Source organism: Nuphar pumila, chromosome 7, assembly GCF_984573655.1.
Source record: "Nuphar pumila chromosome 7, dmNupPumi1.hap1.1, whole genome shotgun sequence".
Classification (NCBI taxonomy): Eukaryota; Viridiplantae; Streptophyta; class Magnoliopsida; order Nymphaeales; family Nymphaeaceae; genus Nuphar; species Nuphar pumila.
In genome coordinates this window covers 27307865-27379953 of record NC_143255.1, presented here as the reverse complement: position 1 = coordinate 27379953, position 72089 = coordinate 27307865, and the positions used below count along the sequence as shown (strand labels likewise).

The following is a 72089-nucleotide window of genomic DNA, read 5'->3' as shown; positions in this document are numbered from 1 at the left end:
TAAAAGGCTCTGGAAGGTGCTGGAATATTCTAGAATCTTCTAGAATATTTTCTGAGAAATATTTCTGTGGGTCCCACCCATATTTCTGTGGGTCCCGCAAGAATTTCGGGTTTTCTGCGATTTTTTTCCGAAAAATTTTGAGTACGCCATTATCTTCGTATTGATGCCACTAAGAAAGTTGGCTCGCAGGAATCCTTTGATTTTGTTCAGATAGGAAGTTATGGCTTCTAGAGTGTTTGAGCATATATTCGCGATTCGACTAATATCCTAAGTGTAACTGGCTCGCAGGAATTGATTCGTTTCGCATTCTGAGAAAAATGTCATTTTTACCTGTAAATGCCTCATGAATTTTATTCAGATATTTTCTGAAAAATTGCGGGTCTTACATGGACCAACACCCTTCCTATTGCAAAGTTTGATGCATCGGTATGGACTTCAAATGCCTTCCCAAAATCCGGCAGACGAAGGATGGATTCTGATGTTACCACCCTCTTCAACTTAATAAATGCCTCCTGGCATTCAGCAGACCAATCCCAGGTCTTATCTTTTCTAAGCAATTCAGTAAGCGCCACCGTCTTTTTAGAGTAACTCTTCATGAACTTACGATAGTAGTTCGTAAGGCCAAGGAACGACCGCGGCTCCGAGACCTTCTTTGGTTCTGGCCAGTCCGTAATAGCCTGAATCTTCCGTGGATCCATCTTTACTATGCCTTCTCCGATAATGTGCCCAAGGAAGTGAATTTCCTTCCTTGCGAACTCACATTTCTCCCGCTTGAGATAGAGTTCATTCTCCCGCAGTTTGGTTAGAACCATTTTCAAGTGCATCTTATGCTCCTCAAGAGATTGGCTATAAACCACAATATCATCAAGATACACTAGTACGAACAAATCAAGGTACTCTCGAAAGACATTGTTCATTAGAGTGCAAAAAGTTGCAGGAGCATTTGTTAGCCCAAAGGGCATTATGAGAAACTCAAAAGACACATACCGAGTCACACAGGTTGTCTTTGGTTCATCACCCTCGGCTATCCTGACTTGATAATATCCTGACCGCAAATCCATCTTTGAAAAGTACCGTGCCTTCCCCAAACGATCAAACAAATCTTCAACGTTAGGCACCAAATACTTATTTTTGATGGTTACCTTATTGAGAGCACGATAATCCACCCACATTCAAAGAAATCCATCTTGCTTTTTCTGGAAAAGCACAGGCACCCCATACGGTGCCTTGCTTGGCCTTAGCAATCCAGAATCTAGCAACTGATCAAGTTGCCGCCGCAACTCAACCAAATGCGGAGGAGGCATCTGAGATGGTGGAAGTGCCCCTGGAACCAGATCAATCGAGTGACCAATATCTCGCTTCTTGGGGAGCTTCTTTGGCAACTCATCCGGCATCACATCCGCATAGTCTCGCAGAAAATCGTTCAATTCTCATGATTGTTCTGTACTATTCGATCCACCATCTTCCATCAAAGTTGCAACATAGGTGGGAAGCCATTTTTGGATTCCATCCCTGAGTTGTAAAGCCGACACCAAGCCCACAACTGAATTTTCTTTCAAGCTCCGAACGAAACAAGGCATCTCCGTCCCTGTGATGAGGATGCTCTTTAAATGCGGCATAACAATGACCGCATTCCTTGCCAAGAATTCCATCCCCAATATAACTTGGAAATTGTCCAGTTGCATTGCCATCAGACTGCAACTACCAACCCATTCCCCAACTTGCAGTTGGACATGGGCAATGCCACAGATCTGCAACGCTTTGGTATTAACTCCCTTCACTCGACTTTCGTCCTTGGACAACGGCAAGCCGAACGCCTTCACTTCTTCTGCAGAAATAAAGTTATAGGTCATCCCAGTATCGACCATAGCCTTTACTGGTTTCCCATTAATCTTTGCCTCCACATAGATTAACTCATTCCGCACAATCTCCTTTCTCAACGTATTGAGAAGTTGGAGAGGATTCACACGGACTTGCTTTGTGGGTCCTTCCTCACCCACCAAAGCATTTAGTTTCTCTTTCTTTGGACAATCCCGAGCAAAGTGAGACCCTTCACAGATATAGCAGCCAAAAGTTTTCTTCCCGCCTTTATCCGTCTTTTTAAAACTCGCATCTTCTTTGGGCTTCTTTTCAAGCTTGCCCTTACCTTTGCCATTTTTCTTTGACTTGCCCTTGACATCTTGGTCATTCAAACCAGATAATGCCAACTTGTAGTCGACGAGCGCATCAGCCGCCGCTACTGTCGCCTGGAGATCTTTCACTCCATGTCTCCTTAACTCAGTCTGAGCCCAACCCTGCAGCCCAGACATGAAGTTGAAGAGTTTGTCCTCCTGAGACATATTCTTGACATCAAGCATGAGCGAAGAGAATTGCTTGACGTATTCCCGAACAGAACCAACCTGCTTTAAGTACCTCAAAGCATTCCTTGCCACCCATGCTGTATTGCTAGGCAGGAACTGCTCTTTCATTTTCCGAACAAGATCATCCCACAAAGCAATGGTTGGGCGACCAGTTTCCCCAGACTGAGTGTGCCACCAAAGTTTTGCATCCTCAGTCAAGTACATGCTGGTGATAGCAACCTTCTCAACATCCGGGGTTTTGATGCTCTTGAAGTAATGGTCCATATCCCACAAGAAGTTTTCCAACTCCTTGGCATTATGCACACCCGTAAATGCCTTAGGTTCTGACACTTTGATCTTTCTCATCTCAATGCCAACCAAATTACTAAGTAGCACCAATTTTAAAAGGCCTACCTCATCCCCCATAGACTTGACATCATTCTGAATCCTGGTAAGAAATGAAGTCTCCTCGTGAGACTTCTCGGATCTTTCATCCCAAGACCTCATGCAGACATCAAGTTCAGTAACTCGGGTCTCCAAAAGCTTCAACCGAGTGCCCCATGCATCCAGTCACTCCTCCAGGATTTCTATCCTTTCCGCAGTCTTATTCGACATGATAGGCAAACCTGACTCTGATACAAATTGTCACAAGCTCAAACTTCACCTTTGAAATTTGCCTTGCGCCGACACGAGATCGCCTCGACCTCGTTCAGCCTCACAGCAACGGAAGACTTTCTTTGACACAAGCCGAATGCAAAGAATGCCAACACTTGTATTATTCACATAAAATACAATCACACTGGTCTGGCTTGCATGCCTTGCATGCCTTGCAATGCCCAGACATTACATCTTTATAACTTTCAAGGGACATGCCTTTAATCATCATATCCTTTGGGTCGCACCCCTTAACGAACATAGGTGTCTTCTCACCCATTGCCACCAATAGTCACTTGGGTCACACCTCTTGGCGGGTGCAAGCGCCTCCTCGCCGCACGCCCCCAGCCGTTCTAATGTCGTGCCTCATTCCGCATGCCGCCTCGTAATCTGCGTTATGCACGCCACGCCTATCGCGCTGCGCAACCACGCGCGCCATGCATTATCGAAGAGAATGTCTTGACATAGTCGTGTATTGATCCTATATTTCAAGGCAGACAACAGGGAAATGATCGCAACAATCGAAGGGACAATCGAAGGAACGACCAAGGACAAAATGCTGGTCGGGGAAATCGGCAGAATCATGTCCGGCAAGATGGCCAAAATAATAATCAGAATTGGAATAACTTTCAAGATGGTAATTATCGTCGTCGTGACCGTCGCATCTGCCATGGGGATCATTGGCAAGATACATGTCCCAATAGAAACCGCGGTCAAGGGAATGAAGATAACCGCGCACCCCGAGTTGTGAATGTTGTTCAGGGTGAGGAAGAGGATCAACCTGCATAGGCGCCAACAGTTTGTGCAATGCAGATGATGAATGCAGTAAAGGTCACAACCAGTGTGGAACCGACAGTATGCAAATAATTGATGTGTTTGAAACTTTTGCTCAACGGAAGACTTACCAAGGCATTGGCAGACACGAGTGCCACACACAACTTTATCTCGCGTGAAGAAGCAGAACGGTTGGGATTACAGTGGGAGCAAAAAGAGAGCCGCATGAAAGTGGTTAATTAAGAGGCTAAAGTCATCTACGATGTCTCTTGAGATGTACCAATGCGGATCCACAACTAGTTAGGAAGGATCACGTTATTAGACGCACCCATGGATGATTTTAAAGTCATCCTCGGGATGGAATTCTTGAGAAGCTACAAGGCAGTGCCGATGCTCCACCTCAACGTTGTCAGCTTTGGGAGTGAGAGTCATCCCTGCATGGTTACTGCGATGACGGGGAAGCCTTGTGAGCGTTTGGTGTCTGCGCTCCAGTTGAAGAGAGGTATGAAAAGTGGTGACGAGACTTTTCTTGTCACAATCCGTGCTGCAGATGAGGTAGAAAAAGTCGCGGATGTCCCAGAGGCCTTAGCGCCAGTAGTGAAGGAGTTTGGTGATGTTATGCCCGGCGAGATGCCGAAGAAGCTACCTCCGAGGCGGGAGATAAATCATCAGATTGAATTAGTACCGGGTGCACGACCACCCGCAATTGCTCCTTATCGCATGGCAATTCCTAAGCTGCAGGAATTACGCAAACAACTGGATGATATGCTCGAAGCGGGGATCATCCAACCTTCCAAAGCTCCCTTTGGAGCGCCCGTGTTGTTTCAAGCAAAGCATGATGGGTCGAAGCGGTTGTGCGTCGACTACAGGGCACTAAACAATATGACAGTGAAGAATAAGTACCTGCTTCCTTTGATCACAGACTTGTTTGATCAACTTGGAAAGGCTAAGGTCTTCTTTAAGTTAGATTTAAGATCTGGCTACTGGCAAGTCAGAGTTGTAGAAGGTGATGAGCCAAAAACTACATGTGTAACGCGATATGGAGCGTTCAAATTTTTGGTCATGCCCTTTGGCTTGACGAACGCGCCTGCTACCTTTTCGACCCTAATGAATAAGATCTTCTACCCGCACCTCGACAAGTTTGTCGTCGTGTATTTGGATGACATAGTGGTGTATAGCGACTCGATGGAGCAGCATGTTCAACACCTTCAGATTGTGTTTCAGACTCTGAAGGACCATGAGCTATATGTCAAGCGAGAGAAGTGCATATTCGGCCAGAAGGAAGTCCATTTTCTGGGGCATATTGTGGGAGGAGGTACTCTCAAAATGGACCATAAGAAGATTGAAGTTATTCAAGCGTGGGAGCCGCCCTCTAAGGTTCCTGAGTTGCGCTCTTTCTTGGGGCTTGCAAATTATTATCGACGCGTCATCAAGAGATACTCTCAGATCGCGGCTGCGCTCACAGATCCGTTGAAGAAAGACAGACCATGGCTATGGTCTGATGCCTGCCAGAAGGCTTTTGATGGGTTGAAGCATGTCTTGACCGACGAACCAGTGCTAAAGTTGCCTGACTGTCAACAACCGTTTGAAGTACAGACCGATGCGTCTGACTTTGCTATTGGTGGGGTGTTGCTCCAAGAAGGACATCCTATCGCATTTGAAAGCCGAAAGTTGAACGCCGTTGAACGTCGATACACTGTGCACGAACGCGAGATGTTGGCGGTTGTGCATTGTCTCCGCACCTGGAGACACTATCTTTTGGGATGACAGTTTGTTGTGTGCACTGACAACGTTGCGACAAGCTACTTCCAAACTCAGAAGAAGCTAAGTCCAAGGCAAGCGCGTTGGCAAGATTTCTTGGCAGAATTTGATATGGTCCTCGAGTATAAGCCAGGCAGGACCAATGTTGTGGGCGACGCCTTGAGTCGAAAGGCGGAACTTGCAGCTTTGCTCGCTTGGGAGGGCAGTGTGAGCCAACCGATGAGCGATCTTCTTGTACAAGTGTGAGAAGCTTCGAAAAGTGACCCAATGGCTCAACAATTGATTGCATTGGTGAAGGAAGGAAAGACGCGGAGATTCTGGCTAGAGGACGGGTTGCTCCGCGCTGCGGGCGATCGTCTATATATTCCGTGATAAGATACCTTGAGGAGGCGCTTGATGCACGAGTGCCATGATACTACTTGGGCGGGTCACCCAGGACAACAGAGGACCTTGGCATTGTTGGAACGTGCATTTTACTGGCCGCAGATGCGCGATGACGTAGATGCCTATGTGCGGACTTGCTTGATTTGCCAACAAGACAAGCCCATCAATCAGAGACTCGGTGGACTACTAGAGCCCCTACCTGTGCCTAGTCGCCCGTGGGAGTGCATAACCATGGACTTCATTGTAAGCTTGCCGAAAGCACAAGGTTGCAGTTCGATTTATGTGGTTGTGGATTGGTTCTCGAAGTATGCTATCTTCGTGCCTGCCCCTACCACCTGCTCAGCCGCTGATACTGCAAAGTTATTCGTGCGAAACATAATTAAGCATTGGGGAATTCCAAAGAGCATCGTCAGTGATCGTGATGCACGCTTCACTGACAAGTTTTGGCGAGAAGTGTTTCGCTTAATGGGGACGAACTTGCATTTCAGCACAAGTTTCCACCCCCAAACCGACGGACAGAGAAAGAGAATAAACGACATGCTGGAGGAATACCTGCGGCACTTTGTTAGTGCCAACCAAAGGGATTGGGTTGATTTACTTGATGCGGCTCAATTTTGCTACAACCTTCAAAAGAGCGAGTCATCCGGCCATAGTCCATTTGAAGTCACAACTGGACAACAGTCGCAGACTCCACACTCCCTTGCTGCACGAGGGCGTGGAAAAGCACCTTATGCATACCAATTTGTCAAGAACTGGCAAGATCAGACAGAGTTGGCGAAGGCATATCTAAACAAGGCAACCAAGCGCATGAAGAAATGGGTAGATGAGAAGCGTCGCCCAGCAGAATTTCAAGTTGGAGACAAAGTGTTGGCCAAGCTCTTTCCTGACCGCACAACTATCTTTCGGGGCCACCACCGAGGCCTTATTCGCAAGTATGATGGTCCCTTCACCATTATCAAACGTGTGGGAAACTTGGCGTACCGGCTGGACTTGCCAGCAAACTTTCAAGTGCACCCGGTATTCCATATATGCAACCTGAAGCCATTCCACGAAGATGAAGGAGATCCTCAACGGAGCATGCCTCAACGTGCCCGATCTCGCAGCGAGCTCCTTCAACAGTTAGTGTGCCAGACAGAGATCCAGATATCATCCTCAACCATTCCAACAACTATCTAGGGGAAGTCAAAAAGTACTTAGTGCAGTGGAAGAGATTGCCAAAATGTGAAGCCACCTGGGAGAAAGCCAGCAGCATGTTTCAGCATCGACAGCTTGTAGAAGGCTACCATGAACAATTGGCGTCGAGGACGGCGCCAACTTAGGCGGAGGAGCGTGTTCCGGACCGCCATGTTTTTCACCTTTTTGCTCTGATGTATATACCTCTTTGGCACTCTAGAGTGCCCCACAAGGCCTTACGGCCTAAGCACCCCGTGTATTCGAACCCTCTCTTCCCCTCTTGATGTATTTTGCTTTCAAGTATCTATAAAGAAGTTTTTTTCATCTCTCTCTCTCTTTGTGCTTGTGCATACGCGTACTCTTGCTTCCGCTCGTGCGCGTGTGTTGTGCGTTGCTTGTGCGCTTAAAAGGCCTGCCTTCGGTGTGTGTGATTGCCCGAAGCTACGTCATTGAATTCATTCATCAAACCCATTTTTCACTATTATCCTCGGTTTCTTTGGACTTGAGACGATCATGGACGTGAGTGACATGCTCTTGATGTTGAACTTCATTCTCTTGATCGGTGAATCAAAGACGAGTTGATGCAGTCGCACCGCATTGCCAAACACCCCTTTGCAGCCACTACTTGAGCAGTCCATGGCTGCGTGCCATGCATAACCACTTTTGCTCGAATCTTCATCAAGGTTTGCTGTGTGCAATCTTGATATAACACATGCCCATGATCGTATAATTGGTCCTTAGGCTTGTGCATTATTAATTGCACATAAACGACCCTTGGAGAGGTTCTTGGCGCACGGTCTTGTGAGTGTTCACGGGCGTGTGACCGGCCAGGGAAAATACTTGATTTACACTACAGCTATATATAATTTGTACTCATGCATTTTTGCTGGAATTTTATAAGTAGTTTAAGGAATGTATAAGAACCTACATGTCCAAAATTGATGTCGATCTGAGATATGTAACCTGGGTTTGCATGCCATGATTAGAACTTGTAAAAACTAGCAATTGGTTAGACGAAACCCCTTCTTTGCCTATTCTTTTGTTTAGGCCACTCTTGTAAGATTGGATCATCTTGCAAATTTCCTGAGGACACCAAGATCTAGGGCCCCAGTGCAAGAAAATCGGTCATTTTGGCCTTTCTTTACATTCACATTTTGCACTTCCTACACTTGAGCAGTACAATATGCACAACCCTACAAGCCCAAATCAAGATTCATCTACACGGGATCAATCAGATGCCATTGTGTTTTTTTATTTATGCAGGTTGACAACATCTCAAGATACATAACAAAAGGTCCTGCATAACCGTTCATGATCTATAAAATTTAAACGCCAGGCATTTTGCAACACACATGGAACTATGTGTATCTAAAGGCATCATTATCGTCTAGACCAAAGTTTTAAGTATGACATGATTCCAAGCTCTCATTACATGATTGAGGGCACACATCTTCAAACAAGTTTGGAGAACAAAGTTGATAAATGAACAATGTAATCAAATCATATATAAAACTATAAATTTACCGTCTAAATATTCAAGCCTCAAACTTTCCAATTGAGAGAGTGATGCAAGGAAATCATGGTCGTTCCTCATACCCCTCAGAATCGCAGATTGATACTATAAGTAGATTATTTAAGGAAAGCTAAAAATTCAGGAAATTAAATTGAGAAAATAAGAAATAATTGAAATCCAAAGAAAATTAGCAAATAAATGATTCTTGACTTTAAACTTCCTTAATTCTGTCAACTACATATAGATGTAAAAAAATTATATATTAAATGACTCAAAATTCCTATTTTGCTAAACATCTAATTGTGATAATGTTATAATTTGACTAAACTTCCAAATTTAGATGTGGACCAATTGTATAGATCCAATAATTATTACAAAATCTCAAATAAGAACAAAAATCAAACTAAGAAATGGATCCAAAATGATCCCATAGGTCTCTCTCTCTCTCTGGGTTGAATAAGACTCATCAGCGAGTTTGTCTTAGCATACTTTTTCAAATTCTTTTTCATCGTGTAAGTTGTGGGTCTATAAATCATAGTCACAAAATATTGGCATTGTTTTTCGAAAGTCTCAATATTTTTGTCAGGAAATTTTCAAAAACTAACATAATCCCGAAAAAATGATATTTTCAAAAGATGTTTTGATTTTGAAAATATCATGTACCTATCATGATATTATTGAGTTGTTAATGAAATATTTATCTTTTTATATATTTGTATATTTTAATGTTGTTCTTATTTATGCACTTTCTTACATATTTTTAACATTTAAATATACTGATATTTCTCTAAAACTTTTATGAGAAAAGCAAATTTTTTAATTTATTGCAAGATTTTCACTTGCCGAGAAATTCCCGCTTCTGATGAAATTGGTGTTTTCTAGATCCATATGTCTTCTAGGTTCCCACATTTCTGTGATGAGTATTGCTCGTGAGCATGCAAGGATTAGATTTCACCGATTCATGGTAGACCCTGAAAAGGTGATTTTAGATCCTATACAAATCCAAAACTCTTTTTGGAAGTTTGAGTTAGATTTGGATCCAAATTTAGACATGTTTTCAAGAATAGGAATATACTTTTGGGCCAAGGTCTGACCGAATGAGGGCATAAAAGATGCCTACTGGAATATTATTTGGGTTCACCTGAACCCAACCCAAATAATATGGGAGTTGGGTTTGGGTTATGATTTTGTTGAATATCTAACTCCACCTTGAATTTTAATGAAAGTACCCTTAAATTATAAGGATCTGGTACGTTTGGGATTTCATTTTCTTAACCCAATAAAACCAGGGATTTTTGAAATGGGTTTAAAAGTAGACCCAGATCCAACTCAAACATCATAAGGATGGTTAGCATGCAGGGAAGTCATGCATGTGTTGGCAATAAGGGTAAGACAGTAATTATGAATTATGTGAGCTTAAACTAACTTTAAATAAGATAAAAATGATTTGACTTATAAAGTAAGGGTCAAACAGTAATTGTGATGAAGCATGAGGAGTAGCCCTAACAAGCAGTTCAATTGCTAAAAGGGTAACTAGTAACTTCCAAACAATGGTTAGATTTAACTCAAGGACCAACTAACAGGATTGCAATGGGGGACATTTGATAAACTGTGACAAACTTTTGGTGCATAATTGAAAACCCTTAAAAGTTTGGTATGCACATGAATTAGACCCAAAAGTTTGAGGTGTATTTGAAAATTTCTCAAAAGGAAAAGTGAAGGTACATAAGGCTGTCAATGGATCGGGTTTGTGTCCAGATTCTGAGCTGATACTAATCCACATTTTCAGGGCATAAAAATGCAGCCCTGAATATGGTTTGGGTTTGGGTTGTAAACGGGGTGTTATCAACACTTTATTAAAACAGGTGCCTTTCAATAAAACTTTGAAAAAGAATTGAAACTCTATTTAAAAAAAAAAAAAAATCAACAAGAATATATTTGTCAGTTTAAACAAGAGAATTCAGCTATGGAGAATTGAATGTTGAATTCTTACATGATTTGTAGTAAAATAGCAACCAAACTAGGAGTATAACCAGATCGGGTGTGCTTCGCCCACTTGGATTCAGGTCGAGTCTTATTCGACGTCTATACTACTTACAAAAGAAGAATGCAGGGCATGGGTGAACAAAAGTATTGGACGATCATAACAAATTAGAAATGACTGAGTTCTTTGTAGTGGCTTGTATGTACTTTATTGATTTGTTTTAGTTTTTTTTTCTCTAGAACTGGATAGGTTTTAAAATTACAAAGAGAAAAAGAGAGGGAGATAAGGATGGATACCCATTTCCTATCTTATTACGTTTCTGAGAGAGAGAGAGAGAGAGAGAGAGAGAGAGAGAGAGAGAGAGAGAGAGAGAGAGTTCTTGTGAACCTTTCATTGTTTGATGACATGTCTTTCTTCTGACCGAAGGTTCTCTACCTGTGTTTTTTGTTTTTCTCTCTCTTTTTTTATTTTAGTTTTTTTGCAGTTATGGTTGAAGGAATTTTCTATTCTTATTTTCTTTTTGAAAGTCTAGCGGGGGTTAAGGAAACCCCTACCTGTTATACAACGATACCATTGGGAATTCTTACTTGCAATGTCTCAACACAAGGTGATGTATACTAGCTGCTCCTACCAGACAAGCCATGCCTCTGTTGGTGTCGAAGAAATTTCTTTTCTACATGTGGAGCTAGCTTAGCCACAAATATGGCAAGATCGATTTATGAAAATGTCATCATATTATCGTGAGATATTAGCTGAAAGTTTAAAATCGCAATTTCTTGCAAGATTTTCAAAATATTGCGAGATTTATGAAAAACATAAATACCATGATTTAAACGCGATATTGATGTTTTAAATGGGTATTTATCGTAAAAAAAACCCGTTGTATTTTTATTTTTATATATTACTATCTACAGTGCAATCTAATTGGAACATCATATATATTACTATCTACAATATGTTCAATATGAGTGAAACATCATAGCTGCAAGTTGTTTCCACTCAATCTAATCTCATAGATTCTCATAGATGTGTTCAACATGTTTAGTTTGCTATGAAATAAACCTTGGATTATGTTATTTTATCATAAAAAAATAACTTTGATTTTTGAAGCTTTTAAAAAACTTGCTTACATGCTGCAAATACATGATTCTATTTTTTAAGATCACATATGGAGAGGCTAGATCGATAAAAATATTGAAAAAAAGTTGAAAAAAAAAGGGTGTCTTCTTCTAAATTGCATGTAAACCGACTATATATATATATATACTTCATCAATTTTTGACCAGCCAACTGAAGGGCCCACAACCTTTGGGGAATTTGTGGCTCATTACAACCCAAGAAATGACGTGCTTGTTTAATAATAAAAAATTTGATGTGTTTGACTTTTGACCACACTACACAAGGGCACCACCCTTGAGGTACTCGGTGAAGACCAAGGCCACCAGACCAAGCATGGCGAACCTCCCATTCCATATCTCAGCATCGGAAGTCATCAGCCCGCCCGACTTCGCCTGCGCCGAGACACCCTTGAACATGGGCACGAGCGAGGCCAACGAGAGCAGCATGGTAGTCCCGGCGAACCACCAAAGGCCTCCACTAGCCAACTGGGAGACCAAGTCATCACCTTTGGTCAACTCAACCGCCATGGCTGCGACAAAGCCCACCATGGCAAGCCTACCGTTGATCCTCTCCGGTGCAGGCCCGCTGAATGCCAGCACGTCCGAGAACTTGGTGCTGACCTGTCAGGATCGAGATGAGTCAGCATGTGATGCAACGAGATGGTTATTACGTGTAAGGACACAATTGGTTACCTTTACTTTTGGTGGGGCTGGGGTGGGTGATGTCACTGGTGCCGGTGAGGGTGCTTGCCGTTTCTCTGGGCGGTCCTGTCAGTGTAGGGAAAAAACCAAGGAGTTAATGAAATATTGCCATGGAAAATTTTCCAATTTTGTCAAGATATGCTTCTCAAACGTAATGGAACTTCCGTTCTCAGCTCATCTTGATTTTCTGGATCATGGATGATGCAAAATAGTGTTTGGCGGGAAGTTGGGATATTATTCCATTGAGAAGCAAATTATAATATCTCCGATTTTAAAAAAAAGGTAGATATCATAGTGATAAAAGTAAAAAAATGGCAAAATCTTGGCAGCCAAAGACTCGCGAAAACTAATTTTTTTATTATAAATCTTGCATTTTAATTTCTGGCAAAATGTCAGCAATAAAAAATAAATTAAAAATATAAAAAACACCCAGTTTTTTATGATAAATAGCCAATAAAAACATAAATATCATGATTAAAATAAGATATTTATGCTTCTGACAAAAAAAATCATGAGAAATTGAAAATATCGCTGGAAATTGCCGTTTTAAACTTTTAGGTAATTTCTCACAAGATTTTTCCATAAATCTTGTGATATTTGTCGCTATGTTAGAAATGCTTCATTGAGTTGGATTATTGGGGAATTTTTTTTCATAAAATTTGTATAGATAAAGTTTAATCGTGGAAAAAAAATGGTTGTACTCCCCCACACCAGACTTTTTTCTATATAAAAAGTGGAGATGACAAGTTTTTTTTTTGGGGGGAGAAAACTTTCTCCTCTTTAGGATTTACGTGACAAACATCACGATAGACTAAAAACATAAAGAAAACACAATATTTTTACAAAGTCTCTATTGCAATGCCAGGCGTTGAAACTCCTCCAAGACACATACTTGAGCAACTTCAGAAGTAGGAAAAATCAAGTCTATTCTCTAGTTTTCCCAACACCTAATATCCAAACACCGTCTCAACCGCTGCATGAGAGTTTGCTTTCGACATGCAGGATATGGAACTCACCTCAAGTGAAGATCGAACGGTGAAGATGGCGAGCCTCTGACGTGGGAGACACGTGGCATGAGATCTCCATTTTCCGCCAATACGAGGCCTCGTCGGTGCCAAGGTGGACTGCAGTACAGTTGAGGTGGCCATATGACTGTCTTGGCTACCCAAAGAGGCAAGGGAGAAGGAGAGGAGTTCAAAGTCCACGGCCTGAGAGACAGAGAGTGTTTGGGATTCAGGGAGTTACAACGATTAATAGTGAGTTGGGAGTTGGTGATGGATGTGTTTATATAGAGGGGAGCTAGGACTCCAAGTAGAGGCCTGGCATGGGGAAACGTCATCTTTTAATCCCGACCTTACACGTGGCAGAATTTGGTTTGGTCCTGTTTCATGGGCCTCGTGGCCTTTAAGAAAGCCACAAGTTCGATTTAGTACGAGGACGCCGAGAAGTTTCGAGATTAGGGAAATTTTCAAATAACCGCCAAACATTCCCTTTGAATTCAGGTGTACATCAAACTTTTGAAAGCTTTCAATTACCCACCTAAGGTTTTGCCTTTTTTTTTTTTTTAGATTTATAACCCGAAGAAATGGCACCCGGCACGAAGACCTGATCGCGTAAGCTCAGCCTGCTATGCCTACGGTGGTCGTGCCGGCAGCATAAAACTTTGAGGCTAGGACCCTTGCCCAGGGGGCACCAAAAGTTTTGGCTTAAGCAAATGCCACCCAAATCAGTTTAGTATCGATAACCTCTGTTACTTATCTAATAAAAATGACCAATCTATCTATAAGACATTGGTGGATATCTCTCTTTCTCTCTGCACTTCGGCTTCCGCGAGTGTGGGTCCAATTAGGTCGGGGGTCCCACTTGGGGGTTGCTCTAGGCAATACCGAGTCTGACCTAATTGGAGTCGAAGTCAAAGTTGGACACAGTCATCTAAAAGTCAAACTGAATTCGGATCAACCTAACAAAAAATCTGATATTTACATGTATTGGATTCGGATGCAAAATACAATATCGAGTCGGATATGATTGCTAAGTAACCAGATCCAACTTTGGCTACCGGACCTAACTAATCGAATTTGGATTCTGGGATTGGATGTTGGATAATATCCGACTTGTTGACATCCTAAGTGTTGGCATCCTTTTTTACTATAGTTTGGCAGCATCCATATTAACATTTTTCTAAAACTGAAATTGACATATTAACGCTTTTAAGATTTTTTTTTCAACTAAGGACAAAAATAATGAATTGAAGAAGCAAATGCAGCAAATTATATAGAATATAGCTATAGTGTTATCATAATATAAACTAGGAATGAATAAGGGTGGGATATCTATTTAGGTTTAACTTAGATGTAAATCTTATTGTTTGATCCAGAAACATGCTTTATTTGGGCATGAAAGAATTAGATTTCACCCATTCATTGAAAAGGTGAAGTTTAGATCCTATACAAATCTAAAACTCTCTTTGGATGTTTAGATTTGGATCCAAATCTAGACATGTTTCCAAGAATAGGAATATAGTTTTGGACCAAGGTCGGACCGAACCCATATTAAACCTTTTGTTATGTCAAGGGGTAGGTCTATCAACAAGTTAGGTTTGTATTGGCGACCTGACTCAAACCGACCCAAATTCTCAGATATGGGCATAAAAAATGCCTACTGGAATATTATTTGGGTTCGCCTGAACCCAACCCAAATAATATGGGAGTTGGGTTTGGGTTATGATTTTTGTCTAATATCTTACTTGACATTGAATTTTAGTGAAAGTACCCTTAAATTATTAGGATCTGGTTTGGGATTTCATTTTCTTAACCCCATAAAACCTGGGATTTTTAGAATGGGTTTAAAATTAGACCCAGATTCAACTCAAACATCATAAGGATGGTTAGCATGCAGGGAAGTCATGCATGTGTTTGCAATAAGGGTAAGACAGTAATTATGAATTATGTGAGCCTAAACTAACTTTAAATAAGATAAAAATGATTTTACTTATAAAGTAAGGGTCAAACAGTAATTGTGATGAAGCATGAGGAGTATCCCTAACATGCAGTTTAATTGCTAAAAGGGTAAAAAGTAATTAACTTCCAAACAATGGTTAGATTTAACTCAAGGACCAGCTAACAGGGTTGCAATAGGGGACATTTGATTAACAGTGACAAACCTTTGGCGCATAATTGAAAACCCTTAAAAGTTTGGTATGCACATGAATTAGTTTCCAAAGTTTGGGGTGTATTTGAAAATTTCTCAAAAGAAAAAGTGAAAGAAGGTTTCAATGGATCGGGTCTGCGTCTAGATTCTGAGCTTATACGAATCCACATTTTCAGGGCATAAAAATGCTGCCCTGAATATGAATTGGGGTTTGGGTTGTAAACGGGGTGTTATCAAAACTTCATTAAAACATGTTCGTTTCAATAAAACTTTGAAAAAGAATTGTAACGCTATCCTTTTCAAAAAATCAACAAGAGAAAAAAAAGTGTTCTTTTGAGAGAACCGTTTAGACCACAAAAAATTATATTTGAACTAAATACTCTTCAAAAACTCAATTATAGAAACAATTGAATCGGATCTTGGATCCAGTCATGAGGATTCTTGAATCCAAATCTCATAGTTACTGTACCCTAATTTATTTTTCATGGAAAAGTCTCACATATATCCGTTTTTTCTTTAACCCTGCTTTATAAAATTACAACCGAATTAAACCGTATAGTTATATTAGAGATGACTCAATGCAGGATTGGATTTTGAATGAGTGGGCCTGGGACAGGATTGGATTTTCAATGACTCAATCTAAGAGAAATGAGACCTAAGAGTAGATCCTTGACAAATTCTTCTCCTTGAAAATTCGTGTTGAAATGAAAAAACATATGTATGTTAGATCTTGTTATCTACAAACTCTCATTTTATGGTATTTGCTATATGTATCTCTATTCTTCTTCTCATTCTATATAAATAAAAAAAAATGTATCCAAACAAAATAGAGCAAAGTTATCAAACTAGGAAGTGAAAGCGGGAAAAGAAATGAGAAGTGAAAGTAAGATATTTTAAAATTTATAAGTAAGAAGTGAGAAATCAATTTAAAAGCAAATAGAAATAAAAGAGGAAGTGATATGGGATCAAATGAGAAGCAAAATACAAATCAAAGGAAAAAATAAATTTAAAACAAAAACGATTATTTCTAAGAATTAAATTCTTCTCAAAATCTAAAAATGATGGTTGATAATTTAAAAAAAGTACATGAGAAGTGATTTGGAAGTGTGAAAGAAAGCACATGAAAAACATAAAAAGAACCGTGAGAAAAGCGTATAGGAATCACGTTGGGAAGCAGGAAAGAAATGTATGGAAAACATAGTTGAAGCATGCGAGAATCGAGATTCCTATCAAGTTTTGAAAGCGAGGAGTTTCATGTTTCCGAAGCGATTTTAGGGAAAGCACACTTCTCTTATCTATGAAGCTTCTGACTCTGAGATAGAGAATAAAAAAGAAACTTGTAGCTTCAATGAAGGTGCTGCTAAATAAGATGGATTCCTCCCATTCTATATAAATCCTTTTTAACCATTTCTCAATTTACTCATTTCCATCAAAGTCATCTCAATTGTCATCTCCCAAAACTAAGCCTTGTGCCCTTTGCCATGACATAGCTTTTTGATCCTTGATGGCCATCCTTGTTTGAATCCATTCAGCTGAATTCACAAGAATATATTGGCCAGTTTAAACAAGAGAATTCAACTATGGATAATAGAATGTTGAATTCTTACATGATTTGTAATAAAATAGCAACCCAACTAGGAGTGTAACCAGATCGGGTGGGCTTGGCCCATTTGGATTCAGGTCCTATTGGAAGTATATACTACTTATAAAAGAAGAATGCAGGACATGAGTGTATTGCACGATTATAAACAAATTAGAAATGACAGTTCTTTGTAGTGGCTTGAATGTACTTTATTGATTTGTTTTAGTTTTTTTTTTCTTAATTACTCGCGTCACGAACTGGATAGGTTTTAAAATTACAAAGAGAAAGAGAGGGCGATAAGGATGGATACCCATTTCCTATCTTATTACGTTTCTTAGAGAGAAGGAGAGAGAGATCTTCTGAACCTTTCATTCCTTGTTGGATATTACATGACTCCCAGAGTAGGACAAGAATTAAGTGAAGGTATGGCTTTCACCCTGTTGGATCGACGAAGTCCGATGACCAGAAGTGGTCAGATCGAGGAGGAGCTTGTTATTACGCTCACGATATCCTGGAACCAAAATATTCACATCACAGGTAAAACGAATTCTTTTTCTGTCATTCTCTCTGTTTTTGGTATGTCTACCTTGAATGAGAGAGTTACTTACCTTTATAGGCTCTGTGCTGGACTCCTTCCAATTCTTGGTGAAAACTCCCCTTCCATCCTTCAATATCATAACTGTCATGCAATGACACTTATGATACGCAAGGCTTTTAGATGCTTTCCTAACATGGGCACGAGATCTCATGTACGTATAGAAACCCAAAGAGATTGAGGTGACCTTCCCTCAAAGGGTCCTCAATCCTCTCAATTAAGAAATATTTATATTCTTTAATTAGAAGATTAGGCCAATTATAGTCATAAATCCTAACATCTCTCACTTGACCATAAGTCTGTTGGGATGTTTAGTGTCACAAAGCCTATTTCCACTCTAATGTACTTTTGCATTTATACACTCACCACCTCATATTTTATTCATGCATGTTGTGGATTTTAACACAAGCATCATGATGATTTCTTTTACAATAAGTGAACTATTCACTCATAATGACTTACACATACCTCAGTCTCATTTGACTCACATGTCTTGCAAAGACATCATCAGTAACAGCCTTCGTCAATGGATCGTCTACCATATCTTTCATAGGTAAATAACAAACTGAGATTTTTTTTTATCATAGCATGAACTTACTGATATTTTACTTTAATATGTTTATTCTTAGAGCTATCAATTCCAAAGTTCATTAGGCTTATTGCAGCTTTATTATCACAATATATTTGGACTGGTTCAATTAGGATATCTACTCTCAATTCACTCAAAAAATGACCAATCTAGACCCTGAAGGACGCAACCGTATTACAAGCTATATATTCAGCTTCTTGAGTGTGCAATGTCATACAATCCTATTTGTTGCATGACCAAGAAACAACTCTACCTCTTAATGTAAAGACATATCCAAAAGTGGATTTTTCATCATCAATGCTTCTTGAAAAGTCAACATCTGAATAATCAGAAGCTTTAGCTTATCTGCTTGATAACATAACTTAAATCCCTTAGTTCCTTTAAGATACCTAAATATTTTTTTCACTGCTTCTCAATAAGGAATGCTAGGATTACTTTGATATTTACTTACTAGACTCATAACAAAACTAATGTCTGGCTTAGTGTACAACATATCATACATTAGGCTGTCAATCGCCTGAGCGTAAGAGACTTCAAGTTTCTCTTATCTATCATTTGGACAACCATTCTTACTTAATTTTATTCCTTTCACAACAGGAGTTAACTTGGCCTTACTGTTGTTCATTTTGAATTTCTTCAAGATATTGTTCTTGACTTAGGTGCAACAATCTAGATCGTTTGTCTCTTGTGATTTTGATCCCAAGCACGTATGCTGCTTTACTCAAGTCTTTCATCTCAAACTGAGATGATAACTCTTGGTTTTGATCATCATTCTCATGTCATTTTCTACTATAAGTATATCATCAATAAATAAGGACAAAATGGTAAAATTACACTCACTTTTCCAGACATATACATAATGGTCTAGCTTATTTGCAATATAACACAATTTGGTAACTGCCTTATGAAAGATCATGTACCATTATTTGGGTGATTGCTTAAGCCCATATAGGGATTTCTTTAACATGTACACCTTATCTTTCAGACTTTGTATAACAAAGCCCTCTGGTTGTTGAATATATAGTATATTTTATTTCACCATTAAAAAAGATTGTTTTTACATTCATTTGAAGTAATTCAAGGTCATAGAATGCCACAAACGCCAATATAATTATAATAGAAGCAAATTTCACCACTGGTGGGTTAGTTTTGTCATAGTCGATGCCCTCATGTTGAGTATGTCCTTTTGCAACTAATCTTGCTTTAAATTTATCAATAGTCCCACCGACTTTATATTTCTTTCTTAGGACCCGTTTGGAACCAATGCGGTTCAGGGACCCGATCTGGCACAGACCCATTATCGAAATCGGCAGATCGAATCTGAACCCAATTCGGTTCAAGATCTGGATCCAACCCAGGATCTAGTTTGAACCAAGTCTGGACCCAGCTCGGGTCTGGGCCATGAGATCCAACTTGGGATCCATTTTGGACTTGGTCTAGATCCAGATCAAGTTTGGAATGTGAGATATGGCCTGAGATCCATTGATACTGAGTCTGGATCCAAACTGGGTTGGATCATGTTCGAAACTGAATTCATGTAATGTATACCCCTTTGAAAGTGCAGAACCGGTTCCGAGCCCCTTCAGACTGGTTTCAAACAGTTTTTCCTAGTTCCTGTATGAGGACACCCTGTTTTTTTGTATTTGAGAAAGAACAAGGGTTTTCTCATCAAGTTTTAGGGATTTATATGCTTTCGTACATGTTTTAGACTGGTTTGACAGTTCTCGAACAAGTACAAAGTATTTTTTGATTGACTTGAGGTTATTTCAAACCGATTCAGAGTATTTTTTGACTGGTTCCAAAACATGGAACCCAAGTATTACCTGTAAAAGCATATCTTTATCATTTTCTCATGTTTTATGTGTATTTATTATCATGAATGCATGACTTTTGCATGACTCTTGCATGCATTTTATATTGTTTTTAATTATCTATGATATTTAAGCATAAATTATGATTAAATTCATGACACATGTGAGGTGTTTCATCAATTTTTTTTTTTTGCATATGAGATGAAGCATGAATTTGTGTTTTTGATGTTATTATACATAGTTTGTCATGAATATACATGCACTATCATGAGTGCATGAGCGTTCTCTATAATATAAATATATTTATGGCAAAATATCTCAATTAACTGACTTATGCAATCACCAAAGTGATCTGAGTTGTGTTGATTGATGACTTTTTAAATGATATTAAGATTCGGGATTGAGATTGTGTATGTCTTTATGAAACAATGATTATATCCAAAGGAAAGTCATTATATTTCAAATTATACAGAGTGTAATAGTAGGTGTATATACCAGCCTGTGAAGCATATTTGTACCCAAAGGTACAAACCGAATTGCCTTTGGTTACATAATCTGTTAGTTTCACCAATTAAAGTCAATTCCTTGATAATTGAAGAAGCGAAACAACTCTGAGTATTATCATTTTGACGAAAGTGAAGCGATAGTGACCCTATTATGCTTATCTTAGAAAAAGTGAATAATAAAGTCTTAATTTTATCTTTTCAACATGAGTCTCGTTTGAGCATTTATATGGTATTTTCCTTTTGTTCTTGCAGTAACAGGTTCATTGATCATTTACGGTTCTAATAATATCTCCATCTTAAATGAATCTAATTTTTTGGATTAGAAAGAAATAGTGTTATTCACTCTGGGTTACATGGACCTAGATTTTTGGTCTTAGCATGGGTTAAGCCCACTTGAGGTGAGCTTGTACCTACTTGACTGAGCTTAGTTGAGTTAAGATAGAATGTTTAACTATTTTCTAATTGTTGTTTTTGTTGTGAATTGTAAAGTATATAAGATTTCAAAATAAAAAGTTTTATCAATTAAATGTTTTTTCTCGGATTCAATTCTAGGGAGCTATTAAACGCTGGTGCTTGGGCAGGTTGACTCCTTATAGCCCAATTCGGTTAAGACAATACCAAAGATAAAATTTTGTATAATTTTTTTTTTACATAATTTTTTGGTTAAAATTTTAAGGTATTACACTGTTGCCCACCCTTAATCATCACTTCGACATGGTATTACACTGTTGCCCACCCCTATTCATCACTTCAACATGACAAACATAATGTCACCAATTCCAGCTTGCCTGAAAAAAAATAAAATAATGACCTTGACCTTAATATGAAATAGAATACCAAGATTAGAACCAATGTTGTTAAGGTATGAATCAGCCAAATCAAAAGGGGCTGATTTACAACCGATTCAATTCATTTTTTAAATATCTTTTAGGGGGTTAAAATTTTATTTAATATTTTTATGATGGTAATAAGTTGTCTACATATGATTGGATGCTTAGGTTTTTTTGTTAAGAAGCCGATTCACCTAATGAACCCCCATTTTAACAACATTGATTAGAACTAAGAAAGAAACTCTCGATTCTATAAAGAATAAAATTATTTACTTGGAAGGTAGAGCTTTAAGTGACTATTTAGGACCTAAATGTTTTTACTTTAGAAATGAAGAAAATTTGTGTTTTTTCTTTTTTAAGTGAAGATTTAGTGGCCAAGGGGGGTTGGCTTAGTGGGGTGGGGGACTTGGCTGCTATACAGGCAGTCAAGGTTCAATTCTCATGGGTGTCACCCCTCTGCGCAAGCCCACACATAGCATAGGCCCCGGAGACTGGGGTCCTAGCCGCATAGTTTTACAATGCTGGCATGACGACCGTAGGTACTGCAGACTGAGCCAACTCGACCAGGTCTCCATGCCCGGTGCAGTTCCTTCAGGTTATAAAAAAAAAAAGTGAAGATTTAGTGATAAACAGTGGGCCATAAGACATCATCCAAGATTGACAATATACAGAGAAAATGCACAATAGCAGGACTGCAAAAGGATCTAACAGAGATGGATATCCAATCCGAGTCTGACATGTTATTTTCGAATATAGTTCTTTAAAGTAAAATCCTAATGTGCATTCAGATCCGATTTGGATATGTTCAGTCAAATCACCTTCAGATTGGGGTCGGATTCGGATCAGCATTCTAAATCGGATATGGAATCGATTCAAATGAAAAATCCGACTTTATTGCATTTTTTACATGCAAATAGTTCTGATTTTGTTATATATATATATATATATATTTCTTGATCCAGTATTACCACATGCATTTAGGATTTGGATTTGGATTCAACCTTACCTCCTCGAATCTAATTGGGATCTGGTGTTCAGATTCGTATCTGGCAAGATCTGACCATAATCTGACCCGTCTGAACCCCTACGTTTCATAATCACAAATTTGTTCTCGGGTCTGAAAATGGGATCAATGTTCTGCATTTGGAGTGTAGCATAAAGACAAGCACTTGCTCTTCTTTCCACTGCAGTAGGAGACGAAGTTCGTTGCAGCTTCCTGGTGGAGACTCAGCGCATCCAAATCCGTCTCAAGATTTACAAAGAAAGTTACTACACTTCTACAGTACTATCTCTGCTATATATCTAAGAAAAGCTGAAATAATGAGAAATTGAAATAACTGAACATTAAAAGAAATAAATTAACTGAATTTCATATTCCAATCGACCGATTAATCCTTAAATCTCTAATCTACGAGGGATCCTAATCCTAACAAATCTAGCTTTGCTATTTGATCAACATTAAATAAGATAAGTTGATAAGCTTCCTAATTAGATATGGATCTAAATTAGCAGATCCAATATCTTCATACCAGCTAAAAAATATCTAAACTGCAAAATGGATCCAATTGGATCTTGTAGACCCAGATATTGTTGTCTTTGCTCCTGCATCACGCCCTTAGTTTGTAGTTTTCGAAATCCAGAAATAATCAATATCCGGAGTTATCCAAGTTTATTGAAAGATGGATCCAATAGCGCCCAGAAAAATATCGGATTTGGATATGTGCCTACATATCCCAGAGTGGAACCCGGACCCTTAGCAGGAGAGCTCTGGTGTCGGGGTTCAGGAGCAGGGGGTGATGGAGGGAGGAGGAGAGGGAGAGGAGCTGAGGAGTAAGGAGTTCCACGACATCCCTTCTGCTTCATTCTTCTCGTCCGAGTTCGAAGCCAAATGCATTCCTGCCGTAAGTAGAAAAACTCTCTCTCTCTCTCTGCCCCGAATGAAGAAACTCAAACCTCTCTCTCTCTCTCTCTCTAGGTGTTTCGTGGGTGTGTGAAAGAATGGACGGCGATCACCAATTGGAATCCTTCGAACGGTGGTCTTGACTATCTGCAGGTTTGCTCTTCTTGTTTTTGGGTATTTTTAATTTGCCCGGTTTTTGTGTTGTATAGAATTCTAAGCCTCGTTTTTTATATTTCTATCATATTTTTTTTTGGGTTTTGCTGGAATTACCGTATTTGGTTATGGAAGAAAAACAAGTTCGAAGTTCCCTTTCCAAATTGATGTAGTATTTGATCTCTATCTGTGAACGACCTAATGTGATTGGTAACAAAATGATGTAAATTCGGGAGGCGCTTGAAGTTTCTTTGGAAAATATGATGTGAGTTTTCATTACGGGGAGATTTTTGCATCCATAATTTATAAGTGAACCGATATTCTGGGGCTGAAGATCATGTATTGTGTTTCTCTTACAATCTGTTATATCCCTTTTTTGTTGACCATGAATAAGGTACTTACACCCTTCGAAAGCAAATTTGTGAATTGAAAGCCCAATATTGCTTTTGAATTCTGTGGCTTGTCTTGATGCTGATTGGTTGTATAGGACTTGTCTGATTCACTGTTTGAACTTTTGGGACATATTTTCTGGGTTTTCTTGAAGCAAATAACTTCTTGCGCTGTTCTAAATGCGTTATTCATTCGTGGCGATATGATTTTTGTAGGATCTAGTAGGTTCATGCGTGGTTGAAGCTATGTTGTCCAGGTCAGGCCCAGTTTTCTATGGGGATCTTCAAAGCCACGAAAGGGTAATTCATCTTGCCTTATGAAACATTTTGCAATAAGCGTATGTCTGTTGTTGTTTGTGGGTTTGTATCTTTAGCTTCTCCGAGTTAGTGTATTTCTTTACATGCGTTAATCATATGTTGTTTTCTTGCATTGTAGGTTTCTTTGCCATTCTCTAGCTTCATTAGTTATTGTAAAAGATCACATACACACGTAGGAGATGTTAGTGTTCACCTTGATAATTCAAATGAAAGAAGGGAAGCGAAGGTGACCATTGACTTGGATGAAGCATGCCCGCCTTTTGGGGAAGTGCCTTCTCATGTTTATTTAGCTCAGGTTATGTTCGCCATTTGCATGCAATGATTGTCTTCTCTTGTGGCTTTATATTGGATTTGTTTAATTAAATAAAAGATATTCTTTAGGAGAACGTTTTATATGCTTATGCTAATATAAATGGTTCTAGATTTTTTTTATTTGCAGCTTATGCTTCCCCGTTTGTTTGGTTTTTAAGCTAAGTATGAATGGATGTGGAGGTCTTTTGTGTGGCATATGATGGATCATCCAACCGATATCTAAAAATGAAACAATAACAAGATGTATTTGATAATAAGAGGTATGCATTATACTACATGGAGCAAGGACTACACTTTCACAATTATCATGTCAAGTATTCCCTATTCTAATGATGGTTGTAATCACTTGTTCAAGACTGGAGGCTCTTTCTTGTAGTTATCACATGGGTCTCTCTAACATGATGCACAATTATTTATTAAAACACACTGTCCATTATCCTCTCTTTGCTTTCATGCAACTTCATGGGTACATTGGTCATCTCAAAAGACAAGTTCAGAAGAAGTAGAAGATTAAAAAAAAGAACTACGTGACTTTGGAGATTACCATTGGAGTGTACACACACAAAAAAAAAGCACCCCCTGTATAATAGCTCCCATCAACAAGGCAGACACACAAGTACATATTATAAACAAGCATATCTCTAGCAACATCTTTTATAGATGTTTATTTGAAACGGTGGCCTTTTTTTTTGAGCTAATAGTTTTTCTGGCAAGCAAATATTCATCAGAGAATGATGAAAAAGCTAAGACATGCTCTGGAGGTCAAATCTGGAAAATTGGAAACACAAGTTTCTGCATTGTGTTTTTTTTAAATGAACTGCATAGCTGGCAGAAATATGAACATAGCTCCAATTATATTAGTAAACAAAATGCAACTCCTTTTTTGTGTGAAAGCCACCAATAGTATTTAATTTACAGGTTTATCTGCAACATAATCAGTTACATGCCATATCAGTATTGGGCATTGTGTTTCTTTTCCAGCTACAACTTGGAATAGCATTCATAAACACACATGCATAGGTTGTAGATTATCACCTGTTAGGATGGTCAGTTCTTATTTTAAGTTGAGTTGAACAGTAATAGTGTTCTCTTACTGAAGATTGTCCAAGGTGCATTATTTGATAAGGATTAAAAGATCACATGAAAAGTATAAGCACTAATGCATGCATGGGATACAAGCAAAGACTCTGTATGTGGTTATTGCTCAGAATAATTCATGTTTCACATCCTTATGAGTTATGAGGCACTCTATATTTGAAATTAATCATCTTTTTTGCTCACTGTGATGGTCCTGTATATCTTAGGCCAGAGGCAATGTTTAGCTTGTTTTCTCGTGTGTGTCAGTGACTTATATCATCTTTTATTTCCCCTCTTCTCTTCTTTCATTTTTTTTTTCTTTTTATCCCTAACTCTCCTGCTACTTCTGAACTTTGGGTTTGTTCATCCTTCTGACAATGTTCCACTGGGTTGTTGGCTTAAATCTTTGTCTGGGAAATATGTCTGACTCTACTTTCTCGGTAGTGCATATGTTAATATCTTAATGAATTTAAAAATTATAGTTTCTTTTATTTAGATCAATTTGTCTTTTATGTTTGTACCTGTATTATGTGCTATTGTTTGCTCCAAGTCCAAGGTTATTAGTTGCTTTCATATATGACTCTCCTTCCCTTTTTTTACTGGCAGGTTCCAGTTTTAAATAGTGATAACAAAGAGATATCTCCAATACAAGCTCTTCAAGTTGATTTTGAAAGGGTTTGTACTTTCTATCTTGGTGTGCAGAAATCTTAGTATAAGGAAATTATAGTGGAGTTGTTATGTTGTTATTCTCTTCTAGTATCTCACATCTCATCGATTTCGAGGCTCTATAAGCTGGTCCCTCTTTTTTCTGTTTTAATCTTATATGGTTGTTTCTTTTATTTGATTAATTTTAGTCAGCATTTCTGCCATTGCAGCCTGCATTTTTGGGGTCAAAGTGCCTGGCATCCATCAACTTTTGGATGAATAATACTCGGTCTAGATCAAGTAGCCACTATGATCCACATCATAACGTTCTATGTATAGTTACTGGTTGCAAGAAAGGTATTCTGCTTTACCTTTTTGCTTTTTCTAGTATTGAATGTATGCTGTTTTTGCTTCCATCATACAAAATCCATGCCTTGAGGGCAAGGAATCTCCAACCTCAGGAAGATTCAAAGTGATAGGGTGAGTCACCTTGATTTAGGGTGGTGGAGATTGAGAAAAGGATGTTATGCAAGTTAATGTTAATCAAATGTTTGATTTGCTTCAAGCAGCTTGTATCATATTAACTGGCAAGTCAAATTGTGACTATCAACTGAAAGGTTAAAGTGGTCAACCCAGTGACTTGAAAGAATTGGAGTCACACCTCTGTCACGTGTATGCCTACGGGATACAATATTTTGTTGAAGTTCCATATCGGTCTTGAATGACTTTTGGCTGGGTTGACAGTCTTGCCAAGCCATTAGACAATAAACACTCATTGTGAAAGTTTGTGCCAATATCAGGACACTAAAGTGTCCAACACACGTGCACACAAACGTACGCATGCTCATGCACAAGCTCGCACATGAGCCGTTGAGCATACTTTGGTCCTGTCTTGTTGCAATTTTCTGCCTGCTATGATGTGCTGCTTTATTTGTCCCAAAGAAAATTTAGCACTTGAATGATCAGCTAGTCTTTATTTTGTGTTTATAGGATTGAAACTCATAGCTGATGTTTTTGCTGACCTTTTCTTGGTGCCCACTACTCTTGGCACATGATGTGTGTCTCCCAAACTGTATTAGTGATAAGTAATAATAGATAACCTTGGAGACAAGTTGACCTTGATTATTCCTTTGTGAAGCTTGTCCACACTGAGACCTTTCTCACTTTGGTGGGGAAGTAGCTTAGTTGCAAGGGGAGCTTGATTTTGTAGCAAGTATATGTTGCTAATTAAGGTTTTAGACCCTAAACCTAGTAATATTCAAAGTGGCGGGAATTCGGATTACTTGGCCGGACACACATACTATATCCACAACTACAATATTTACTTCTGCCAATATAAAAGATGGTGGAAATTGATGGAATAAGCCAAAATATACTAAACTAATGGGGTTCATCTATGAAAAAGAAGAAAAAAGATAAAATCAGGCTTTATTGTATTCATCCATGCAAGTCTTCTTTATTACCATGAAGATCTTGTTCTTCTTCCATATTGGAGATCATCGATCACTAGAATGTCCTCCCATGGTTATGTTAGACTGGTCTCGGTGAAGAAAGTGTAAGTGTAGAATGAAATAAGGACTATGAAGATATTTATAAGAAGTTGAATTTAGGTTTAAATTTTAGAATGATGTACTTACCTGATAGTGAGAGCTACTGCTTGTATTCTGTTCCATTTGTAGGTGAACCAACAAAGTGAATTATACCTCATGTTATTGAACTATGTTGTCCATAATTCTTGATCAAGACATCTAAATGGAGATCCTTAAATGTTTATATTTCCAAGGTTGCAAGTTTATTTGCTTAATTTGGATATATTAATTAAAGGCCACTTCTATGGTGGTACACACTTGATTTACATAGATCTAAGCTCCAAAAGCAAAATCTAACCGTTGGAACATGTTTAGCATGTTATATTTTCATGTATTAAAGTTAACTCAGAATATGATGTTTTGTGCCATTTTTAAACCACTCTTATTTTCATGAATTGTGAGCCGTTTATTTTCACCATCTTAAAAATGGAATCTTGTGGTGTATTAAAACCTGCTAATATAGTAAATAAACCATGCTAATCACATCTGTACAGTTAGATTTAACATTTAGTGGCTAGATCTATATAAACAAGAGTGTATACCATACTTATCAGAATAGATAGGTGGAAAGCGTACTTTCCGGAAACTCGCTTCGGAAGCGCGATACTCTTCGCTTCTGAGGCGCGATACTCTTCGCTTCTGAAACTTGATGGGAATCTCGATTCTCCCACACTTCTGCTATGCTTTCCACACGCTTCATCTATTCTTCTTATATGTTTTTCACTCTACTTTTTATGTTTTTTATATGTTTTCTCCCACACTTCTCACTCACTTCCATGCACTTTCTCTAATTTGGCAATCATCATTTTTAGATTTTGTTAAAAATGTAATTCTTACACTAAAAAATTATGAAATGTAAGAATAGTCGCTTTTATTTGCGTTCCATTTCGATTCCCATTCAATTCTTATATTGCATTTTTTTATTCCTCGCTTTCCGCTTCCTATACATTTTAAAATGCATCGCTTCTTGCTTCCACTTTCTGTATCGTTTCCCGCTTCCGCTTCCTAGTCTGGCAACCTTGGTGTGTACAACCATATGGTATCATGGTACAGAACCACCATATATTTTCCCTTAATTAAAAGATGTGAACTTTATAGAATTTCAGGTTGTTCAGGCATTTGACCAACCCATAAAGATTTGTGCATAACTTGCTCCTATACTTCAGATACAGTTTTCTGCAACTATATAAAATCTGTATTTGCTATGCATGTTGTTCCAGAGTTTAAATCTAAAATAGTTGAGGTATTATGTACTATTATTATCCATTTCACACCCTGAATCATTGTGCTTGAATATTTCTCTGTACCTGAGTTTGCTAGGATCACTCTTTTTAAGTGTATGTACAGAATGTGGTTGAACACTGAATTAAATTCACATGTCAATTTAGTTGCTCTGGTGGGTCCAGAAGGTTCTGTTATTTTTGTTTTCTGTGTAAGAATGATCTGGAATCTAAATTTTAAATGTAGTTCATGCTTCAAGATTTTTTTTTGTCCACCATCTAATTTTTATCTTCACCATCTCAGTCTGTTTGTGGCCACCTTCTGCAATCCCTTTTCTGTATCCATTGCCTCTGTACGGAGAGTCTTCCAATCACAGGCACGCTACCTGCTTCTATGTAATGCAACCTATGCAATTAGATTGTTGTTTCTTTTTTGTTTTATCTAGATGTATTCTTTACATTTTTACAAGCACCTCATAAATTTCTTGTAGTTCTAGTTGCTCTCCATAGTAACATGAATATCTGATGTTTTGATATACAGTGCTGTTGACATAGAACACCCAGATCTTTCAATCCATCCAAGGGCCAAACATTCCACCAACTACTCCCATAAAGTGATACTAAATGCCGGTGATGCACTTTTCATACCCGAAGGCTGGTGAGATGTTCAATTTTTCAAAATTCTCTTGCATGCATTTTATCTGGTTGGCTTTTCTTTGTAGACGCTATAAGGAAATGTGTTCCTCCGAAGATGTTCACTAAATCACCAAAAGTGGACACTCAGAAGAGTTCCACCAAAATATCACAGATTCGCAATGAACACACAAAGAACCACAAATAAGTTCACTTACAAAAACCCACAAAGGGAAACAAGAACAAAAAGATAAAAAATAAATATTTTTATTGATCTCAACACATGCAAGGAGCATTACGAATGGTGGGGTTTTTCTCCCATATTTATACACAAGAAAAGAGACTCAAGAGAGAGTCGTTGGGGGTCCAACAACTCTAAATAGTCTTTGGACCTCCAATGACTCTCAATATTGACTAGTCAACAAGTGTTCTAGTCCTATCTCAACAAAAAAATAAAAAACTAATCCTAACTAGACTAACCCTAGTTACTAACTTAGTTACACATAAATATATATAGATATGTATATATACATACATGTATATTTACATTTTTAACACTTTCCCTCAAACTTATGGTTGGATAACCGAAAGTTTGTCCAAGAGAAAGTGAAATCTAGGAGTAGCGAGAGGTTTGGTGAAGAAATCTGCCAATTGATATTCTGAAGTAACATAGGAAAGATCAATAGTGCCGTATAGGAACTCTTCTTGTACATAGTGACAATTCATCTCAATGTGTTTGGTTCGTTCGTTAAAGGTCTGGTTGCTGACAATGTAAATGAAACTTTTGTTGTTGCAATATAGTTGTAATGCTCATTTACTTTGAACACCCATGTCAGCCAACAATCTTCTTAGCCCGACCACTTCCATAGTGGTTGTAGTCATGACTCTGTATTATGCTTCAGTTGATGAGAGAGATACTTTCTGCTGCTTCTTGCACTTCTAAGAAATTAACGATTCACCTAAAAATACACAAAGGCCAGTAATTGAGTGTCGGTTATTTGGATCATCTCCCAGTTAACATCAGTATAAGTAATTAAATCTAAGGATGAAGAATCAGACAAGAAAAGTCCTCGAAAGATAAAAGTTTTAATATACTTAATAATACACGAAACTACTCCCATATGAATAGTGGTAGGAGTATGTTGAAATTGGCTTGTTATGTGAACTTCCTGTGCAATGTCAGGTCTCGTGATTGGGAGATATGACAATGCCCCGACAAGTTGTCTGTAAGGTGTAATAATAATTTAAGTGCTTGTTGTTTCTATAATATGCCTATGCTTCCTTTTAGCTAAACGATTTTGTTGAGGGGTATACAAACAAGATTTTTGATGTGTGATACCGTATAGGTCTAGGTAATCTTTAAATTCTTTTGATAAAAACTCTCCTCTTGAATTAGTGCAAAAGATGAAAATATCATTCTTAAATTAATTTTTGACTAAATTATGAGATATTTGAAAATATGAGAAAACTTCAGACTTATGTTTAAAGAAATAAATCCAAGTGTGTCTTGTAAAATCATAAAAAAAAATACATAATACATAAAACCACCCTTTGATATAACAAGTGCAAGTCTCCACACATCCGAATGTATTAACTCAAGTGGTCGAGAATAAACAAAGGTTCTTTCTTGAAATGATAATCTCTTCATTTTATCAAGAATACAATTTTCACATGTAAAATTTTTAAAATTACAATTTTTTTTTCATGTTTGGAAAAAACTGAATCTTGGATATACTAGGACGACAAAGTCTTTTATGCCATAGATCCAAATCCAATTTCTGAACATTGCAATAAAATGTATTCTTGGGTATTTCTAAAAAATTCATGTAGTATAAGCTTCCTTTTCTATGGTCTTCTCCAATCAGCTTCTCTGACTGATGATCCAGCACTCGACAACCACGAGAGGAGAATGAAACATTACATCCATAGTCAGATAATTGAGAAACAAATAAAAGATTTAAGTTTAGTTTAGGAATATATCTAAATTTTAAAATACAAAATCTTTTTGAGTTTTGAGAAATGTTTTCAAATTTTTTTATTCTTTTATCTCAAGAGATGTTCCATCGGCAATGAAAACATTTAACCCACTTGAGTTCTGACATTCAGACAACATATCACTATTTGGTGTCATATAAAAAGAGGAACCTGAGTCAAGAAGCCAAAGAGATTTACCGGGATCGGAGAAGCCGAAGGAAGAGACCGCAACTCCAGTGGATGAAGATGCTCTTTTGAGTAGAGGTTGAAGAGCCTCCACTAATTGTGTTAATGACATGTTTCCAATAGATGGTTCACTCGACTCCCGTAGAGGTCCAACAAAGGCAACCCTCTTCTCATAAGGTTTCTTCAATTTAGGATAATATGTTTTTACATGTCTTGGTTCACGACAATTATAGCAAATAACTTTCTTTCTTTTATATTCATTGCCTTGCTTCTCATTATTTGGCCTTCTACAGTGTGGGGGTTTGTAGGTACGAACATAGTTTCTCAGTCTAGATTCGGCTAGAACCGAGTCATCATAACTTTTAGAGATTCTTTTTTTAAGCCTATTTTTCTTCATACTTAATTCTTCTATCGTGTCTTCTATCGAAGGAACTTTCCCTCGATGAAGAAGAGCAGATTTGATGGATTCAAACTTTGATCTCAATCCATTAATAAATTGAAAAAAGTGCTCCGTATCTATTTGATTTTGACGGAGTTTTATGTCTTCCGGACAATGTTACTTTGATTTAAGAAAAACCAACTCTTCCCATAATTCAGTCAAACTATGATAGCAGTGTTGTGAAAAACGTTGAGGCGTAGCAAGACATTTCACCAAAAACTGAGGCGAGGCATAAGCCTCGAGGTGTAAAGTGTAAGCCTCAATTTTTTTTTGAAAACTTAAAAAAAAACTAAAAAAAATATTTAAAAATACAAATAAATAAAAAATGTTTTATTGATGAAGCAACAACTAATAAGAAATATAAAATCTCAAATAAATACTAAAAAATATGAGATTAACATATAAAAGTAACTAAGAAACTGATTATATAACTGAAAAACTAATTCTATAATTAAAAAATATAATTAATTATATGACTAAGGCATTCTTCTTCTTCTTCTTTATTCACGCCTCAGGCTGACGCCTTGAGGCGAGGCGTGCCTTTTGTACCTCAAGTCGCGCTTTTAACAACACTGTATTATAGTATTCTCTAATGCTTTTGTCCCCTTGAACCATATTTCATACATTATCTTGTAAGTTGCACACATGTGCAATATTTTTAATAGAATACATTCTCTTAAGATAATCCCTTGCATTGTTTGCATGTTTGAATTTAGCAAGACTTGAACACTTTTTGATGTCGATGCTATTAATGAGCCAAGACATAATCTTGGCATGTCCCATTCTCCATTCCTTCCACTTTTTCTCATAAGTGGTCATTGCCTTATTTTTTTCAACCTCCGTAAGAGGTACCTCTTTCTTACCTTCTACTTTGGTAATGATTAGTTTGGGTTTCGGATCGGTCTCATCCACTAATCCCCACAATCTTTTTTCTCATGTAAGGTGCTTTATAATTGAAGCACATGTTACATAGTTAGAATCATTGAGCTTAATGGGTTTTATAGTGACATTATCATTGTCATCTACTTTTACAAGGATAAAAAAAGAAAAGGATAGAGAAAGAGGAGAGAAAAGAACGAGAGTAACACTGGAAGTCACGAGCACTCTATCACCAATCACAAGCATTTCGAATAAAAATTGCAAGAGAACTTCAACACTTTCAAATTTAGAGTGATTTGCTTCCCAATGTTTCGAAAACAATTTCAGCTTGATCGCCACACTCTGATACTATGTAAGGAAATGAGTTCCTCCGAAGGTGTTCACTAAATCACCAAAAGTGGACACTCAAAAGAGTTCCACCAAAATATCAAAACGAACACACAAGTTCACTTACAAATGCCCACAAAGGTGAATAAGAACAAAAAGATAAAAAATAAATGTTTTTATTGGTCTCAACACATGCAAGGAGCATTACGAATGGTGGGGTTTTGACCCCATATTTATACACAAGAAAAGAGACTCAAGAGAGAGTCGGACCTCCAACGACTTTCAATATTGACTAGTCAACAAGTGTTGACTAATCCTATCTCAACAAGAAAATAAAAACTATTCCTAACTAGACTAACCCTAGTTATTAACCAAGTTACACATAAATAAATAAATAAATAAATATATATATATATATATATATATATATATACACATTTTTAACAGACGCCACATATAGATTTTCTGGCTGCCAGTTCCCAACTAGCCATTTAATTTTCCAGTTTGATTGTCAACTTCATTGATATCCTTTGGGAACTGAACCTTTACTCTCCTTATGCCTGTCTGCTTTGCTGAGGTTTTATGTCAAGGCATTAACCATTGGGTCCATATGGGCAAAAAGTAGTCTCTTGCGTTAGCCAAGAGAGGAATTTTCTCTTGTATATTGGTTGATGGAATGTTATATTTTATTGGTTTTTTGCAGCAAACATGTCTTTTTATTATTGTCTAGAAGTATCATAAAGTAGCTGATTTGCATTATTGGACTTAATGAAAATTTCTTATAGTTCTAATATATGTTATAAAATATGTCCCAGTTACTACACAAAATTCTTATTATTTCAATATTCAGTGTCCAAAGAATGTGGACTGTTCACAAAATGATATTTTGTTTGAAATATCATGCACAAAATTATTGTTTCTGAATGTTTCGTTGCATGTATCTTTATATGTTATTCTTTTAATTGAGTTTGAGATTTTCTGATGGGCTAATATAGTTTTATTGACTATGATATATATTTTTTAGATCTTTTCTTCTTACCTCTCATTTTCTCAAAATTCCATGTCCCAAACAATTCATACTGCTTCCTACCTGCTTCCCACTTCCCGAATCCTTCTAAAATTTATAGTTACTGCTTCCATATTGCAATTCCTGTGTTTGGTTCCTGCTTTTACTTCTTTCTCTGGCAGCTGTGATTTGATTTTTTGTTATCTTTTATTACTGATGCAGTATTGTGGTGCTAATTTTTCCACCGATGTTCTTGACGGCCCTTTCTTTCATTTTTCTTTTCATGCTGACCTTGTGCATTTGAAATTCACATCAGCTTGTGGCAGAAAACTTAATAGTAATACTGTCTAAACAGGTTTCACCAGGTGGACAGTGATGACTTGACTATTGCAATCAATTTTTGGTGGCAATCAGACATAATGTCAACAATGATGGAACATATGGATGCATACTATTTGCGCATAATTTTAAGAAGGTTTTGAAATTTCATTTTCTATGTGAACTTTGAAGCCATGTCACTCCTTGCCTTTCTCATCCATATATTTGTTTTTATTTTGATGCATTTTCTTGGCATCCATCTAATCAAGGTATTCCTTTTTTTTTCATCTTTTTTTCCCTCAAATGTATTCCGTGTGCTTGATTTTGGTCCTCACTTGATTTGTGTGGAAAGACTGATGGACAAGGAAACGGTAATTGTTACCCTTTATGCTTAATTTCACAATGGAGTAACAAATTCCAGAAAAAAAGGATTAGATACCTTGTGTTATAATAATATTTCCCCTTATTAATTTAGGACAGAAACAAGTGTTGAGCCAAAACTCTGGCAAAAGTTTGAAATCTGGAGAAAAAACTTCTGGGCAGCTGTCCGATGAAGAGGAGGAAGGTTATGTTACAATTGCTTATTGAACAATTACTCCTAATCTTTGATATGTATCATGTTTAACTGTTTGATAAGATTTCAGCTTCTCCTTCATGCAGCACATTATCTTGTATTCGTAACAAGTAGACATTACATGTAATGTTCATCTATAAGCAAGTTCTGTTGGCTAAAAAGTGTAGGCATGATTTTCCGATGCAGGTTGTTCTGCACTGTGTGAAGCTGAAGTTCCGTGTCCTATAACTTCTTTGTCTGGAGAAGATGACCTCGATACTGATCAAAACACATGCAATAGGCTTATAATTTCAAAAGACCAAGGTGTCGGGGTACAATTCAACCATTTAGAACCTGAGGCATCTCAGATTCTTCATCAACTAGTTTCTTTTGTACATGAGAATGTAAATTTTTCCAGTCAAGGTCAGTTGGTGTATTCAGATCATCTCCAAAATGGAGCCACTGGTTTGGTTGGTGAGGCTCAGACAGAAAGAAAGCCAATGGTTGAAAATGATGCTGTCTTCTTTTACTTTGAGAATGATCCTGTTGCTCGCATCCTCTGGATGGTTGAGCCTTTAATACTTCAAAAAGTCTTGCATGCTATGGTGGTAAGAATCTCCCTCATTCTACTTCTTTATGCTTGGCCATGTTTGAATACTTAATGTCATGGAGCTCTAACAGGTTAATGCATGTCTATTGAAGGCAAGCTATGACTGTGCAGTGCTCAAGTTTTTCCTATTTTAGGGACACATTTAATAAAGATAATACTAAAAAGCGAAAACATCTGATAATTAATGTTATGACTTGAAATTTGGTACTGAGTGTGAACTTTGCTTCAAATTTTTCCTTCTACGGAATGACAATTCTTATTGTGTTTTAGTCTTTTCATGATATGGGCTGTATCAATAGGCCCTTTAGTCTCCACGTGTCAGCTTCATCTAAAAGCCTAATTGATTATATTTTTCGTGTTCATGGCTCTTAATCTACAGCTATATTTGAAGAATAACAAGGAGAAGAAGAGAAAGAAGGGGGGGAATATGTGGAGTGTAAAGAATATTTTCCTTTGTTCATTAAAGATGATATTTAAATGACAAAAAACACAACTACCCTTTACAGAGGACTAAAGATACAAGGATGATGTAAGTGCACGTCAAACAGCTAAATCTAGGGTTGAAATGGATCAGATCTGGACCGGATCATCTGTCTATATGAACTTTCGATGCAATGGGCTCCAGTTCCTGATGAGATATGAGTTGGATCTTAACATTCAGGTTGGATCATGACATGGCAACCTGTTAAGAAGTGGGGCTGAAACTGTGGTTTCTAGTCATATGGAAAGATGAGTTGGATGTCATCTGGATCAAACCTGGATCCTTCTCAAATATACTGACCAGAATCTTGTGGATCAGACCAGTAGTCCTAAGTCTGTATATGCAAAAGAAGCTTATTTTTCTTCCATATTTGAGAAATGTGTCTAACATCTTACTCTGAAGTGCTTCAGAATTCAGATACTTATTGAATCATTCTTGCTAAATTTATTTGCTAACCTCCACTTGCCTGAATTCTTCTCTAGAGAAGTTTCAGATGTGCCATACTTTTTTGGCTTGGTTAACCTTATATTCTCAGAGGTTATGGTGTCATCCTCGAAATATGATGCATATCAAGGAGAGTTAGTGGTATTTTTCCTCCAGGTGCGTATGGAGTTACAATAATGTTGACTGTTGAGGCATGTATTGCTTATAAATAACTGAGGCTACACCATGGTTGCCAGTTGAGGAAGCGGGAGCTGGAAGCGATACGGGAAGCGGGAGCGGGAAGCGAGGCACTTTCAAAATTTTAGGAAGCGGAGAAACGTGGGACCACTTAGGAGCGATTCGGGAAGTGTCTCGGAAGCGACCTAGGAAGCGTCTCGGAAGCGACCTAGGAAGCGTCTCGGAAGCGAGGGGGAAGCGAAAAAAATAAAAATAAAAATAAAAAATACAAAAAAAGTGAAAAAAAAGGGGAAGCGAGGGGGAAGCGCGACGGGAAGCGTGCTTCCCATTAAAGGGAAGCGCGTCCCCCATTAAAGGGAAACACGTCCCCCATTAAAGGGAGGTGCGCTTCCCAAAAAAGGGGGACGCTTCCCCCCACGCTTCGGAAGCGCGACGTTTCGCGCTTCCGAAGCGCGCTTCCCCTTTTAGCTAGGCGCTTCCGGTAACCCTGGGCTACACTCCATCTCAAAGAGTACACAACTAATCTCATGCCTTGGGGTCTTGTAAAAAAAGACCTGGAGATCATAGTAATATTTTGTCTTTTTTTTAATACAAATGACCTATTATGATTTTAAATTACATTTTTACCAGGGTTGGGTGCTAACCTAAGTATTCAGATTTTTGGTGGTTTCTTGTTTTCCATAAAAGATAGCAAAACTGCTGTGATTTTACTTCTCTAAGCTCCTCGAGGCTTACTATTTTGCTTCATAGCTCAAGCCACTTTGACTTTGACTTATACCTTTTAAACGATCTCACTTTGTAACACCCCAAAATCCTTAACCCGAAAATACGTGTAAATTTTTTTTAGTAGAGTAAACAACGAAATTCTTTAAAAATCTTGGGTCAACAGATCTCGAGCAGGTTACAGGCAAACTTACACATCAATAAGGACTAGATCCAAAGCCCTTTAGGCTTGGGTCCAAGCTTATAGATGGATATTCAAAACACGAATTTTGATATTCGAATTCCATTCATTCTCAAACACATTCAAACCATAATTGAGATATATTTAATCAAACTTCAAATGTTAAACATTCCCATATATCAACAAAGTTTAACAAATGACACATGAGTACAAGAAATGAAAGATAGAAGTGTGGTTCAGTGACTCATCGTCCATCCACCCATCACCTGCTACTGCTAATCATCACCTAAAAATGATAAACTAAAAGGTCTGGTCAGTTAACAATAACCACACAATACTTGCAAATAACTAAAACATACATAACATCTATGTTCTTTCTATCATAGCATGTATATGTTTATGCAAACATAGCATCCATTTATTGAGACACCATCGTAGACATGATATACAATTCTAGTTCAACAATAATGAACATGCTGTAGTGTTTGAAATATTAGAGCATGTTTTTAGTTTAGCAAAAATAAAACAGATCATGTATAAGGTGTTTGTTTCTCTTTATTACTCGTTCTATTGGGCACTTGTGGAACTACTCGAGACAGAAGAGACAAACCATCAGGTGTTTATTATGCTCTATATTTTATCTTTCCTGATTGTCTAACTGAATCAAAAACCAAATGTAGGTGGTCAGTGACCAAGGAGAATCCTCGCATAAGTATCATACAAACTAAGATGCATCATATACTAACTGCATTAGTCGTGGGGATCTACCACGTAGGATAATATCCGGTAGTCATAGGTCTCCTAACACCCAAGGACTAGAGACCAAGTGAGCCACGATTCAACAATACTCTCACTTAACATATTAACAACGTTGTCTCTCGAGGTTTGTACCACCTACCCTCTTTAAGGTAGATCATGTTCTGAATGAGTTATTAAGACCTTCTTATTATATGGTTTATATTCCATCAAGTGTGCCCAATACCAATAGGCCATACAGACTACCCATTCTAGGTAGATACATTATTTCGATATGTTCCTAACCCATTCAGTGTGATCTAGTATCTTTAACCATTTGAGCATCTCACCCGTGAAGGTGAATTAATTAATTTATGTGTGCATGTATCATTCACAATAGTGCATTATTCACACCTTTTGGGTTTTCATCAACCTTAGCTCACTCATGAGTGATATGTATAGACATGTTTCATATACCTTATAATACAACTTAATTTACATGCCACACATACACTTAAGCATTAAGGCACCACACAAGCTCTAATACGAGCATTACATAGTGCATGCATACGGTTCATGTCATCTAGCACTATGAATCAATAGGTAATATCATCATACGGTATTTCAACATATCATGATAGCATTTACCATCATGTTCAATATCATAGACATGTTTCAATTTCAAATCCACACATAGTCAACATGCTTAATACACATTCATTCCAAGCATGATACTAAAGTTAGATATTTCATCATACACATGGTGTAATACTACCTTCACATGCAAATTTTTTATGCACATGAATATATCACAACAATCATTCATCGAATCTGATTTTTTGTGCTCATACATAGCACATTACTTACCGAAAATCATATTTCATAAAATATCCGGATTTTCAAGAATAGGCATGTCTAAAAATCAATATAGGCATCTCTGAAAAACCCTTATAGGCTCATCTGTGAATCGACATGCCTATACATACATTTTTAGATTTCTAAACTCCACATGCATATACATTCATTTCCATATTTTCGAAAAATCAAAATGCATACACATGCATTTCCAGATTTCTAAATTCATCATGCATACACATGCATTTTCAGGTTTCTAAATTCACAATGCATAATATATGCATTTTCAGATTTTCTAAAAATCGATGCATACACATTTATTTTCAGATTTTTTAAAAATCAATGCATACACATTTATTTTCAAAATTTCTAAAATCATAAGTATGCACATCATTATCCCATATTTTATGAAATCATAAGCATGCAGATAATCATTTCAGATTTTATAAAAACATAAGCATACATATAATCAATTCCAGATTTGAAAAATAATAAGCATACATATCATCATTGCATATTTTATAAAATCATAAGCATGCATATCATCATTTCAGATTTTGTAAAATCATAAGCATGTATATCATCATTTCAGATTTTATAAAAACATAAACATAAGCATGCATATAATCAATTCCAGATTTGTAAAATCATAAGCATGCATGTCATTATTTCAGATTTTATAAAAACATAAGCATGCATATACTCAATTCCAACTTTGTGAAATCATAAGCATGTATATCATCATTTTAGATATTATAAAATCATAAGCATGCATATAATTGTTTCAGATTTTATAAAATCTTAAGCATGCATATCATCATTCCAAATTTTATAAAATCATAAACATGCATATAATCATTCCAGATTTTATAAAATCATAAGTATGCATATAATCAATTCTAGATTTTATAAAATCATAAGCATGACATGCTCTAACTCCTACAATTATTCTAAGGTTACGGTGTCTCCTACCTTGTGGAAATAGGAAAAATATGAATCTGGATTAGTGGAGAGAAAGCGATCCCCCTTGAGAGGCCTAAGCCATGTAGGGTATCTCTTTTCTCAAATCTGAAAAATGAAGGAGTGAGAGTGAGTGATATTCCTCTCCCACAACCAAAAATGAGGGAGTGAGTGTGACTCGGTTCCTCCAAGGAATTGGGCAACACCTCCTTTCTTCAAAACCATGATGGAGAAGTGAGACAGAAGGGGGTCTTCAAATTCGTGGGAGTGAGAGGAGAGGTGAGAGCCCCCCTCTAACAAGCAAAGTGGTAAGGTAGGAAGCTTGGGAGAGTGAAGAGAGAAAGAGATGGATAGGAACCAAGCTCGATAGCTCCTTAACACCAATCGAATTAGGGAGAGGAAGAGAGGTTCTCCTTCCCAAATTCGGCTAATGGAAAAATAGGGAAGAGGGAGGGAATTCGGTCCTCCAGGAGCAAATGGGAGGAGGAAAGGGCCTCCTTCCAAAACTCGCGGAGGAGGAGAGAGGGGAGGTCGACCAAGGGGGGTGGGGTAGTGGAGGTAGTAGAGGGAATATTCTTGGCATAATCCCCCACTACTTGGCCCACTTGGCCACTACCATGTCCCCCACCATCCCTTGATTCCCTTTCTAGAATCTTCTAGAAAGTTCTCCAATTTGACCCCCACTTGGATCCATTTCAAGTGGTCCAAGTCCAAGTGGGTCTAACATGGGATCCAAATCCAATGGATTCGCATTGGGTATCCAAGCCCTCAAAAATAGGTTAATTAATTTCTTTAAATATCATTATATTGCTAAATTTATTAATTGCACAACCATTTGCTAATTAAACTGTGCTTAACCATTACTTGTTAATTAAATCTAGTTAACAAATTAAATCTAAGTAACAAATAATGTTTCATTAAATATATTTAATTAATTGGTAATTAAATTTAATCAATAAATAAATGGCCAACTAAATTTAATCAAATAATTGCAAATTAAATCTAATTACAAATACATGTCAATTAAATATAACAAACAAATGCCAATTAAAATGCCACAAAGATAACTTTAAATGCACTTTTAAATATAAATTAAATTGCCAACCATATTTTGGGTAGAAATTTCACTTTTATTTATGAATAATCATGGAAACTCTTAGAAAATTCTTGAATTTTACACACTAAGCTGTTTCATTAGTTCAGCTGGATTGCAGGGGATTGGTTTGTATGGTTCTGAATGGAAATTTCTATTTTAAATTAAAAATGTATGCTCTAACAGGAAAATTTCTTGCTAGATATTCAGTCCAAAAGAAAGATGCTAGTAATGGAGGAATTTAGACTCAGGCGGTTTTGTAAGAAGCCTTGAGCCAAGGCATGAACAAGTACTGAGACGAAAGCTTCTCTATGCTTCAAGTAGGAAAGGAATTAAATGAACAAAACAATCATAAGGTTGTGCATATCTTAACTCATCCTGAAACAAACTAAAACAAGTAATAAGAATATGAGAAACATGTCCGTAGTCTGGAATATAATGAGAAAGATCTGAGGTAAAACATTAGGAAAGTAGAAAAAAATTGTTCTACTGATCACTGATAAGAGCCAATAAATGGTGGTGGCAAGATATGATGATTAATGCTGGCTAACAAACTACAAAATAAACTATGGTACTATTTGATCCAAGTGTATCTAACTTCTTGATCATGCCTTTTTCAGCAACTTCCTAGTTTTCTTTCTTATATAATGTGTTGATTTACCTTTTCTTGTTAATATGCCATCTTTTTTTTCCAGAAAAACTTCCCAAGAACATTAGAAGCTCTTATTTTGCACATGCTTTCTCCTGCTGGAGCAGAAATTCTGACTCAAAAGTTTGAGGAGATGGATAAGAAAACTACAAAAGAGGAACAGTATGTACATTGCCTTTTGCAGAGCATCAGATCTTTGCGTTGATCTTGTTATATTTGCACTAGTTTCTTCCTTTGGTTTCTCCATTCAGGATCCTTAACACTGTTGTTTCACTTTTTCCTGCTTATCATTTCAGAATTTCAAAATTCTAACAGAACTCTAAAGGAAAAATGTTAATGCTATGTTATTATTGTTTTCTTTTTCAGGATTGAGTTTTATGGCCTTTTCTATGGCATTTTCGATGATCAGTGTGCTGTAATGGATGCTATCTTGAATGGGAAAGAAGCGTTTGGCTTTCAGGTAGTTGCATTGTCTAATGGAGCCACTGAAGATTGCATATATAAACATTTTAGAATAGAATAAGTTTTATTTGATTGAAATCCACAGAATATTGATGATCAGTGTATTGTAATGGATGCTATCTTGAATGGGACAAAGCATTTGGCTTTCAGGTAGTTGCTTGGACTAATGAAACAACTAAAGATTGCATGTGTAAACATTTTAGGTAGAACCAATTTATTAGATTGAAATTCATGTAAGCTCTGTGCTACTTTCTATTCATGGCATCATAGACCAGGAGAACTTTTAGATGTTCCTGTGTGACAAGAAATTCTCCCAGAAATGGCTATGCTGGTGGCTGCAATGAAATTGTTTAATTTTTATAAATTTCACGTATTAGTTGATTGTTGTGATTTCGATATGTAGCATACACGCCAGTGAGGATAATACCAGTATGGAATTTTCGGTTCTTATATTTCCAATGGACTTGGGACTACAGTTTTTCAAGATAAACCATCTCCTAGAACATGAGATGACCATTAATCAGGTGTTTCTGTAATTAAAACAGACAGATTGCAACCAGCTTCTGTGACTTTAATCTCCTAAACTGTTAATGCTGAGTTGATCACTGGTTTGTGTTTGCTTTAGGGTTTATCCAAGTACTATCAAACACGATTCTTTAAATTTAAAGGTTTTCTCCTTGTGCACTTCAGGTACTCAGAAATGTGCTGGATCAGCATCTGGGGGTTACATGTGATAGACCTAAAGAGTTATCTCAAAGGCGGCATACATAGCACAGTAACTTTTTCACCAGACTGCTGATCTTTTGTTTCCAGTCTTCTGAATGCTTCTCTCAACACATGCATCATCAGAGCTCATTGATGTGATAGAAACAGAGAAGAAACTGGATGGTTCAAATCCTAACATGTGGCATTTCATGTGGTTCATGGTATATTCTTTATGAAAGTGAAACTGATAGAGGTATAATTAGATTATCCTGGCAACAGTGTTCCACCAAGGTAATAGTTTCTTTTGATCCTCTGCATTGTTAAAAGGCTAGAGAGTAAAAATCTTGTATTGTGTAGTGCCTCTTGTGATGTTAGTGGGAATACTGTAAATTGTTGGGCCATGGTCCTTGTCAGCATGCATGCAATACAGTGTATGCCAAGGTTGATTACCTTGAATACTTAATTAGCGCAATACTTTTTGAGTTTCAGGATTCTCTCTCTTTCTCTCTGTGTGTGTGTATTGTAAAAGAAAAAGCTTTAACCAGTAGAGGAAGCGGACCAGTGAGTTTTACATAGCTCATGCCAAACTCTTTATTTTCCATTCATATTTGATTTCATTTTCTAATGTCAACTTGCTTTAGTCATCATCATTTTGGATGTGTCCCATGTGAGTCTTTCTGGCATCATAAACTACAACCTAGTTGACTTCTGAACCAAAATGATTGGTAGAACCTGAATTGTCTACATGGCATCCCTGCATGATCGCCATTGAATGAATGTTTTATGATGCATAATGGCACTCAATATCATCTACCTGGAAAATGAAAACACATAGTTGCAAATGCATATATCTGTGCACTAATGATGTCTTTTAACTATCAAAAGGTTTATTTTGTTTTAGAATGATTCATGAGTTTACCATGTTTAGTGACATTGTTTTGCACTTTTTAAAAACCATAAGTTTTCCAACAGTATCTTTCTATCTGCTGTTATGCTTATGGCTTTGTGCATTGATGTCCTTTTACATTGAGAGAGAGAGAGAGAGAGAGAGAGAGAGAGAGAGAGAGAGAGAGAGTCCCTCAGCATGGGGGAGAAAACAGGCCTGAGCTCGGTCAAGGCCAATTTGCAGTGCCTAAGCTCTGTGGTTGTCTTGAAACAGGCTGGACTTTGTTGCATCTGGTTGGACCTATGTAGCAATTGATAGGGCTCATGGTCTGAATCAAGCCAATATTGGCAATGTCTAGACCCGGGCAGCCCATTGGCTGTCTGCCACTTTTTTTTTCCATTTTTTTTCGTCCCTTGGGTGGTTAAGCTGATGAACAGCCCTTGGTGGGTTTGGATACAGTAGTATGATTCTACCGATCCACTCCAGATGAACATGGTCCACGTAAATCATTCAGATTACTCATCTTTTGCTTTTTATGCTTTATAGTTGGTTCTTTACCCTTTCTGAACTGATGAATGCTAGAATGTTAATATTTGAACCATAAAGTTCTAAGAACAAATTAGATGAAAAAGAACTTGCACGTGTACACTGCCAATATTGTATATGTATCTTGTGTTACAAATTTCCCTTTTGAGATTAATGCAATTTATGAATAATGCTTATTAGTGTACATTTATGAATAATGCTCAAATACAGTGGTCATGAACTCGGCTCGACCTATGTTGAATACCAATGTGTGTGTAGCTTTGATCTCTCTCACTATGAACAAAAATAACAGCCTGTTACGCATGGCGTTTGTCCTGGACTGGCCAGTCGCATCCCTGCGGGTGTGACTGGCACATCCTGTGCAGATGTGTTGCAAAGCGTCACATGGGACACACTGGGTGCTGTCCTGGATGCCATGCACCACGCATATCAAACGCAGGGACCGGTCTGTCCCCGATTGGGTGTGTCCCACGATTCAAACGCACCCCAAGAATCAAACTAAGTGGGTTAAATACTGCACAAACGCAATCTAAAGTACATAATGTTCTGTTATATGCGTCCAATTTAAGCCAAGGTAAATGAGCACATTGAAGGTTTAAAATTAGGCCATTTAACCTTGTCTTTGGAAAAAGGGCAACTTAACTATAGGTTTGTATGGTTTCACAAAAAGTGTAGCTCGCGTGGCTATTACTTTTTAGCATTAGGTGGTCATTGTGTTCTTACCCCACCCTCCTAGTAAAATGTATGTCCAACTGGGTCGGGCCTACTAGATGAAATGCGACTCAAACCTTATCGACTGCGTCTATATCGTCTGTGCATTATAAGGTGTGATCATAATGATGATGATCCAAATTACTTGGATCTGGATCTTTTTAATAACTGATCCATACCCATTCCATTGCCAGACCTACATGTAGGGGTGTCAACGGATTGGATTTGGTTCGGACCCAGGTAGAACCAGACCTGCCCCCGATTTTTGGGTATGGTATCGGGCCTGGATCTGGTATAAAATTACACAAACTATACCCGGCTCCATGAATCAATCGGACTTTCGGGTCCAGACCCGGGTCTTAATCAGGTCTTCTTATTTATCACCATACCCAGACCGTATAGGGTTCAGAATGGGTCAGGTCTGGGTAAACACGACCCGCTGACACCCCTACCAACATGCAATAACCATGCCTTAGTTGCAAATGCAAACAATGAATTGTGTGCAGGCGCAACCAATTCTATAGTGATGCGCCATAATATATCATAACAAATGCAATTAGCAACATTCTTATATCATCCAAAACATTTGAATTAAATATATATTTTTGTAAGCAATGGCATATAAATTCTAAAGGAAAGAAGGGGGGTTACAAAACTTCAAAGATCGTGCAAGAAATATATATTCACAGTCTCACGCATTTTTTAAAAAATGTTGCTAGGATATATAATATATTCCAAAGATGTGATTTAAAGGGAGCATTGCTTCTGCCATTGTTGATCACCCAAGTTGGTCATAAATCACATGTCCATGCCCACACGACAATTTTTGAAGTTGGGAGGGTCTCATTCCTATGAACAAGACTTGGTTGAGTGTTGACTTGCAACCTCTCTTCTGATCAGTTGTTGATTAAATGCAGCACTAGTACCTGGGAAACGCAAAAACAGACTAGGATCATGCTTTATTGGAATTCAAATTCCATTGCCTTGAAGTAATCTTTGGGGCACTCCCCTAGTATAACATACAAGCCCATGGAAACCCGAGTTCCTCGGGTTAATACATCAAAACCCTCGAGACATCAACCACTCTCTCTCTCTCTCTCTCTGACAGACACCAGTCAACCGTGATCTATGGTGGCATTCTCTATACTCCCTAGTATGTAAGTCTGTAAAGATAGTCTCTACGACACGACACGACATGTGACATAGACATGCCAGGTGGCATGTTACCACCATTATATTGATACTGTTTTAATGTTATTTTATTATGTTTAACAAAATTTAATACTGAGTACATTTTTAATTATCTATTCAATTATCAGAAATATATATTTTTATCAATTTTAAAATCCATGTCCTTGTGCCCTAATTTTCAATTAATTATTAAGCGCGCCGCATCCGTGAGCATGTGACAAAACTGGGGATACTTAGAGGAACTCATGAAATGTGGGTCACAGGGAGATGCCATTTTGGTAGTGTGTCCCCCATGACACGATAGGACACGTGGTCGACACATATAGCTAATATTTTAATAATATTTTAATGTTTTTAAGTATTATTTCAATAAAAACCTATTTTAATATTAGTTTTTTATTGATTAAAAAATAAAAAGATTCCGAGTCCTCGTGTCCTATTTTTCAAAGAAATTTTGAGCTTGCACGGCAAGTCTGCGTCACACGTCCTCGTGTCCACGTATCTTTGTGACATTATAAAATATTGCTGGTGGTTGGTAGGATTAGGCCCTTTCTCTCTCTGACTGAGATACTGACGCTAGTCATCCGTGGCCTATGGTCGCATTCTCCCTAGACTGTGATCTCTCTCTCTCTCTCTCCAGAACGCTGGTGATTTGAAGACCTCGTGATACTTAGCTGATGGTGGTGGCCTAGGGCCTCTTTCTCTCTCTCTAAGATCTCAGAGAGAGAGAGAGAGAGAGAGAGAGAGAGAGAGAGAGAGAGAGATTTTGTGGGAAATAGAAAGCCGTGGCTGGTGGTGCCCCACTGTCCACGGTGCCTCTCACTCAAGGAAAACAAGCAAAAGCAGTGTGAGATTCCTCAGACAATGTTCTGTCAGTGGGGGGTTCACGGTTCGAACCCCGAGAAGTTAAGGCGGCTTTTGTTTCTCTGTCGGCTTATGCAAATTGCTATGTTAAAATACTTCAAAAGTTATAAAAACAAACTAGAAAATTAAAAGTTAAAAAAAGAAGGCCAGGCTTTTTTAAGGGGGGCAAAATGGAATGTAATGTACGCTAAGCCTCTGAGAAAAAGACTTTCTAAAAGTTGGAAATCCTACTCTCTCTCTCTCTGTCTCTCTTGATCACTTGGTTTTCAATTGTAGGAATCACGAGGTTGGCTAACCCCACTTGGTGCCTTTTTCTCTTTTTCCTTTACCATCTCATCAGTTTTGTTCAATGAAATTAACAATGATAATCTTTGTTTGTTTTTCACAAATCATCGGTTCAGTAATCTAAAATTTTTAATATTTGCCGATTCCATTATCCTAAAATTAAAATCTCAGTAGTTTTTAAATAATTTTTTGAAATAAATGATCCAAGATTAAGTTAACGAGTTAGCCATTAGAGGGCTACAAAAAAAAATTTAACCAATGTTTTTCTAGTTGACATTTTAATAAATTTGAACACTTCGATTTCAATAATCTTAAGTTCAAAGCTGATGAATGAATTTAAGCATAAGGAATCTCTGGAGTAAAGTAGCCAGTGTTCTAGATGATTCATATTTACCTATAGTCTTATGATTTTACCATATCACTTCGTGTTACCTTTGGCCTCCCCTTTAAGGAATTACATGGGCCATATGGATCCTTGAACTTAGGTATAGATGGGATATAGGCCAAACCCCTCAGAAATTATGATAACAATAACATGGGTTTATTGCTTTTTCATATAGCTAGGACCACAAATTTTGCAATGCTGGGTCCTATCATACATGGGCCATATGGATCGTTGAATTTAGGTATAGATGGGATCTAGGCCAATTTAACCCCTCAGAAATTATGATAACAATAACATGGGTTTCTTGCTTTTTCATATAGCTAGGACCACAAATTTTGCAATGCTGGGTCCTATCATAAATTTGATGTGTCAATTTTTGCATGGTTGATGGTCCATATGATTGACTACACATGTAGTGCAAAGTCTCGGACCAAAGACCTCCATGTGAGGATATGAAGCTACACGATGCTTCAATTAATGGAAAACCAAGAATACAACTATCATCCGTATGCGTGTGGTCTAATAATTATTAATCATAATTTCTTTCAATAAAATAGGATTTCACATTTTTATTTATTTATTTATTTTATTTGTGGAACATAGTAGGATTGCACATTTTTTAATTATTTATAAAATGTATGTATTATTATTCAAAATACAATTGAAAACTATTGAACAATTATTAAAACATGTAAAATAATGCTGTATGTGTCGTAACATGTTCACATGTTGTAACGTGTCCCTTAGACATGGAACCCTAAGTAGCGTGCCTATGTGACGTACGGTTGGCTTTGATTTGATTAAAGAATACAAACACAACTTGGAAATTTACCAGTATGTCTTTATTTAGGCAATAATTGTGTTTTTGGAGTTCCTTATCTTGCACTAGTCAATTTCACCAATTAAAGCATTTTTCTTTATTTGTAAACATGCCATTTGCGTATTGACAAATTTTTTATGGTTTTGTCAACCCTCAAAAAATTAGCAAAATGCATGGCTTTTCTTCAATATTGTTAGAGTAATAGATTTTTATGTTTTTTTTTTTTAATATTTACACGGAGAAGCCACCCTCAAGATCAGAGGCCTAGCCACACTGGCTTTGCCTGTCGGCATAAAACTCCTAGAGCTTACCCCTCAACCCCAGAGAGTCGCCAAGCTTCGGTTTAGGTAGAGGGTATACGCCTGTGGGATTTGAACCTAGGCTGCCGGTCAAAAGGCCTAGGCCCCATCCCACCATGCCAATCCCCTTGAATCCAAGTTTCAACTTCATTTTTGAAAACATTAAGAGCTCCACGTCATGCTCATGAGTTCTACACTAATGTACAAACCCTAGATGAAACCTAGGCTAAAGATTTCAAGGCCGATATTTTAGAGGGTAGATCATTCAAGATACGAAAGCACATGATTCATGTAGACTTTTCATCATAGTCACAAATACAGCCAATATTTTGAAAATATCACATCATTTTCAAGGGATCTATTATATAAAAAAAATGAAGCTTTCAAAATATTGTTTAATTTGGAAAAATGTCACATTTTAACCCAATGTCAATGCAAAAAAAAACGTCGTTTCCCTTAGTTTTGTATATTATTCACAATTATATATAGTTAATATATTTATAAATTTATATATAACGGGATTTCCATAAACTCCATTTTGAAAATATCAAAAGATTTTCACTTGTCCATATTATGCTTTCCCTAAGTATAATAGGCTAAGAGCTTGTATCAACATCAATATCTTTATTAATCATAACCATTATTAAGGGTGATTAGTAGTTAATAATGCATGCACGAGCACACACACGCGCACCCTCATCTTGCGTGCACGGAATTTAAGAAAGCTAAACCGAAAAGATTGGCTATGAAAAATGTACTCAAAGTTATCTATTCTTCTTTTTCCTAGCCGTTGACATTGTCTTCCCTCCTCTTTTTTTTTTTTCCGTTTTATTTTTTTTTCAGTTTTTATGTTTTTCTTATTCCTTCCCCAAGAATATGATAGTTGTGGCATTGACCCAGCAATCTCTTTTATGCATGTGGCAGGTCTTGCCGAAATCCTGGGCTTTGTAGCCCAAGTCTATCATCCTTATCTCATCTTTCTCTCTCTACTTTCTCTCACTACTTTTCCAACCCCATATCAGCAATTATTATTTTTTTTTAAAGTCAAGCTGGGGTTAGGCAGACCCCTACCAGATTCAATTAACTATATCAGCAAAATTACAAAAACCACCGCTCAATAAGGGAAGGTGATCCTTTCAAAACTTGTGGGCAGCCATTTTTGCGAGATGACAGGCAACAATAGTGAAATTGAAATTTACTTTTTTGTACACAAAAATTACTAAAATCTATACAAAAATGGACTTGCAGAATCGGGGATGTTACTATAAATTACGTTTTCTCTTAGCCATCTGTTTGTTGACCCCACGATATCATCCCTCCCTGATTCCAACAGCATTTTCGTTGAAGGGTTGAGTAAGGTGAGGACATGAGGACAACCACACCACTCCTTATCTTCTATGACAACATCAATTGAAAAACTTTCTGCAAACAGATAATCTCTTGAGGTTGCCAATTGTAAACTCAAGATTCCAATGATGCTGAAACGTTCCATGAACACAGACTTTGGACCAGTCTTTTGTCCAGTGGAAACCAGTACTCTAATCGACGCCACTGGACCGTCACGTACGTCTGCTTGAGAGTGTTGCAGGAGTCACAGAACTTGTTCCCTGATCAGACGTATAACCATCTTTCTAAAGATGAATTACAGACTCCCATATACCACCACAAACTTGTGAATTGCAAATTTTCCACACCACCCAAATAACCACCTGGTAAACAACCACCCAACATTGACGAACCTTCTTATGGGACAGCTTCCCACGAGGTGAGGTTTTGTCTTATATCACTAGTTGGTCTTTACCCAACCCCGAAAAAAAATTCATGGTAACCCTCCAAAGGGGAAGCAGATCAGGTGGTCATGCTCAAAATGAGCATTTTTGCTCATGCAGACATCTTGGCCGTCTGTTTGCATTTTGGATGAATGCCACGTGGTTTTGTTGACTTTTGAGCTTTTTAAAATGCAAATCGGATGCCCACGATGTCCGCATGAACAAAAACGCTCATTTTCAGCATGACATGATCTGCTTCCCTCCAAAGGTGCCTGCTAACTGCACAGTATAATAAGAGATGCTTACTGTCTTCACCGAAAGCTTTGCGGTAAAGTTTCAATTTTTTAAACCTAAATTTTTAAGATTTTTTTTATTAAATATTTTTACATGATTTTTAAGAAAATAACAAAAACTTTTTTTAAATACGATTCAAGCTTTGAACATGTTAGTAAGACTAGAATAATTGAATTAAATTACAATAAATCAAATACCCGTCTTCCAAATATCAGAGTTTATAAGTATAAATAAAAATAATAAAGTAAATAAAATAATTTAGTCAATCCAACAGCCTAAAAGACTATGACCCTCTTGACACTACCTCGAGTCTCTTGTCATTGTCTTTTAGCTTATTCGTTACTTGAAATATTAAAATGTAGGAGCATTAATTACAACTCCAGTAGAAAAACACCCTATATATAGGCATGAAAAGAACACAAATACATAAAACATATAGCTTTTTCAATGCAACCAAATCATAATATGTTATAACTTATAAATACAACACAGTTAAAGATCATAATAATAATAATTTAATCATATAAGATTACACAATAATTCATTCTTACCATCAAGTAACGTACTTGCATCATATCATTAGTAATCAAGATAATAATCAAAGAGATTCATGTATGCCAACATATGCATGAACTAAAAATTATACATGATATGCATATAAATTTATGTCAATATTCAATGAATCATTTAACCATTGATGAACCTAATATAATGCATTATTTTTCTTTTCTTTCTTCAAGAGTACACATTCAAGACCTAATCTTAACTCAACAATCAGATGTGGTTTATTATGCTATGTATTTTAATTAACCCATCGGTTCGAAGAACCATACCACACATCTACTAAAATGACCTTTAGCCGAGAGAGAAACTTAACAGTGGTCCAAGGAATCAATTCCTACTTTGCATAGCCTGACTGCCTACTTAGGATAAATTGACAGCCCCAGCCTCCTACACCGACTATTGGGGGCTCAAGAAGTGTCAATGCCCTCAAAACATGTCAACCAGTGAGTGTACCTCCTATCATTTCTAAAACAAGTCACTAAAATAAATGAGCTATATGGTATTATTTATAATAGATTCAACTACACACTAGGTACACTGCACTAGGCTCAACAACCCCAAACTCTACTATGGGTAGCTCAAACCACAACCTCACAAGATAAGAACCCACACCTCCTACAGTCACTGAGCTATCTTAACATAGCTCATTTAAACCCAACTCAAGGTACGTACTCTGTAGTAAGGAGCACCTAAGAGTCCAATTAAAGTGTGTGTGTGTATATGAGCATATTTAACATAGCCAAACCAGATACTTACAAGTACCCCATTGGTTCTATCGAACCTGACTCACATTCGAGCCCCATGTATGCATGTCTCACATGACTTATAACATAACACATGCCACATACCACACTCCATTATGCATGAGACTCATTTCAATTTAGCATGAACCATAAACTTTATACAATAACGTATGCATGATTATATATATCACTTGGTCTAATTATCATATTTAATTCTCATATTTAACATGCAGTCTCATATGTCATCATGTACAAATAATCTGCATGTATACATACAACATATTCATGGCATATCTCACATCAACATATACATGATTAACATCTTATATCATAATCAAGCACATGATTTTAAAATAAATAAATCCATAAGTCAAGATATTATCTAAAATCAAGAACTGTATGACATCAGACTTTACATGTTGTTCATGGGTCTGACAGACCATCAAAATGAATAGATATCTCTTTATAAAAATTTATAATAATATAAGAGGATATTAACTTTCAAATCTAAGTAATAGATCTCAAAAAAATGATTTCATTTACCCATAGAAATTCACGGACCCGAGACTATTTTTTTTCTCTAATAGAACCTCTCAGAAACTTGCTTCCCAAAAAAGTCGCAACTAGACCTAATCCAAGAGGGATTTCATTCTACCAAAAATTTTAGTGAAATGTATGTTTGTTAGCTTTTAGAATTATCTGAGTTTGCCAAAAAACTCTATCATATGAATTTTTTAGATTTTCTGGACCAGACCTTTTCTGAGATAGTTTTAGATCCAGGTTTTCTGCAAAATCTTAAATTTTACATGATTTGTGTGAGTCTTTAAAATTTACAAAAAATGAAACATATTTTTCTTAGATCTATTCATATGATGTGCATAACATATCCAAAAATTTGCCATAAACTTGAAACCATTGATTCATTATATTTTCTGCAAAATTGATGATCAAGAATTTTTTCATACATAGTACGAATTTTTTGTCTTAGGTTGCAGTAGCCATAACCCTCACTTTCATATCACCAATAAGGCCCAATATTTTTTTGAGACACCTTTCAGATGTTTGAAAGGTCTTCATAAAATGGTTTGGCCATTAATGATCTAATTTAAGATGTATATTTATTTTATCACAATCCATCGGTCATGAAAATCAAGATAGCATAGAGAATATAATATAAATCATGATAAAAACAAGAAAACTCAAGCATAAATATGGAATATCTATTTTTAATAATGCATCAACATATGCACAATATCTAAACATCATCTACAATCATAAAAAGACATTATATGATCATAACACATGCTTTTGAATCAAAACTATCAAAGTAAATCATGTTTTTTGCACAAAATAACTAATTTAAGATGATAGCATGCGAAAACACTATAAAATAAATTTGCAAAAATATATTTCATACTGTAAATACGTGCAAGAAATCAAATATACATCTAATCATGTTAGAAACAAAGATTTAACCATCTAAAATTACGTAGAAAAAAAAATTATATTTTGGGTTACCCAATTTCTCAGTTTAGCCATTCAGGCATAGATTTACCAAAAATGACTTTGTAAATCCATTTTAAAGCACTATATTAAATAAAAAACACTTTTAAAACTTTTTTCAAACCCATTTCTGATCTGATCCACCGTGGATCAGTCCATAGAATCAGCAAGCCACACAGTTTATGCGTTTGCATCCGATCTATGCTAGGCATAAGATGAATCCTACCTGAAATGTGTTTTTGGAACCACCAACACCTTCGTCTCCCATCTTAGCACCGTGGAGCTGCTAAAAAAATTCTAAGAAAGAAGAAGACCGAAGATGAAAAAAGAAGAAGATAGAGAATTCTAATGAAAATATGAGAGAAAGGAAAAACTAACCTTATTAATCCTGCTCATGAACTTTTATTTATAGATGGACTTAGGCAAGAGTCTCATATCTAATATAAGTTGTTAATATTTATTAATTTTCTTTATTAATAAAATAAAAAATAAATTATGAGTTTTAATTCAGTAAATTATAAAATCAATTAAGCTATAGAAAAAAGGCAGGAACTTTTTACCCTCACTTAGGATCTACTAACATGGTAACCTTTCGTGAGGCCTAAAAACTCAAAGACTCAACAAAATTTGTTGTTTAAGTAGTCGATATGATAGCTCTTGAAACACAGATCATTGTGGTGGTCTTAGATTTAATCATTCGCACACGGATTGACAAAAAAATTTAGTTGACGATTAAAAATATTTATTTTTTACTTATAATTAGGCGTAAACTTCGATCGATGATAAAACACTCAAATCAACATCAATTTGGGTATGTAGATAGTCAATTTTGATGCCCTCAAAATGAGGAATGTCAAAGTCAACTTCGATTTAATAGGTGAGCTTTCCTCATGTCATGAGAATGGGAAGAACCCTCTCTGATTTGCAATGTCAGGGAGTTTTCCCCTGCTAGCTCACCTCTGCTCCCTTCTTCCATCTTCTCCACCGGCGATTGATATGATATGCCCGTCGGCTCAACCATGTGGGGGGTCTTGAGAGGCTCCTCTTTCGTAAACGGTCTGTCAGGGATCGTGGATTCATGTAGAGCCTTGAAGGGGTTCCGCGATCGCTGTTGCGCATGGCTTGGAGGTTTCTGACGGGATCGACGAGCGATTCTAACTTGCATCCAACCTTGGTCGACTTGTTCTGGCGAGCTCTCCTCCACCATTGGGGATTTCACACAACCTCTAGAGGCATTGGTAATAGACCCATAAACCGAACACTACCTTATGTTGTTCTCGTAGACCACCACTTGAAAGAGAGTCTGTCCCCTCTCAATCTCTATTTCGATCGAATGGGGGTGGAAGTGCAACGACACCCCCATCCTAACTCGCGCAAAACCATATCGCTCCTTGGATCGGGTAAACATATCGAACCCCATATATTCTTCCTCTAAGGCCAATGCAATGCTCTTGAAAATGTCCGCCGTCCAGAATTCAGGGGAGAGGTCCGGCAGCTGAAATCAGATTGGCACCTTCGTGTCTATCTCCAGGCGTACTGGAGCAGCCGGCTTCCATCGATTGGTGACCAAGGTCCTGCCCGCAGCTCTCCATGCTCCTCTCCGGGTCACAATTCGAAACTGTCCCTTCGATTGAGCTGAGATCAAAAGGAGCCTGTCCGGGTCAAACATGAAGCGGTAAGGAAGCACACAATCCCCCAAACCATCATCTCCTTCCAGACACTCGGCGTTTGCCCCCTTCCAACAATATCTTGAATATCATTTCTTGGTTAATACGGAGAAGGCAGGAACCCCAGCTCCTCAATCTTGTTAATTGATTTCCTATTGTCAGTAGAAACTTGGAAATTCCATGAACTTCCAAAATTGTAGTGGCATGCAAAACTTGGATAATGCTGAAAATAGTCTTAATTTAAAGAAAAAAAAAATCCTGTTTTTGTTGGAATCTAAATGCATTTGAGGATCTTTTGTCACAGAGACAGACGCAAAGCCTGACCAGATATTTTTTTTTTATATTTACACCCAGAAACCACACCATCATAGACCTAACTGCACTGGCTTTGCCTGTCGCACTTACGATCGCTGTCCTGACAGTGTAAAACTCGGTGGGTTAAACCCTTTACCCTTGACGAGTCACCATGCTTTAGCTTGAGCAAGGGGTGACACCCATGAGATTTGAACTTAGATCATCTGCCTAGCAGCCTAGGTTCCATCCCACTACGTCAAATCCTTTGGGGACTAGGTACCAGTTCGAGAAGCGAGTTTACAAAATTTCTTAAAAAAATAAGACATGAATTACATGGATTTTTTTTTCATTATTTATTTGTTTAAAAACTATTTAATGATTATTAAAAATAATAAAACCTTATTTGTACGTTTCATGGCATGACACATGTCATATCCCAGTACCATATCGTGTCACAGTTAGTTTGGACTGGTGCCATTGTGATATATTTTGAGGAATAGAAGGAGAAACCAAGAAATCAGGGAATTTTTTTTATGCAAGCTTGACCAGATCCTGCAAAGACACATGGGACTTGGCTGAGTCGACTAAGACTCAACTAACCAAACTGAGCTTATTCACTAGTCATCCCTACTTCTTCCTTTGGATTGACTCACTGAAGTTGGGAAACTAGGGCTGGCCACCATACTCATATCCAAACCAACCTGATTCACCAATTTGGGGTTCAGTGAAAAGACCACATTTTTTTGGATAATGGGAGATACCATCAGTAGAGTTCGGATGTCTCGTTATGGACCGAGAGGTCCCTTCTTGACCGTGACCCTATTACAGTGTCTAAGGATGCAAACGGTTCGGAGCCAAAACAGTAATACACTATATGGAATCAGACCCGAAACCGCAAAAATTTGCAAAAGACTCTATCCTGGATCCGACCCATTTGCATCCCTGTCAGTGTCCTGGTGTAAAACTCCACAAGCACTGCACTTTGATTCTTTGAACAAAGATATATTGTCACATACTTTTTGGACTACCCTCAATCCCAAATTTAGTGGTCCATATTGTGCTTTGGACATAAAGACTCTGCAAGGAATCTATGCATAGTCCTTAGTAGTCATAATAATAATAATAATAATAATAATAATAATAAAGCAATACTAGCTTACTACCAATGCACCATTTGAGTGCCCAAGCCTTTGATACCAATCCAATATTGCCATGAAAGAGTTTCATGTTCCTTGGTTACAGTTGGCATGGTTTCCTTAGCATCATAGCTGGCCTGATAATGCCCAAGAAGCATGATGAGATGCCTTTTGTGAGAGTCTAAAAAGCAAAATATCGATTTGGGCCATCAAGCATGATAATATCCTTTTTCCAAGAGGGGCCCAAAGTTGAAATGGTCCCCAACTGCAATAATAATAATAATAATAATAATAATAATAATAATAATAATAATAATAATAATAATAATAATAATAATAATAATAATAATAATAATAATAATAATCTAGTACTAATAGTTGCAGAAGAAGTTTCATACCTAACTATTTTCTACAAACCGGTGACAAAACAAAACTTGTACATGTCTTAGCCTCTTTTAACTTATTGCCTGCCTTTTTCAGATGTAAATCTATCTGACTTAGAAGGGAAGAACTTGCATTACTTTCTCAGTTTCAATTCAAACATGGCTATGATTCACACTCCATGTTATGAGAAACACCTACCATCCCCAAAAAGCAAAATGCACCACTACTAACAACAACAACTCGAACAAAATAAGTGATAGATAGCTCATGTTAAAAAAAATCTTTCAGCATGAAAAGAGAAAAACTCAATTTTCTTTTTAAAACTCTAAAGGTTCTAAAGTTTTAAACTTTACGGTGAAATCCTCTTCGCTTGATTCTAATGAGAACATAAATACAATTTTTCGAGCTTCCTTAGAATGTGGGACACTAGACAGATAGAACTTCTTCACTGGACTTCAACACTTTCAATTCGAATGCAACTATACTAAGCTCAAACGAAATGTGTAACTTGTGTCTTTTTTTTATAGGCAAGCTGGGGTTAGCAGACCCCTACTACCAGTTATACAACGTTACTATTGGGATTCGAACTTGCAACGTCCCAACACAAGGTGACGTGCACTAGCTGCTCCTACCAGACAAGCGGAGCCCCCCCACCCCCCACCATTGGTGAACATGTGTAACTTGTGCATCTGCACTCCACACAAGAGGGTTGGTTGAGGGTGGACCTGAATTCCTTTAGGACCTTAAATTGGACATAGATATGATAGGAACTAAAACATTACAAACATATATACCAACACTTTATCCCTTTCTTGCAAGCAATGCCAACATTATGAAAGATGTACCTTCCCATAAGATGCTAAAAAAGTGGCCGTGGTGTGTACTTCACAATTCAAAGACTAGGAAACTTCACTTTCTTATTATATCTGACCATCAATGGAAGGCAGATACATACTATGATTCAAGCGTTTTGCTTGTTCAAAGTTTGTTGGGGGTGAATTATATATATATAGCTCCTAAACAATTTTATCTCCTAAAGGTCCTAAACACTTCAAAAAAAAAGTAATTTTACTTAATTTATAGATATAATTATCATTATTTATTTATTAAAAATCATGCTCTGAATCCAATCAATTTAAGCAGAAATTTTGATTTTTTTTATCATCAAGTTTTAGCACAATATGAGCGCTGTAAAAACACACTGTACTTCGTTAAAATAAATAAATTATGTATGTTCAGATTAAGTGAACATTTGTTGCATATGTTGTTTAAGCTCTTTTGGTGATATGATTGCTTAGTACCTACATACAACTCCCCCTCTCTCTCTCTCTCTGTATATATATAAAGAGTAGATAAAGTGAAGAAGTTATCTTCTTCACTCGTATCTTTTGATTGATTGAAGTGTTGACACATTAAACAAGTCGATCCTTTTTGTCATTTCTTTGAGGGAGGGGTGCGGGGGAGAAAAAGGAAATGATTTGAGTTGGTTGGGTCAGCTGAAAACACCAAGGCCAAGTATCTTATGAGGTAAATATCTTATTACTAAAATCCATGGAAATAAAAACATCCACCCTGTTCAAATCCTTCCAAAAGTCCTCCCTTGTCAAATTTAGACAAGACAACATTGTTCTTTTTTATTTGTTGCTTCTTTTCCTCTTATCCTTGTATGCCCACCGTAGGGATGGCAGTGGGGCCGGGCGGGGCGGGGCGGGGCGGGGGACAAGGTTTCCACCCCCGCCCCATCTCAAAATTTTATCCTCCACCCCCGCCCCGCCCGGCGGGGATGGATTTTATCCTCCACCCCCGCCTCCATCCCCGTTTCATACCCTTCATCCCCGGTCCAAACGGGGATGAGGCGGGGCGGGGTGGGGATATTGCGGGGAAAAGTGGTCGGGGCGGGGATGAGGCGGGGATCGTGGCGGGGACAAGGCAGGGCGGGGAAAAGTGCACGTCCACCCCCGCCCCGCCTCCGCGGCGGGGATGGATTTTATCCTCCACCCTGCCTCCATCCCCGTTTCATACCCTTCATCCGCGGTCCAAACGGGGCGAGGCGGGGCGGGGCCCCGCTTTCCCCCGGTCCACTGCCATCCCTAGCCCACCGCTTAAAAATAAATATATAGATAAAATTAAAAAAATAGAACCATATCAACCTTGTCTTTACCTAAAACCTGCAAAATTCTTTCTCACAAATAAAAAAAAAAGTATTACCTGTTCAAGCAAAAGGTGATATGTTTTACGGTTAATATTTGGTGTTATTGAATTTCTTAAAAAAAATTATTTAGTGTTATCCAAGGCAGAGAACTATTGAGTTGAAAATCATAGGTTCAAACTTTATCAACTTAATCTGATCACACATATGGTTTCATCATGGTTTGTTTGCTAAGGATCAAGCCTTGAGCCTTTGATCTTGTTATTTAAATCTAATATGATTTTTTGAATTGTAGAATTCTAATGCACTGTAGGCTATTGATTTTTGAAACCCTTTGGTGGGTGCCTTCAATAGCACCAAATATTAAAGAGCTAGAGAGTATGACTCGACCTGTGATGCAGGTTGGGCCTACAAGTTTCAAATGTCTTTGAAAAATAAGACATGAGGACACATTTTAAATAAATAAATAAATTAATAATAAATATTTTTGTATGTTTTACTATACAAATTTTTTGTTGCTATTCAAATATTCAATATATTGAGATAACTTCCACATGTGTCCATGTTTGCATCAATGTGTCCAACCGTGTCACTTGGGACACGCCTATTTGTGACACACCAATTATTTTTTTCTTTTAATTTTTACTGAGAAAAATCATCTCAAGATCATAGACTTAGTCGCGCTGTCTCTGCCTGTCGTACTTACAGATCCCTGTTCTGACAGCATAAAACTCCGAACTCCGAAGGCTTACCCCTGGCACCCCGGAGATGACACGACAGTTATTTGGAAACTTGCTCCTGGTGAATATCAAAGAAACCTAATTTTAGGGGCATCATTGTCATTTCCTTGGTTTGTAACATTAGATTTGGTGGGAGGTCAATGCCTAAATTTGACCAACCGAGGACACGTCACGACATGCCCACCATGAACCCCACAATTAGGGGACAATTTTGGGCTTTGACTATAAAATGTGATGAAAATACCCTTTGATATATATATATATTATAATCAAGCCCGCACTCCTACCACATATCTCTTAAGCCCCATGTGACTGAAGGATTCGATCATGGGCCTTCAGCTTGGCACAAGACCCTGCTTACCACATGGGATACCACCTCAGTACCCCCCTTGATATTCCAACTTGCATAAGGCCTAGAAATTTTTGATGGTTTGGACCCTAACTCATATCCTTGGCATGGATCAGTGTAGGATCTCATTCTCCCGGTCCACATCCAACATGATTCAATTGAAGAATTTAGAAATTTTAACATGGATCACTCATCAGGATCCTAATTAGGCTCCACTCATTATTTCCGCACCACAAAATTGAATTTGGAGCTTCCCATCCGAGGATAGTTCTAGGATGTCATTACATTGTCGGATCAAGTTTGATCACAGGGATGTAAATGGATCAGATTCAGTTTAGATATCCAACCAGCATATTGCGGTTTACCTGGATTGCCTAATCCACTCCTGGATCCAATCAGCTAAAATAGTTGGATTTGGGAGGTTCCATAACATAATCCCCACGTACCTGCCATGATTAGATTCAGAAACAATTAGGACGAAATGCAAGCAGGATCTAGTTAGGTAGCCTTTTTTTTTTTAATATATTGGCTCTGCCTGCGAGCAGAAAACTCTATTGCCTTACCCCTTGCCCCAAGTTGTCACGCTTTGCAAGAGGTGACACCTGTGGATTTGAAAGTTGGTAGTTTTTATAAATTGCTATCAACAGTTTTTCAGTCTTTTAAACCTTATAGAGTTTTATATCACCGACCCTGAAACAGAGCTAGAGTCAATGTGTTACCAACAGATGCGAGTGGGTCAGATCCCCGATAAAGGTTTTGTAATTTTTGGCTGTTTTTGATCCATCTAATTAAATCTCTATGTATTTTAGCTCTTTGGGATCCTAACAGTTTGCATCCCTAGTTCTTGGTCCTTAACCAGTTTTTCAAACCAGCATTGTAGTTTCTGTTAAAACACACACGCAAACAAGAGGATTAAAGTGGTTCGACAAAGACTGCATACATACACAGGAAGGAACGTGGGTTGAGCCCAGCTTATTTCTCACACACTCTCATCCACGATGAATACAATATTAAGGATAAATAAACAATCTTCATCAACAATAAAAGAAACTACCGGACACACGACCAAAATGACAACTCAATAAGGCAAATGTGAAGTTATCAAAGAATGTAAGTACACTATTACAACAGAATTCCACTCTTGTCAAAAAGACTCAGCAACAAATGTGAAGAAGATAAGGACGTGTGTGCACCCACATGATAACAATTTTCCCCTCAAGTTGGCGTACAAATACCCATCAAGCTCAACTTGAAACTTAGCTTGGGATGATTTTTACGACTTAAGGATTTAGTAAAAATATCTGCCAACTGCTCCTTAATACTGACATATGACGTGAATACTTCTTTAGCTTGAATCTTTTCTCTTATAAAATGAGAGTCAACTTTTATATGTTTTGTTCTCTCATGAAAAATCATATTTGCACCAATGTATATTGCAGCCATATTGTCACATTTGAGTTCTATCGGTTGAGAAATTTTGATGCCCATATCAAGAATGAGAGTCTTGATCCAAATCAGCTTACACATAAAAGTTGTCATGGCACGGTACTCGGACTCAACACTGGATCTAACAACTACAGACTATTTCTTGCTCCTCTAGGTAACAAGATTTCCACCAACAAATGAACAAAAGCCTGTTGTTGACCTTCTATCATTTGGGTCCCCTGCCCAATTGGTATAAGTAAAACCCATTATGTCCAGACTGCTATTTCTTTTCATAAGAATCCCTTTGCCAGAGCTCTCTTTAAGATAACAAAAAATTCTGTGAGCATCTTCAACATGAATGGATCGAGGTTGATGCATAAACTAACTGATCACACTCACAACATATGTAATATCGGGACGTGTAATAGTCAAATATATTAACTTTCTCATAAGCCTTTGAAAACTCTCGATGTTGGCAATAGTATCGTCATCAACTTTCTTTAGTTTACAACTAACTTTCAGGGAAGTTTCAGCAGCTTTAGCACCAATCAAGTCAGTATCTTTGAGAAGATCTAACGTATACTTCCTTTGACAAAGGAAAAAACCTTTGTTTGAATGAGCGACTTCTATGCCAAGAAAATACCTTAATTTTTTAAGGTCTTTAATTTCGAATTTGACATGAAGGTTTCTTTGGTTTTCTACATCATAACTTTATTGTCCTTTGTCACAATTATATCATCAACATATACAAGCAAGATAATCGTGCCTTGTGAAGAACTGTGTACAAACATGATATAGTCAGCAGTACTTCGCTTAAAACTTATTTTGATAAGAAACTCATTGAACTTGGCAAACCAGGCTCAAGGAGATTGCTTGAGACAGTAAATAGATTTATGAAGTTTACATACTTTCCCATGATCACATTCATACCCAGGAGGAGGATCCATATACACTTCTTTTTCCAACTCCCTATGGAGAAAAGTGTTTTTCACATCCAGTTGAAAAATGCCCCACTGCTTATTAGTAGCAATAGAAAGAAGAATGCAGATTGAACTCATTTTTGCAATGGGTGTAAAAGTTTCAGTGATGTAAATATCCGCTTTCTGTGTGTATCCCTTTGCAACCAGTCTTGCCTTGTACCTTTCTACGGAACCATCATTATTGAATTTGATTTTATATATCCATCGATATTCAACAGTTTTCTTACCTTCAGGCAATTCAACTAACGTCCAAGTATTGTTTTTGAGTAAAGCTTTTAATTCATCATCCACAACCAATTTCTACTTAGGGTCTTCAAGAGCTTCTTTATGACTCAAAGGTTCATGATAAGCATATTTTTTGGCAAGGTAGGTTTGATAAGGTATGAACAATTTTGAAAGTTCAAATTGATATTCTATTAAATGGACTTTAGGACTCTCAGTAGTGCAATAGGAGTAATAATCTCTCAATTTGACAAGAGGCCTAGTGGGACGAGACAACCTTCTCAAATTATCGACCTCTTGACCGATTTGAGACTCAGGTAAGGGCTAACATGAGTTAGTACCGGTCACGGGATTCATAGGTATTGTATTGTATTGTGACCCGGTATAGGTGAGGACTCAGAATCTTGGTCTGGTGGGCCAATCGAATCATTAGGGCTAAGCGAGGTAGGTCCGGATTCAATAAGAGGATCAAGTATAGGCAAGAAAGAGCTGGACATATTCGGTTGATTCTCCCCCTCATTAGGATACTGGAAGTAGGGTTCTTTCTCAAAAAATTTCATGTCCCTTGACATATAAAGCCTTTTTGAGATATGATCGAAACATTTAAAACCCTTTTTTGATGAAGAATATCCAACAAATACTCATTTGATGGCTCTTTTTTCAAGTTTTATTGCGAAATTTGTCTTCTATAGGTACGAAGCACTTACACCCAAAAACTTTCAAATGGTTGATGATTTTTTTTTTATTTCTTAAATGTTTCATAGGGATCTCATACTCCAGACTAGAACTTGGAATACAGTTTATGTTGTAACAAGCAGTAACCTTGGCATCCACCCAATATTGTTGGGGAATGCTCATATGAAACATAAGAGACCGTGCCACATTGAGCAAGTGACATTTTTTCTTTTTGGCAACCCCATTTTGCTGCGGGGTTCCGACACAAGTAGTTTGGGGCATTATACCTTGCTCAGACAAGAAATCACCAAGAACTTCATTAATATATTTTTCTCCATTATCAGATCTCAATCGTTTAATCTTGTGATCATATTAAATACACAACAAGATTATAAAAATGTTTAAAAACTTTGGCCATTTCATATTTATGTTTTAGGAAATACACTCATGTGACGTGAGATCTATCTTCAATAAATGTAACATAGTATCTGAAACCGAACACAGAGTCTATGGGGGCTGGACCCCATGCATCAGAATGCAACAATTAAAAAAACTTGCTACTTTTAGTGGAGGAGTTTTGAAAAAGAAGCCTAATGGCCTTAGCAAATTCGTAAGCATCACACGATAGACTATTATTATTCAATTCAAGTAGTAAAAATTTTATGATTTTAGCAGAAGCATGTCCAAGACGTGAATGCCAAAGGCTATAAGTGTTTCTTGATTGGGCACTACTAAAAAATGTTTTCTTTGGTTGACTGAAGATGTATAGATCATCCTGTTCTATGCCTCTACCAATCATCTTCTTCGATTTTATGTCCTGAAAGACAACCTCCTTAGAAGGAAAAACAACTGAACAATCATGAGTTTTAGTAATCTGGCTTATGGACATAAGATTAGCAACAAGTTTTGGAATGATGCAGCCTTTAGAATCAGTATCACGATTCATAAAATTGACATTTTTTATACCGATGACCATCATGATAGAACTGTCAATAGTATATACCAATTTTTTTGAGCTAGTCAGGCCATCATCATGGTTCGTCATGTGGCTTGAGGCTCTAGAATCTATAATCCATTCATTGTTTGTAATACATGAAAGAAGAGCATGAGTTTTACCTTGCTGTTCAGCAAGTGCATTACTGATGGGAGATGACGATGCTAAGTTAGTCTTGAATATCTATTGGAAAAAATGAGTAAGGTCATCTTTGGTGACAAAGTTTGTAGCATGAGACTTAGTATTGGTTTTCATGTTACGGTTAGGATGACCCACGAGATCCCAACACCGATCTTTGGAGTGACCTAATTTTTTATAATAGGAGCATTTGAGTTTCAACCATGGTAGGGACCGGTCTTGAGAAAAGTTGCTTGGAGGTCAGGTGCCTGAATGACTTTGCTTTATGTCAATCTGAAACACCATTTTTTTGGCCTAATCTTTTTTAATTTGAATGCTCGAATTCATAACTTTTCGGTGAGTTTCTTCACGTTGGATCATTGTGCATACCGTGTTATATGAAGGAAACAACATTGCCACCAAGATCTGGCTTCACAAGTTTTCATAATCTTGGCCGAGACCTGCAAGAACTTTAAATATTTTGTCTTCCTCAAACCTTTTTTTACTTTCAAGGATATCACCAGTGGGAGGACAATATTGGAGCAATTCATCCCACATCCTTCTAAGTGTACTTATATACACACTAAAAGGCTTGTCATTGTGAGTATATTAGCTATTTTCAGTTGAGGCTCGTAGACTCTTGCAAGGTTAAATTGTTTACCATAAATCTCTTTAACCACATCTCAGATTTCCTTTGCGGCGTTCATAAACAGAAAGCTTCTAGCAGTGGCCAGTTTCATAGAGTTTAACATCCAACTCATGACCATACCATTCTCAGATTCTTATTTTTCATAAGTGAGATCTGGTTTATCATTTTTTCTAGTAATATATCCAAGTTTGGATCTGCCATTGAGAAATAACTTAACGGCATTTGCCCAGCTTAGATAATCCACCCCAGGGAACGTGTTAGTGATTTTAAGAAGAGTAACCAACCTTATTCTCCATAATTTGGGTGGAGGAACTCCAACTGTTCTCAGCAAAACCTCCGATGGTATTGGTAGCATTGCCAACCATTGATCCTCCACTCAATATGAAGACTATAAGAACGCCGATCACACTTTGATACCATGTTAAAACACACACAGACAAAAGAGGATTTACGTTGTTCAGCAGTGACTGCCTACATCCATAGGAAGGAACGTGAATTGAGCCCAGTTTATTTTTCACACACTTTCATCCACGAATGAATACAATATCAAGGATAAATAAACAATCTTCAGCCATAACAAAAGAAACCATCTGCTGATGATAAACACACACAATCAAAATGACAACTCGATAAGGCAGAATGTAGGTACACTATCATAACTGAATTCCACTCTTGCCAAAAGGACTCAGCAATAAATGCGAAGAAGATAAGGACAGGCGTGCACCCTCATGATAACAGTTTCTTCCCATTATCCAAAGAAAAAGAGTAAGGATAACAGTCTGATTAGACTCAAGGGGTTTGGCCTAGTGGAACGGGGCCTAATCTGTTAGACCGGCAAGTCTAGGTTCAAATCCCATGGGTGTCACCCCCATGCAGAAGGTGAAGCTTGGAGACTTCCTGGGGTCGAGGGGTAACCCCTCAGAGTTTTACATCGACATGGACAGAGACCGTAGTACTGCAGGCTGAGCCAGCACGGTTAGGACTCTGCGCCTGGGGTGGTTTCTCGAGTAAAACTCAACAGAAAGAAAAGGATACCAGTGTGTTTGTATATTAATTAAAAGCCAAGCCAACTTTACCAGACAAATGATATTCAGGATGTCATCATTGAATGTTTTGTGTGCTAGACCAAAGAAACACAGCCCTCCTCCCTCCTCCCAAATTACCGGCAACACATTGGCCGGCCTTCGGTAGGTAAAACCATCGAGGTTCTCCCCGCTCACGGGGGAGCACACCCATCTTCAACCTTGCGGCAAGGGACACTTCTCATGGGTTTCGAACCAAGTGCATTATCAGAGTATTTTTAAAAATATTTTTTTTTGCAAAATCCCCCTTTAAGGGGGTGTTTAGATGCACGCGCTTATTGGATTGTGGATCACAATGCAGTATTGTATTGCCTTGGTATGACATAACTTTTCAAGCTTACACGCCAACCTGAACCTGCATCTCATTCCGAAGATCCAAGGGTTTTTTGGGCTTTTGAGACCATTTAACCAAGGGACTTCTCTTTCTCTCTCCCCCTCTCTCTCAACTCTAAAGAAGGGTTTTGACTGAACTAGAATAACCAAAGGAAAAGAATGGTCACTAAAAAGATGAACTTTTTGCAGTGAAGGGAAGAAATTAGGGTTTAGTATAGGCAGGGCCATAAGTGGTAGCTCCTTCTCTTATCATATTAAAAATAAATAAATAAATAAACCCTGCAATGCACACGTCACACCTTCACGCGCAAGAAAACCTGCGTGCACTCGGACCCTTTTTCTACTGTACTCTCTCCCTCATGTTCTGCAATTCCCACTTACAAGCAAAACTTTGTGCATCATAGAAAATTACCGAAAGAGCCCTCGTAGAGTATGCCCTGGTATATCCTTTCAAAAAGCCTTTTTTTTTTTTTAAAGATGGAGCACCGTACCACCCAACAATTAGATTAACTGAATTATCTTAGTTTATCTTGAAAAATACAGGGTCCCATAATTCCATTTTCAAACAATTAAATTTATAATGTGAGGTTGGTGATGAAGAGGCCACACAAGCAATGTCAGATGTTATGGCAAACAAGTGGGGACGCACATGAGCCATGCTCTCATACTTAGTTGAGGTTGGTCCAAGTTTTGTGATTGACTGAGCCATGACTTTTGTCTGCCGTTCTGAGTCAACATGCAAAGATCAAATTATAAATAAAAAATTAACCAACTTGCCCAGCAGGAAATGGTTAGTTCGAAACCTATGAAGGGCCGCCTGGTTTTACCAACTGAAGGCCTACCAATGTGGAGTCGGTGATGGGCGCGTTTTTCTTTGGTCTACTAAAACAAAAAAAATCATACAGACTAAACCTTGAAGTAATTAACATGATTTCGGTATATGAAATAGGTTTAAGTTGAGCCAAGCCTCAAATGAGCCATTAACATGATTTCATGTCCTTGTAATCACAAATTTTTTTTTCTCAGGAAAATATTGACAAGGAAAAAGCTCATGATATTTTCAATGACCTATCTTTTTTTCATAAAATCTCAGGAAAATATCAGTACATATAAAAATCTAAAATTTATAGAATAAAAAATTATAAATAATATAAGAGACTGAAAAAATCATCTTATTATGTTGAACATGACATTTTTAAAATAAAAAATATTTTGAAAATATTTATTTTTTTAATATAATGCCATCCTCTGAAAATATCGTTCTCTTTTGTGTATAACTAAAATCACGATATTTGCGACTATGGACCTTGAGACTTGAGTCCTTGGTCAAGGAGTCCCCCACCATGGTGCCACAACCAAGGCCGTTTTACCGATAACCTCACAAAGATTCAACCTCGCAAATTTTCACTTCACCTACTGATTTCCATTCTACAATTACACACACACACACACACACACACACACACACACACACACACACAAAAGAAACAGAATAAAAATTCAAAAATGCAAGCTTCCCTACATGAACAAATATAAGACAGTGGTGGAGAAAAAAGAAATGAAAAAAGAAAAGTAGATGAAGAAGATAAAATTATAAAATTATGATGAGCCAAATTATCAACTCTCCCATGATTGTGCATCAGCAAGAGAGAACCGGAAGCCAGCAACGCCAGGGCTCCTCAAAGAGTGGTCGTTCTCGTATGCACTCGCAGTCGCACCAATCTCCATCCCACTAATGCACCCTCCCAAGAAATCCCTTGTGAATTGACTCTTGCACCTCTCCTTCTCAACCAACATGGCATGCAATCCCACATCTGACCCAAACCTATCAGCATCCACACAGCTCACCAGCTCCCCAACTGACACACCTTGTCCTTCATGGGATAGGGCTGACACCATCTCAGCTATTCTCTCCTCCATATCAGGATGTGGGTGTTGTCCTAACTCCTGCAAGCAGTCTGGTGAAGTAGTCTCACACTTGGAGGTCATGTGACCCACTGCTAGGAGGTTGGCAGATGGGTTGCTTAGAGTTGCACCCATCTCTGCTGCTTTCTGCAGTAAGGCAGTTGCTGACATGTGGGGGGAAAGGGGAGGGAGAGGGAAGCTGAAGGGGTTGGTCATGAGGAGGGGTCCTTGTTGTTGTTGGGTATGTTGGTGTTGATAGTTTGGGAAGAATGGGAGGTGGAGGGAAGTGGGCTTGTTGGGGGTAGCGTGGTCTAGGAGGAGGGAGGAGGGCTCTGGCTTCTTGTCAAGTGGGTCTTGGGGGTGGATCTGGGTGTCCCATTTGGGGAAGAGTGTGGGTTCCTGGGTGAAGGTTGGGAAGGTGTGGAGGGGAGCTTGGGTTATGGCAGGTGGTAGGGAGGTGGGGGGTAGTAGAGGGTTTAAGGGTGCTGAGAGCCTTGCACTTTCTTCCGCCAAGGCGTCACAGAAGGCTCTGTGGGTTATGAAACTATCCTTCCTGCATAAAACAAAGACAAAAAACAAAAAGAAAACAGTGGTCATAAATTGAGTCTTTCAAGAAGTCATGCACAGTAGAGAGAGAGAGAGTTAAATCGGAATGGTGGCACTAATGGTGCCAATGTGCAACAGTTGGCATATTTCAGATCTGGAATAAGGGTTTTTTAGCTTTGAGAAGTGGGAACACTCAACAAGAAGAAACTCGTGAATTGTTTGAGGGCAGTGCTTGTAACAGACAGAATGGGCTTCAATTTCAATGAAAGCAAGTTGAGCATAAAAGCCAAAGTAAGGAAATTAAGAAAAGTCATATCGATATTAGTTCATCACGAGATTACCATATATGAGATGAGATTTAGCATCCAACTTAAGGATTCCTTTGATACCCAAGAAAAAAAAGGAAAAAAAGGACTGATAAACTTATGAACATGGGTTGTAGGTTCCTTTTGAACATGGGTACTCATAGATTCAAGTTTTTAAGTTAAAATATATATACGTGAAAAATTATGCTGTAGACCAGACTCCCCATGTGGGGTTGAAAGTTCGAGAAAAAAAAAACGGACGAGTGGTGGAGGTTTCATCACCTTTATAGCTTTTGCTATAGATTATTACAAGCATTGAAGTACAATAATGAAGTTCAAAAATGTGAAAACACTGGCACCAGATTCCCGGATGTGAGTTTGAGATTCATCAAAAAATTAAACGGGTTTCTTTTTGAGCTGACAAAAGAGATGGAGAGAAAAAAGAAAAGCTAAATTTTTTGTGTTTTCAGGCTTTATGAGGTGATGAAGCATGGGCATTAATAGGTGCCCAAAGATTTGAAAACTACATTTATTCGAAACTCACAAATTAACATCAAGAGGAGAGCTAGAAGAAAGAATTCAATGACTGAAAAGGAATGCAAAATGTTAGATGGCATCCCAAAATGCCACAATAATTTGCACCCATTGAGAAAAAAAGAGTAGGGTTTGGTTCATATGGTAAACTGTGAGTATACCTAGAGAAAAGGGTGCCACAATCACATCTATACTCCCTTGTTCCACATATCTTTGAATGAGCTTTCCAGTCAGACTGGACCGCATATTTCTTTGAACACTTTTCACATTTCCACTTCTTCTCCCCATGCTTCCTGCAGAAGTGCTTCTTGATGCCTGTGAGATCACCCAGAGCCCTGGAGGGGTCATGGTGGATGCAGGATGTCTCTGGGCACACATAAACCCTCTTCCTTATCTCCTTGCTACTTCTCTGCCTCAGCTTCCAAGGCAGGTTGTGGCCTCTCCTGTGGAGCTGGAGGTTCTGGTCCCTCTGGAAGCCCTTGTTGCAAATCTCACATATGAACCGGTTGGTGGCCATGAGAGTCTTTGGAGATAGAGCAATAACTTCTGCATCAGGATCTGCACTTCCAAACAAGAGAAAAAGAAGGAGAAAAAAATAGAAACCAATTTATTCTCAAGATAAGTTAAGGATGGGATGGAAAATGAAAAATAAGGAAGAGAGTGTTGAAATTTAACCTGGGTTTCCAGGGAGGCTTCTTTTCCTTTTCACAGGCTGTTGGTGGGAGGAAGGAGCAGTGATGGTTGTGGTGAAATCGGGAGTCTGAACTCCTAAGCAGAATTCCACTCTGCTGTTATTGTTACCAGAAGAAACACTGGCCTCTTCAGAAATTGAGCTGGACATGATTAAGAGAGAGAGAGAGAGAGAGAGAGAGAGAGAGAGAGAGAGAGAGAGAGAGAGAGAGAGAATTTTACAATTCACTCTCTAGTTTGAGGAATTCAACAGCAACCACCCTTCTCTTCTGAGCCCAAATCCCCACCTATCCATGAAAAACCTATCTCGGGGAGGGGGGCGGGCAGGAGATATCAATTTCTACCCCACTCTGGAGGTTTTTCAGAGCCTGATAGATTTCAGTGAGACCAACACCATCATTAAAGAGAATCGGATCTCGTGAAGAGGATTATGATGAGGTGGTGCTCAGAAGGAGTCGCTATCCAACTCTGGATTGCTTGTCTGAGAGGGTCTGCAAACCCAAACTACAGCGACTTGACCTAACACCATGAACACCATCTTTTCTCTGCCCATGGGAAAATGATATTCCTCATGAAGAAAATATCACAGACCCAT

General features: G+C 37.7%; 3 protein-coding genes across 3 annotated transcripts; 1 reads left to right on the top strand and 2 right to left on the bottom strand.

Annotated features, from left to right (window-relative positions):
• Positions 1-11816: 11816 nt before the first annotated feature.
• Positions 11817-13663, bottom strand: LOC149831639 (early light-induced protein 1, chloroplastic-like). Its single transcript, XM_090014036.1, has 3 exons — positions 13419-13663; positions 12394-12468; positions 11817-12321 (listed from the first exon to the last, which is right to left on the bottom strand). Exons 1-3 carry the CDS (start codon positions 13548-13550, stop codon positions 11977-11979), a joined length of 552 nt encoding a protein of 183 aa, XP_089870162.1. The 5' UTR covers positions 13551-13663; the 3' UTR covers positions 11817-11976.
• Positions 13664-23232: 9569 nt separating this feature from the next.
• LOC149831638 (2-oxoglutarate (2OG) and Fe(II)-dependent oxygenase superfamily protein) lies at positions 23233-43950 on the top strand. The gene is made up of 15 exons (XM_090013055.1): positions 23233-23366; positions 23441-23518; positions 24124-24207; positions 24344-24520; positions 26221-26289; positions 26490-26616; positions 29373-29445; positions 29610-29726; positions 34868-34987; positions 35183-35201; positions 35266-35395; positions 35591-35991; positions 42338-42453; positions 42658-42751; positions 43444-43950. Exons 1-15 carry the CDS (start codon positions 23262-23264, stop codon positions 43522-43524), a joined length of 1791 nt encoding a protein of 596 aa, XP_089869181.1. The 5' UTR covers positions 23233-23261; the 3' UTR covers positions 43525-43950.
• Positions 43951-69021: 25071 nt separating this feature from the next.
• Positions 69022-71732, bottom strand: LOC149831637 (protein indeterminate-domain 7-like). The gene is made up of 3 exons (XM_090012159.1): positions 71480-71732; positions 70966-71362; positions 69022-69972 (listed from the first exon to the last, which is right to left on the bottom strand). Exons 1-3 carry the CDS (start codon positions 71643-71645, stop codon positions 69132-69134), a joined length of 1404 nt encoding a protein of 467 aa, XP_089868285.1. The 5' UTR covers positions 71646-71732; the 3' UTR covers positions 69022-69131.
• Positions 71733-72089: the final 357 nt, after the last annotated feature.

Coding starts and splice junctions, on each gene's coding strand:
- LOC149831638 (XM_090013055.1), top strand. CDS start 23,262: ATGGAGGGAGGAGGAGAGGGAGAGGAGCTGAGGAGTAAGGAGTTCCAC. Junction 29,446..29,609: donor GGAGAGTCTTCCAATCACAG/GCACGCTACCTG, acceptor TTTGATATACAG/TGCTGTTGACATAGAACACC. Junction 29,727..34,867: donor CTTTTCATACCCGAAGGCTG/GTGAGATGTTCA, acceptor CTGTCTAAACAG/GTTTCACCAGGTGGACAGTG.
- LOC149831639 (XM_090014036.1), bottom strand. CDS start 13,550: ATGGCCACCTCAACTGTACTGCAGTCCACCTTGGCACCGACGAGGCCT. Junction 12,469..13,418: donor CCGTTCGATCTTCACTTGAG/GTGAGTTCCATA, acceptor CTACACTGACAG/GACCGCCCAGAGAAACGGCA. Junction 12,322..12,393: donor CAGCCCCACCAAAAGTAAAG/GTAACCAATTGT, acceptor CGATCCTGACAG/GTCAGCACCAAGTTCTCGGA.
- LOC149831637 (XM_090012159.1), bottom strand. CDS start 71,645: ATGTCCAGCTCAATTTCTGAAGAGGCCAGTGTTTCTTCTGGTAACAAT. Junction 71,363..71,479: donor AAGCCTCCCTGGAAACCCAG/GTTAAATTTCAA, acceptor TTGGAAGTGCAG/ATCCTGATGCAGAAGTTATT. Junction 69,973..70,965: donor TGTGGCACCCTTTTCTCTAG/GTATACTCACAG, acceptor TGTTTTATGCAG/GAAGGATAGTTTCATAACCC.